This window comes from Mus caroli, unplaced genomic scaffold, assembly GCF_978045245.1.
Source record: "Mus caroli unplaced genomic scaffold, Mus_caroli_1 scaffold_18, whole genome shotgun sequence".
NCBI lineage: Eukaryota > Metazoa > Chordata > Mammalia > Rodentia > Muridae > Mus > Mus caroli.
The window spans coordinates 61,320,652-61,392,403 of NW_028227273.1; the positions used below are offsets into that span (position 1 = coordinate 61,320,652).

At 45.9% G+C, this 71,752-nt stretch overlaps 2 protein-coding genes across 8 annotated transcripts in view; both read right to left on the reverse strand.

Moving 5' to 3' along the window:
• The window catches only part of LOC110312354 (cytochrome P450 4F6-like), a 25,612-nt gene extending 2,178 nt beyond the window's left edge, over positions 1–23,434 (reverse strand). For 4 of the 7 annotated variants that reach the window (XM_085833188.1, XM_029471303.1, XM_029471304.2 and 1 more), the window contains exons 1-8: positions 19,732–20,203; positions 9,171–9,315; positions 6,915–6,968; positions 6,701–6,828; positions 5,053–5,174; positions 3,135–3,405; positions 2,762–2,828; positions 2,450–2,579 (exon numbers count right to left, since the gene is read on the reverse strand). In XM_085833188.1, coding sequence (XP_085689314.1) covers positions 2,450–2,579; positions 2,762–2,828; positions 3,135–3,405; positions 5,053–5,174; positions 6,701–6,828; positions 6,915–6,968; positions 9,171–9,315; positions 19,732–19,992 — 1,178 coding nt within the window. In that variant the 5' untranslated portion in view covers positions 19,993–20,203. The other 3 variants (XM_021185869.3, XM_021185870.3, XM_021185871.3) reach the window with 3 other exon arrangements.
• A 10,306-nt stretch (positions 23,435–33,740) lies between these two features.
• Positions 33,741–58,751, reverse strand: Cyp4f22 (cytochrome P450 family 4 subfamily F member 22). Its single transcript, XM_021185868.2, has 12 exons — positions 58,470–58,751; positions 56,155–56,299; positions 46,810–46,863; positions 46,011–46,138; positions 45,720–45,844; positions 44,381–44,648; positions 40,847–40,913; positions 40,606–40,735; positions 37,157–37,290; positions 35,735–35,799; positions 35,053–35,135; positions 33,741–34,601 (listed from the first exon to the last, which is right to left on the reverse strand). Exons 1-12 carry the CDS (start codon positions 58,689–58,691, stop codon positions 34,424–34,426), a joined length of 1,599 nt encoding a protein of 532 aa, XP_021041527.1. The 5' UTR covers positions 58,692–58,751; the 3' UTR covers positions 33,741–34,423.
• Positions 58,752–71,752: the final 13,001 nt, after the last annotated feature.

A 71,752-nucleotide genomic window follows, 5' to 3' on the forward strand; every position in this document is an offset into this window, starting at 1 on the left:
GTTAATTTAAGATGAATCAAAAATATTTGTTCATTATTTTTATTTGTGTGGGTATGTGTTATGTAAGCCAGAGGTCACCCTTGAGCATCTTCCTCTATCCCTCTACATTTTCGGTATTGAGACAGTGTCTCTCACTGAACAAGAGAACTGCGTATTTTGACTTGACTGACTGGCCAGCATAATCCCATCTCCTGCTCCCGTGTTCCAGTGCTGGGATAGCCTTTTACATGGAGTCTGGGAACTCAAACTGAAGTCCTCATACTATCAGCAAGTACATTACCCACAGAGCCATCACCCCAGGCATGTTTTATGGATTTTACTTTGTTTTGGCATAAGGTGTCACTATGTAACCTTGGCTAGCACAGAACTCCCTGTAAACCAGACTGGCCTTGAACTCAGAGCTCCACTTGCCTTTTAAGTCCTATGTGCCACCATGCCTGGATATATTCTGTTTTTGTTTTTGTCAGCAAGGTCTCATGTAGCCCATGCTGGCCTTGAACTCCCTGTATAGGCAAGGATGGTTTTGACCTGATCCTCATGCCGCCACCTCATAAGTGCTAAGAGAACAAGAGGGAGCCACAATGCTTAACTCCAAATCAAAGATTAAAGCATTAGAAAACCAAAACAAAAAAATAGTGGAGAAATTAACTTCATATTCATATTTTGGAAATATTTCCTTTTTTGAAACCATACTTATTGAAAGATACCATTACCAGAAACAAAGAGGATATCTTTAACTGTTTTTTTTTTCATTTATTTAACATGAGAGGCCTTTAAAGATTAAATGGAGGCACTCAAGACTCAGAAGGTGGAAGAGGAAGATCAACACTTCAAGACCAGCTTAGGCTCCACTGAGGTGACAGCCAGCCTGAGACTCCAGCTTAGGCTCCACTGAGGTGACAGCCAGCCTGAGACTCCAGCTTAGGCTCCACTGAGGTGACAGCCAGCCTGAGAGACCAGCTTAGGCTCCACTGAGGTGACAGCCAGCCTGAGCTTAGGGCGACTGTCTGAACAAGCTTAGTAAGAGTGCTCAGCACTGTCCTGGAGGATCCCGCTTCACTTCCTAGCACCCACACAGAGCAGCTCATAACTAGCTGCTACTCCAGCTCCAGGGGATTTGACACCCTCTGGCTTTCAAGGGCACTCATGCCCACTCACCTGTACACACCCACACAGAGACAGAAATAAAAGTCAATCTTTTTTAAAGTGAGTAAGTTAAAAATAAATATTTGTCTGTTCTGACTAGGACGGAATTTTCCACTATCATGTATTTGTGTGAGAATAAACGTGCAGCATGTATTGTTAACCACACCTGAACTAGTGGAGAGAGCACCACTGACTGACTGCAATTCTGTACCCACGTCTCAGATCCTTACCAGACTGACTGAGGAGAATAAAAAAAAATTAAAAGTCCAAATAAAATAGCACAAGTGACAGCTTTATGACAGAACACCAAAAGCTTAAACTTAAATACCAGAAGGAAGAGGGAGTATGTTATTCACAGAAATCAACAATCTATATGTCTTAAGATACCATGGCGAAGGTCCTGAGTTCAAATCCCAGCAACCTCATGGTAATGAGATCTGGCACCTTCTTTTGGTGTATCTGAAGACAGCTACAGTGTACTTAGATATAATAATAAATAAATCTTAACAAAAAAAAAAAAAAAACAGGCAGTGGTGGCTGACGCCTTTAATCCCAGCACTTGAGAGGCAGAGGCAGGAGGATTTCTGAGTTCAAGGCCAGCCTGGTCTACAAAGTGAGTTCCAGGACAGCCAGGGCTACACAGAGAAACACTGTCTCAAAAGAAAAAAAAAAAAAAAAAGATACCATGGACCACAATAGTATTCAAAAGAGTCATTCACGGGTCTCTAGGATCCTGTCTGTCTGTTGTCGTGTGTGTGTGTGTGTGTGTGTGTGTGTGTGTGTGTGTGTGTGTGTGTGTGTGTAAATCGTGCAAGCAACAAGCAAAGGATACATAACCCAAGAGAAAAGTAGATAGAGGATATGATCTAGGAATTCCCAGGGATCAGCCAGTAGAGATTTAAGAAGCCATGTCCTAGCTTGTCGGGCAATCCCAGGAGGTAGACACAGCAGAGGAGGTGGAGGAGTTCAAGGCCAGCTTGAACTATATAACCCAAAACACCAAACCAGGCCAGGTGGGTAGCTCCTCAGAGAAAGAAACTGGCTGCTGACTCTGACAAGCCAGGTTCAGTTCCTAGAATGCACATAGTAGAAAGAGAGAACCAATCCCTGAAAGGTCCTCTGACCCCCACATGGGTACTTGGCACATACACACTCCCAACCTGACACACGCACACACACACACACACACACGCAAGCAAACAAATAAACAAATAATTAAATGTTATTTTACAAAAAAAAAAAAAAAACCCACCTACCATTCCCACTCATAGCTATGCTCATGGCTCTAGACTCACCAACTCACCATTCAATCTCCTCGGGCTCTCGGCCCCTCAGCAGCTCTTGAACCTCCTGCCGGCAGCGCTCCTGGTATTCTGGGTGCCTCGCCAGGTTGTACAGGATCCAGGAGAGTGCACTGGCTGTGGTGTCATGGCCTGTGGGACAGACAGGAAGGTCTGGGTGTCCGGACAGCTTTAGCACCAAAATAGTACTTGGGCATCCATGTCCCCAGCAAAGCAGTGGATGGATAGAATGGAAGATCTGGTATCTCCCCACAATACCTAATTGGAATTGACTGGCTCTTGCCCTCAATGTAGCCCTACACAGGGACTCTCACCTCCAAACATAAAGGTGTCAGCCTCCGCTCGGATGTCCTCATCTGACAGCTCCTTTCCATGATCATCCTGAAGACAAAACAAGACCCTCAACTCATTCCATGTCTGAGAGCTCCTGATGCTGATCTGAGACAGGCTCTGATATCCACTGGGCACACAGGATATCTTCCCTATCCACTCCAGAGCCTGTCCCTGCAGTTTCCTTGTCAATTTCCTGTTGTTTGTTCCTTCATACAATGTTCAACAGAGTCACCTCTAAAATGTCCTTAGTTACTGTAAACTCCATCTATTGCTTTCTCTTGATCAAGTCTAACTTCTAACATTCCATGTCAAGGTTCTTGGTAAGTTCTCAGTTCAGATCCTACATGAGCACACCTTGGCCAATAAGAGCACATCGATGAAGTCCAGGGTTTTGGACTTAGTCTTTGACTTCAGGAACTCATCAAGATTTTGGCTGGAGAGAGTGCGCCGTCTCTCCCTGATGACAGCATCTGTGAAGTTGTGCACCAGGTCGCAGGCCTCGCGGAAGCGCCGCCCATCAGCAGTGCAGAAATACAGACAGTCAAGGTACAGGAAGAGCTGGTGGTGCCGTTTCACTATGAGGGAGCTGAGCTCCTGAATAGCAGCAATATATTCACTGGGAGACCTGCAAGGCAGGCCAGAGAGAAGAGATGTGACACACACGAAACCTCAGAGAAGTTTCATCCAGAGTTCCAGGACCAGGATTTATCGGATCAGGCCAATCAAACCTCTCTCTCCTTCCTGCTTCCCGTGAATAGCCTTGTGCTCCGGGATGGGAAGGAAGATACGGCACTGTTCCTATATCGCTTTCATTCAGCATCTGTTCCATCTTTTCTTTCCTGATTTCTTACGACCCTGTCCTGTTCTCTGTATCAAGTTCCTGTCCTCCTCTTCAGGTCCCTTGCATCCTGTGACTGCATGACACTCCTCTACTGGGTCCAATCTCAGCTGTGACTATGACTCCCGGTTGGAAAACTGAGAATCTCCATTTGAGCCCTTCTTGCTAGGTATACAACAGTCTTAAGATCTGTCCACTAGCTGGACATGGTGACTTGTGACTGTGGTCCCAACATTTGGACAATGGAAGCAGAAGGGTCATGAATTCAAATCTACCCTGAAGTACCTACTCAGTTCCAAGCTAGCCTAGACAGCATAGTAAAATAAATTCTGGAATGAAGGAGAGAAGGAAGGAAGAAAGGGAGGAAGGAGAGAAGGAAGCAAGGACGGAAGCAAGGACAGGAAGAAGGGAGATAGTTTGAGGAGAAGTATATCCTAGAGGCTCATGTATTGAAACATTTGGTCCCCATTTGATGAAATTTTGGGGAGCTTATAGAACTTTCAGGATGGGAGCCTTTTTGGAGGAGTGGACTTTGAGACTGTATAGCCCCACCTGCAGGGTGTGCCCTCTGCTCTCTGAGTGCAGTTGAAATGTGATCAGTTTCCTGCTTCAGCCACCATGACTTCGTTGTCATTATGGACTTCCCCTTTAAAACTGAAATCCAAAACATACAGTTTCTGCTCTAAGATCGTAGTATTTCATCACAGCAACAGAAACTTAACTAACGCAGAAAGGCCATGAGAGTGGGGCACTCTTTAACTCCATGTTAGAGAGAGAAAGAGCGAGGTACTTTTAACTCCCCATGATTACTATCAGCTTAGATTAAATAAATCAGACCTTTTTTCAGTATGTGTATATACTGTGTGTATTTCTCCCATGTACACGTTCATGTAGTTGCCTGATGTACATGTAATGGTATACATGTGTGAATATGCATGCAGAGTGCTGCCCAAACTCCAGACATCTCTCAGACAGCACAGCAGGAGTGGGGCTGCTCCTTACCCAAATCAGGCTTGGGCCTACTCAAACTCCTTAGAGACAAAGGCTACAACATGATAACGCCAGTTAAACTTCTGTTTCCCAGGCAGCGAGTTGGCTTCTCAGAAATCATGTGATTGGCAGCCTGCTAACCTAGCTGATATGCTTGAAAGGTCCCTACCCCTGCTGCAGCACTTCCTCCCTTGTCTTTTTCCCTCTCTACCCCCTGACTCTAGCTGTATAAGCTAAGGCCTGCTATCTCAATAAATGTGCTATCCCTGGAAACAGTCTCCCAGACCATTCGGTACTCACCACTGCTGAAGACCCCGCTCCCCAGCTCCTTAGCATCCTGAGACGGCTGGTCCTGGTGCGCTATGGCTGATGGGGACCCACTCCTTCCCAACCTCCTGCTCCTTTCATCCATGCTCAGGTTCCCAGGCAAAGATCGTGACTCACTCCTGACAGTTGCTGTCAAAGCTGAAGACACATTTCTGCAAGCTGTCCAAGGTCATGAGGCTGATGTGTTCCAACATGTCCAGACAGGCAGTTCCCTTGGTGGTCAGACGCTGCCACTTGGCCTGGCCAGAGAAGGGAGCAGAACTAGGCCTTGGCTCCTGAGCCCCGGTCAACTCCAAACACCAGGGTAGGCACACACACACACACACACACATACAAACCCCACTGGGGCCTCTGCCCCAGGCCTTCCAGAATAGGCCAGACTTAGGTGGAAGACGCAAGTCTTTGAGTTCAAGTCTAACTTCTGTATGCTTTTTGGTCGGCGCATTTCCCTCTCCTAGTTCCCACTTGCTAAACGTTCAGCATCAATTCATTTTGTTGTTCTAAAAGCAGAAATCCCAGCCATTCAATTTTACCAATGAAAATTCAGGAGCCAGACACTATTAGCTAGCTCAGACAGGCAGAGAAAGTACCCATCTGAAGTTCCTACATCCCAGAAGAAAAAAAAAAAAAAAACAAAAAAACCTTCCATGTTGTCTTGAACACCGTTTTCCTCAACGTCCCTCCTTTCTACTCCCTGAGGTTCACTCCCCGTCAGCTGGCTGTTTGTTCTGCCTTGTTCTGTTCAATAGACCTATCCTCGACTTAATTTATCTCTTGTCTACAGAAAGCTCTTGGGTTAAAGGTGTGTGCTAAGGTTGGGCCACCCTACAACTACTTGTTTACAATAAACTGAAATCTCCTGGATAAAAAGTGAGTGCTAAAGCTGAGACACACCACAACAAGGTTTTTCCGGCTCACAATCGTGGGGATCAAATATCTTGCAACATCATTTGACCTCATCTGCTGCCCCATATGCCATAGTTCAATGGCTGCTCCACCACTCACACTCCCTCTCCTATGGCTCCTGAACTTGGATGAGCTCCCTGCCTTCATCATCCATAAGATAACTTCCATAGCCATTTCTACCTCACGGCAGTGTGAAAATTACCACAGACAACAACACAGATCATGGAACTGGCATAATATTTCTGTTTCATAGTAGACAGTCAATAAATGTTAACTGCTATATGGTTACAGAAATCACCCCATATGGGGCTGCAGACATGGCATATGTAAGAATACTTGTTAGGACTCGGGCTTTATTCTCATTACCTACATAGTCATAGTGACTCACAACTGTCTTTAACTCCAGTTACAGGAGATCCAATGTCCTCTTCTGAATTCTATAAGCACAGTCATATATTCAGGCAAAACTCCAATACACATACAACAACAACAACAACAACAAGAGAGAGAGAGAGAGAGAGAGGAGCCAAGTGGTATGACTAAATATAGTCACACATGCAGGCAAAACTCCAATATACATACAACAAATATACAATCAAGCAGTGGTGGCAAATGCCTTTAATCCTAGCACTCAGAAGGCAGAGGCAGAAAGATCTCTATGAGTTCCATAGAATAATCTCTATGAGTTCTGCACAGAGAAACCCTGTCTCAAAAAAAAAAAAAAAATATATATATATATAACCCTATCTCAAATATATATATATATATATTTCTATGTTTTATATATAATTTTACATTTACATACATGATTTTAATGTTAAAAAGAAATTATCTCATACACATATACACACAAACTTACATGCATGATGTTCACACTCTTATTAAAATTTTTTATATAGGGCTTCAGGATGTCAAAGTGGAAGGCAGGTGTCAGCAGGTGGCGTTGGCGGCTCCATTTCTCACCAGCACTCACCAACAGTCCGTCCCCTGGGAGGGCAGTGATGGCAGAAAGTAAGGGTAGCACCTTCCCCTGGCCCAGAAGGGTATCTCCTGACCTGGACCTCAGTACTCACCCAGCCAGGGCTTCAGGAAGCCATAGAAAATCATTTCCTTAGGGGCCACCGCAGCTGTCACAAAGGAAGACAATCCAGGACCATGGAGAGGTTAAAGATGAACTTCAGGAGTGGGTGGAGATTCCCAGCCCCAAACCAGGGTTGTGCACTTCCCCTCCAGGCACAAAAAGGCAGGAAGGGAACAGGGACAAAGAAAGAAGGGAAGAGGAAGGAGGTGAGGCAGAGCCAGACCAGGCTACAGCGGCATGGTTCATCGTGTCTCCCACATCTAAATGCCACACCCTAAATAAGATGTTTAACAGAGACCTGGGACACGATGTCTGTTCCAACTCTCTGACATGTCCTGACATGCTCTGCACATAATTATGACCACAACATATATATCTTCCCTGAGATGATATAATATAATACAAAGGTCTGATATGATCTAATTGTGCCCTTCAGATAACCCCAGATAGGATTTAAATATGACCCATGTATCCTCCTTTACACCATGCTAGGCATTAAGTTATTAGCGTTCGGGGCTCCCCATCCTCAGAGACCACAGGTTTCTACCCCCATGTGGTCCCCTTGAAGAGCTACCACTGCCCCCCTCCAGCCATCAGGCAGCTTCAGGACCAACCAGACACAGCTGATCCATCAGATCTTCTGAGGTACTGACCCTCTCTTCTTCCTAAGTCACTTTCCAGCTTAAAGTCCTGAGAAGGGGCTAAAGCAGTAAGACACTGAATGAAGATGGGTGGAGTCCTTCGCGTGTCGTGTGCCTCTTTCAGCACCAGTTTCCTGAACTCTAAACCTTCCAGTTCTGTTCAGTTCTGGTCGGTCTGGTCTACCTCACAACTCTGAGAGAGCAGATGTCATAACCTCCACTCCTAGCTAACAACCTCTTGAGAAAGGTCCCGATAAACTGATCTGATTGTGCGAATGACCCCATAAAAATGATGAATGATTGTAATAATGTGTGGCCATGCTACATTTTGAATCCTATGACACAATAGTCATTACATTGGTTTGCTTGTTTATTTGTTTACTTGTGAAAAGATAAATCTGTAGACCAGTTGGCCTTGAATGCAGAGATCTGCCTGCCTCTGTACTTGTAGCCTTAAAGCCGTGCACACTATATCCAGCAGATCCCACAATTTTATTCTAGTTCGTTACTTGAGCTGTTTTGCCAAGGACCAAAAAATAGAGATTGTAGTTTAAGTACACAAATTACTTTCATCTTCTAGCCTTTTGCTTTCATTTAAGAAAGAGCTATGAAGACACATATGTCTATTTTTACTTTGTTTCTGTGTAAGACTGCACTCTGATTGCATGTACTGGTTGTCTGTCATTTTATGTATAAAAAATATTATGAGACAATCAAGTCACAGTGGTGGATGAAGAATCTGTCCTATCGCCCAAATGAGGCAAAGGTAAGAACTCTTTCTGGAACCACAGGGAATTTTTTCCCACTTGAGAACGAAGCCATCCCAGAGGAGGAAGGAAATAAGAGAGAATGGCTCAGCAGCATTTTTCAGACCTGAATCCAGCTGTGCTTGAAGAACATTCTCCCTGGATTTTTCTGCCTGCAGAGTTCTCTAATTTTTTTTTCAGTGCCTAGAAATGAAGCCTAAGCCAGGTGTGGTGGCGCACGCCTTTAATCCCAGCACTTGGGAGGCAGAGGCAGGTGGCTTTCTGAGTTCGAGGCCAGTCTGGTCTACAAAGTGAGTTCCAGGACAGCCGGGGCTACACAGAGAAACCCTGTCTCGAAAAACCAAAAAAAAAAGAAAAGAAGGAAGGAAGGGAGGGAGGGAGGGAGGGAGGGAGGGAGGGAGGGAGGGAGGGAGGGAAGGAAGGAAGGAAGGAAGGAAGGAAGGAAGGAAGGAAGGAAGGAAGGAAGAAAGAAAGAAAGAAAGAAAGAAAGAAAGAAAGAAAGAAAGAAAGAAAGAAAGAAAGAAAGAAAGAAAGAAAGAAAGAAAGAAAGGACAGCCTAAGGCCTTATATGTGGCAGACAAATGCTTTACCACAAAGATACACCCCACACCAGAAGATTTTCTTTCTTTGCTAAGACCACACCAGGTTGAGTTTCCATGATTCACAACTGAGCAGACCCCTCTTATAGAGAAACTTGAAACTTTGTCCGGGGTCAGTCAGGTTAGTGGCAGGGGCTTCTATTAGATTGGCTCCATCCTCCCGTGCCCAGCCTGAGCTGTGCAGGGATAGGAAGAGCTGGGACAAAAATAAGAGAACAGACAGTGATGCTTGGAGAAATACCTGAGGCCTGGAGTATGGGGCCAATGAACTTGGGGTGGATAAACCTCAAGATGGGGTAGAAGGGCCCAATCCAACAGAGGTGGACATCATGGAACTGGTGGCTCATTTCAGTCAACAACTGCAGGCCTTCCTCGCTGTTCTTGACCTGGAAATGGTGAAGGTTGAGTTTCATCCTGAGAAGGTGTCTCAGAGGCTCCCACTCTCTTACCAATCTAGTCCCATACCACTCCAACTCTTCTGTCTCACTCACTTATGGCTCTTGCTGAATCAACGTGGGTAAAACTGTGCACATCACTTTTTATATTCATGTATCTATTTTCATATCTCTCCGAAGCCTATTCTCTTATCTCTACTTTTTAAGATTTATTGATTTATTATTTGTGTACGTGTGTGCCTACATATTTTATGCAGAGGCTTATGGAAGCCAGGAGAAGGTGTTGCATCCCCTGGAAGTACAGTTCCAGGTCGTTGTCAGTTGTCTGATGTGGATGCTAGGCACTGAAGCCAGGTTCTTTGCAAGAACAGCAAATGCTCTTAACCACTGAGCCATCTCTCCAACCTCTATTTCCTGGATGGATGGGTGGGTGGATGGATGGAATGGATGGATAAATAGATAACTGGACAAATATGAATACACAAATGATTTATAACTGTGATACTTAATAGATAAATAAATGGCACAAGGATACATAATAGATTGTAAACCCCCCCCCCCCAGCCTGAAACCTGGCTGATCAGGTTTCACTGTTAGCACAAAGAGAGCATGGGGTGGAGCCTGCCATCCTATCATTCTGCCACTCCCACTGCTGCTACATGCCGCCTAGCTGTTCCAGAGCCAAACACGTGGTCACCTGAAACTGGACTCCAAGGATGATTTGGTGGGAATGGGCCCCTTCCCCTTCTTTATAACCCAGTGTCTAGGAATAGTAAAATTGAACCTTGAGCAGACTAGTTGTCTTGGTTTCATTCTCTCTTGTGCTGCCTAGCTCCCTCTTCTCTTCCAGATTCCAGGATGCCTCCCAGGCTAGAACCCAGACAGGTGGGCCGCTGGCCAGCCGCAACAATAGATAAATGATAGGGGTGAAATTTAGTAGATATTAATTAAATAAATGTGTGAGTATATCTGTGTATCTTTTTCACCACAAATTATCTCTTCCATTTGTTTCTCTCTGTCTATCATTCTCTGTCTTATCTCTCTTGCTCTATCTCTCTTCCTCTGACCTCTCCCTCTGTATGCTTTTGTGTGTCTTTATCAGCTTCTTTGTATCTGGTTCTTCTGATATCTGCCCTCCTCTCTCCTTATCACTCATGTAAATTCAGTGTGAACTCAGCAAATTTTACCCCATCATTGGTCAAGTTTCTCTGAAACTTTGAAGCAAAGGATGCTTCAAGACACCTACAGTGTTGTCCCCAGATGCGAAGAGAAGTGTGACTAAGAGGGTACAGATGGCGAATTTAGGAGGTGGATCCTCATGTAAGGAAGAATCCTAGGGAAAGAGAGAAGAGGAGCGGGGAAGACAGCAGACAATCCAGTATGGAAAGTTCAGGGAAGGAAGACCTGGAAGTGAACACAGAGTGGCCACAGGGAAGTCAAGGGCAATCAATGAAGGTATCATCCTAGAACAATAAAAAGATTCTGGAGAGGATGATAGAAGCAGACCAGCAGAGAGCCGTGGAGGAAAATATCCAAGGTGACAGAAATGAAGAGCAGGCAGCAAGAGGGACAATGGATAAAGATGTCCATGAGGCCATGGAAGAACAAGCAGGCTGGAAGCTTGGTACAGAAGACAGATATTGGGGATGGATGGACAGGAGCTTACGTGACACCAAATAGTCCATCATCACTGTGACCAAGTCATCAGAAAACATAGATGCTTGAGTTCATCCATGGCAAAAGTCTTCCAAATGACCGTCAGGAAAATCCAATGGGCAGGAACTTTAGACCGAGTCCTGAAGGGAATCTAAGCTAGATGTGCTCAAGAGACTGGGATGATTGCTTTATTTCCAATTTGGCAGAACATGGAATTAACTAAGAGTTGTATCCCTGGGAGAGTCTGTAGAAGGGTTTGTTTCCAGGAAGAATTAACTAAGGAAAGATTCCCCCTCGGAGAGGGAAGCACTTTCTGGCAAGCGTCCAAGATATGAAAAGGTTCAAAGATGGGGAAAACGACAACTACCTCGTTGGTGAGTGTGTCTATCCTTCATTAGCATCAGACTGCAGCTTCTTTGACCTTCAGTCTTTACTGAAGAGCGGCAAATTTCCCTGCATCTTCAAAGCCTTCATCAGTAGACTTAGACAGTGAGGCATCCATATTTGTGAACTGTGAAGCTATTGGGCTCTCAACCTCGTCTGCAGACAACCATTGTTGATCTACCCAACTCCTACTACTTGAGCGTCATCCTAGTAAGTTCCTTTTAAAATATAAATACTTTGTATTGAGTCTGTTCCTGTAGAGAACCTTGACTAGTGCAAATTGTGCTGCCAAGAGTGGTTCTTAAGAAATAGAATTATGCTGGGTGGTGGTGGCTCATGCCTTTAATCTTAGCACTTGGGAGGCAGAGGCAAGTGGATTTCTGAATTCGAGGACAGCCTGGTCTACAGAGTGAGTTCCAGGACAGCCAGGGCTATACAGAGAAACCCTGTGTCTTAGCCAGGGTTTCTATTCCTACACAAACATCATGACCAAGAAGCAAGTTGAGGGGAAAGGGTTTATTTAGCTTACACTTCCATGCTGCTGTTCATCACCAAGGAAGTCAGGACTGGAACTCAAGCAGGTCAGAAAGCAGGAGCTGCTGCAGAAGCCATGGAGGGATGTTCTTTACTGGCTTGCTTCCCTTGGCTTGCTCAGTCTGCTCTCTTATAGAACCCAATACTACAAGCCCAGAGATGGCACCACCCACAAGGGGACCTCCCACCTTGATCATTAATTGAGAAAATGCCTTACAGTTGGATCTCATGGAGGCATTTCCTCAACTGAAGCTCCTTTCTCTGTGATAACTCCAGCCTGTGTCAAGTTGACACAAAACTAGCCAGTATACCCTGTCTCAAAAAAAAAAAAAAAAAAACAACAAAAAAAGAAAAAAGAAAAAAAAGAAATAGAATTATAAGGATATCTCTGTCTAGTGGGTTATTGGAATCTGACACTAATTCTGCAATTCAACGAAACCTAAAGTTGCTGTCGTGGTTTTAATGAGAAATGTCCCACATAAGTTCATTTATTGGAACACTGGATCACCAGTGGCTGCTGCTGCTGGGGGAGTTATGGAACCTTTAGGAGGTGGAGCCTTGCTGAAGGAAATACATCACCAGAGCAGGGTTTATAAAATTTTCTACTTCCTCTCTCTGTCTGTCTCTCTGTCTCTCTTTCTCTCTCCCTCTGTCTCTGTCTCTCTGTGTTTCTCTGACTCTCTCTCTGTCTCTCTCTGCCTCTGTCTCTCTCCCTTTGTCTCTCTGTCCTTGTCCCTCTCTGTGTGTCTCTGTGTGTTTCTCTCTGTCTCTATTTCTCTGTCTCTCTTTGTCTCTCTTTCTCTCTCCCTCTGTCTCTATATCTGTCTCTCTGTCTCTCTCTGGTCTGTCTCTCCCTCTGTCTCTCTGTCTCTCTCTCTGTCTCTCTCTCTCTCTCTCTCTCTCTCTCTCTGCCTCTCTCTCTCTCTCTCTCTGCCTCCCTCTGCCTCTCTCTCTCTCTCTCTCTCTCTCTCTCTCTCTCTCTCTCTCTCTCTCTCTCTCTCCTCCCTGCTCCTCCCCACTGTGATATATGCTATCCCCCTGGAACTTTCCTAAAGGCAAGCCAGTAAAGAACATCCCTCCATGGCCTCTGCATCAGCTCCTGCTTTCTGACCTGTCTGAGTTCCAGTCCTGACTTCCTTTGGTGATGAACAGCAGCATGGAAGTGTAAGCCGAATAAACCCTTTCCTCCCCAACTTGCTTCTTGGTCATGATGTTTGTGCAGGAATAGAAACCCTGACTAAGGGGTTTCTATTCCTGGGGGGGGGGTTTACAATCTATTATGTATCCTTGTGCCATTTATTTATCTATTAAGTATCACAGTTATAAATCATTTGTGTATTCATATTTGTCCAGTTATCTATTTATCCATCCATTCCATCCATCCACCCACCCATCCATCCAGGAAATAGAGGTTGGAGAGATGGCTCAGTGGTTAAGAGCATTTGCTGTTCTTGCAAAGAACCTGGCTTCAGTGCCTAGCATCCACATCAGACAACTGACAACGACCTGGAACTACAGAAAATAACTAATAAAATTGCTGAAGGCTTGGTGGTTTAGAAAACACTGAAAACCAATGGTGTGACCTGCTTAAAGAACTATGCAAGATAAATGCACTCAATATTCCTGATTCACTCACTGTGAGGAGCTGTGGGAAATTGCAGGCTGGTCTCCAGTTGAGCGGAGGTCTGAACCCCGAAGGGTGATTAATTCACCTTCATGACATGGTAGGTGTTCCCTTATGCTCCTGGAACTCTGGCTCCTGCCTAAGTTACCGCCCCCCACAGCCCCCACAAGAGAAGCATGGCTAGAAGTCACATAGACAATGTCCCAAGCTTCTGACCTTCAAGCTATACTCCTCCCCAGTTACCTAGCAACAGTAAAAACCATAAAAGGGGCTGTTCAGCCCCCACCTCACTCTCTTACTCTCTTACTTCTCACTCTCTTACTTCTTACCCCTCACTCTCACCCCTCTCTCCTCTCTCCCTCTTACTCTCTCTTTCTCTCTAGCCTTCCCCCCCCTTCTCTCTTTCCCCTGCCTTTCTATAATAAAGCTCTTAAACCATAGAGAGTCTCTGCTCATCAAGGCCCACTGCGCTTGAAGGATGGAACAGGCTTTCTCCTAATGAGCTGTTCCTAATCTCCCGTTAGAAGGCCTTCCTGTGCTCCAGGCAAGATCCACTACACTCACTCTCGCAGGTGTTGGGAACCTCTTTCCTCATCCCTCTCTCCTATAACCCTGGTGGCTTTAGCAAAGTAGCTCCGGGAATCCCAAGTAGGGCTGCCTCTTGGCCACCCCCTGAAGAATGGGTCAGAGGCCTGAATGCCCACCCAGGGATGAGTGAAAGGTAGATAGCAGCCCTCCCACACCTGACAGACCAGAGAATAGGTAAAACTCTGGCGGGGTGTGGGTCTTCTCCTCCCCCCTCTTTCCCAGGACCCCCTTTTTAGTTCCCAACAAGGAGCAAGGGAGGTAATGACTCTCTACATAAAACTTCTTAACATTTCTGGGAAAGTAAGTAATATAACAATCCTGGCTGGTTGTGTTCAATGTTTCTGGATAAAACAGCAAATGAAAATAAAATGAGTTTAACTTCCAGGCACCAGTTCTTTTTTTTCTTTCCAAGACAGGGTTTCTCTGTGTAGCCCTGGCTGTCCTGGAGCTCACTCTGTAGACCAGGCTAGCCTCAAACTCAGAAATCCACCTGCCTCTGCCTCCCAAGTGCTGGGATTAAAGGCGTGCACCACCACTGCCCAGCCAGGCTCCAGTTCTTCACAGACCATCTAAAAACTTGTAAGTGTGTCCTAGGAGAGAATCTATTTTTCTTGTTCTTGTTTTGGTTTGGTTTGGTTTGGTTTGGTTTGGTTTGGTTTTTGGTTTTTGTTGTTTTTGTTGTTGTTGTTGTTTTCAAGACAGGGTTTCTCTGTGTAGCCTTTCTGGTGGAACATTGTGTAGCTAGCTGTAGACCAGGCTGGCCTCAAACTTATAGAAATCCACCTGCCTCTGCCTCCTGAGTGCTGGGATTAAAGGCATGAACCACTACCAACTGGCCCTAAAAGAGACTCCTATCTTGAGCAATCATAGGCCTGACGATGCTGAAGCTGAGCACAAGCCTTTGTCATAAGACTGAATGACTTGCAATGCAACTTCAGGTCAAAGAGTGGCAACAATCAATGTGAGGGCACCGTTTGGTGAAGAGTAAGATACTATAACTTGAGATGGAGATGCACAGAGGACCTGAGAGCATAGAACTCTCAGAATCTGGTATGTTTTACCCGAGGAGGAGGTCTCTCCACATTTAATAGCAAATATGTACCCAATTCCACTCCTTGAACTATTTCCCTCTTCATCTTTTCCTGGAAAAGTTAACACTGTGTTGTCTATGAAACCAAGAATGGCCTTTCCTGAAAGACATGCCAAGCAAGGTATCTCGGATGCCAACTGGGATGTTCCCTCACCACCAGACTCAAGTCTCAGTAGGCCCCAGGAATGCAGGACATAGTGAAAAGATGAACAGCACTCCTAAAGGCCTTGTGCTTTCACTTGAGTGTGTGTGTGTGTGTGTGTGTGTGTGTGTGCATGCGCGCACATGCATTCACGTATATGTGTGTACACACATATATATATATATATATTTATGGAACCAAGCCTACACAGGTAATGAAAGCACAGCAAATTACTAAAGATTCCAAAATGCCTATGGCTCCTCCTGTTATAATGCCTTCTGCTCCTAAGCATGCACTTATAGTCTCATGAAGTTGCCCTATGATCTGTTAACCAGAAGTCTGGGCATTTACAAATGTCCCCGCATGCTATACAAGCACCACCCAGAAGAGGACAGGTGCAACTTCACAGCTTTTCTCCGACAACCCTAAAGAACTAGTGAAGGAAAATCTTCAAAGTGTGTACAGTCATGTTTTAGCTTGGAAAAGGAGATGATCAAACCTGCAATTATATACTGCTTCTTGGGCCAAATGATTTGGCTGCATGGCAGGGTTCTTAAAAAGGGGTGTGATTAAAAAACTAGAAAGACATTTTGGGGAAGGGAATGTGGTAGAACTCTCCAGGTGGGCAAAGGATGTGAAGATACTCGTGTCCCATGTAACCACTCAGCAAAAGGTGATCTCAGCAAAGGCAGACTTCAGTAACCAAGTAGATAGGGTTCTTGCACTATGCACTGTAGTTAATATCTTTTCCCAGCTATCACTGCCATTGACCAGTGGGTCTATGACCAAAGTGGCCAAGGTGCCAGGGATGGAAGTTATACATGGGCTCAACAACACAGGCTTCCACTCACCAAGACTCATCTACTTATAGCTACCACTAAGTGCCAGATGGTACTTATAATCTGCCACCACCAGAGAAAAAAATATGACACTGTGACACTGTTCTCTGGGGAGACCAACCAGTGACCTGAGGCAGGTTGACTAGCTTAGACCTCTCCCATCATGGAACGGACTTGCATTTTCCTTACTGAAATAGAAAGTTATTCTAATTATGAATTTGCCTTTCCTACATGTAACACTTCTGACAAAACTGTCATCTATTCACTTACAGAATTCTTTATCCACCAGCAGGGCACTCCACATAATTTTGCTGCTAATGAAGGAACTCATTTCACAGCCACTGAACTGAGGTAGTGGGGCTCATGTTTGTGGATTCAGTGGTCTTCCTATCTCCTACCATCCTGAAGCAGATGGCTGGAAAGAAGAGTGGAATGAGCCTTTTAAGAGGACATCTACTTCTGGAATATATATATATATATATATATATATATATATATATATATATATGTGTGTGTGTGTGTGTATGTATATATATATATACACATATATGTGTGTGTATGTGTGTGTATATATATATATATATATATATATATATATATATATATGGCACTGTCTCTCCTATAACCAGAATTTACAGTTCAAAAATTAAGCAAGAGATGGAAATGAGAATGATACAATACCTAATCACCTCTAGGGACCTACTAGCAAAATTTTTCTTTCTTGTTCACACAAACCTATGTTCTGCTGACTTACAAGATTTAGTTCCAAATGGGAAGCTGCTTCTGCCAAGAAATATAATAAATACTCCATTGAGTGGGAAGCTAAGCCTTCCCTTCAGCCATCTTAGTCCTTCAAATCAACATGCTAAGAGATGTGTTATTGTGTTATCAGGGGAACTGATCCAAATGCCCAAAGGAAAGGTAGGCTGCTTCTCCACAATAGAAGGAAGACTTTGTGTCAGAGGACACCATTATCTGACTTGGGTCAAAGTTGAGCACTGTTTTCCTCTTGGTGTTGAGATGAAACGTACATAGAGGGTAGAAGATCTTTTAGGGCATCTCTTGTTACCATGTTCTGTGGTTACGATAACAGGAAACTCCAACAATGCAATGAAAACAGAATGATAACAGTTCTTCACAGATGAAGTTACGGCTCATCTCTCCAGAGAAAGAGCCAAGGCCTTAAGAGATGTTTGCTCAGAGTAGAAGAAATACAGAATGTATAGTTGAGGAAAGCAGTTAAGAATACCAGTTAAGGGCTGGAGAGATGGCTCAGTGGTTAAGAGCACTGACTGCTCTTCCAGAGGTCCTGAGTTCACTTCCCAGCAACCACGTGGTGGCTCACAACCATCTGTAATGGGATCAGACGTCCTCTTCTGGTGTTTCTGAAAACAGCAACAATATATTCACATACATAAAATAAATAAATAAATCTTTAAAGGAGAGAGAGAGAGAGAAAATACCAGCTACAACCATACAATCAGTTACAGAAACAAATATTATAATTATCATGAATGTTTCTGTCCTGTTTTGCTAAGGATAGGTTTGTGCACAAGCACAGATATTTGGGTTTCTTTTTCTCCTATCACTTTACCAGGTAATGTAACATTGGTTGAAATAACATCAGTAGTTCAGCATTCCTCAAGTGGCTTTGTCATCTACTCAGGGGAAATATAAGTGTAGTCCTTTGTGTGATAACTTAAATCATCTTAGGTGGAGTTGAAACTCTATTATTATCTTCATTGGTGATTCAGCATGACACAAGAGATACAGATGAGTGTCAGGTTGACAACAGGTGGGTTTCAGGTGATTTGTCTTCACTGTCAACTTGGCAGGATCCGGAATTAACTAAGAGAAACTGCCCTGGGTGAGCCTGCGAGGGAGTTTCTTGGAAAGATGAACTGTAGAGGAGAAGGACCCTCCCTGTCGACGGGCATCGCCTTCTAGCAGGTAGCCAAGATATAAAGAAGTCTGAGGTCAAACCCTGGGCCTTCACTTCCTGACAATGAGTGTGCTTCTTCTTCATCGGAACTCAGCTTCTGATAGGAGATCAGAAATGCTCCATGATTCTTCCAGGCCTTCAGCAACAGGTTAGAACAGCTGCGGCATCCATCTCCGAGGTCGGAGTAGCTACTGGTCCCCAGCCTGGCCAACATGCTGAGAGCCATGACTACTGAATTCCTCAGCCCACTGGCTGCACACCATTCAAGTAACAAAATGGCATGATGTATATGGTTCTATTAATCTGGAAAGCCCTGCCTAATACAGAGTAACTGGAAGGAAGCTCCTGGACTGGGAGAGAGAAAAGGAGAAGATATGACAGGAGAGAAGGCAAACTGGGAAGCTGGAAGAAAAGAGGGCTGTGGAGAGAAAGCGGCATGGGAATCCAGGCCACTAGAGATAGTACCCTTACAGGTGACCCTGAAGTGCCAAATGTGGCTCTGGCCATAGGAAGGTCTGGAGCAAAGGGCACTGGATATGAGTAAGAAGCCTTTCCAGGATGTGTAGCCAATTACAGGAGAGGCCACAGTGGTGCCCTCTAGAAAAATAGGAAAAGTGGCTGGCCTAGTAGTGGAACCCTTCATTTTCTAGGGAGCACAAGACAGTCAGTGTTTCACCTCAACACCACAGAGGAAAACAGAGTGCTCAACTCTGACCTAATTCAGACAATGGAGTCTTCTAACACATTTTTGAGGAGGAAGAGTTAGGTAAGACAGGGCAGGAATTGGTGGGGTTAGAGATATGGTTCAGAGGTTAAGGGCACTTGTTAATCTTGGAGAGGACATGGTTTTGATTTCTAAAACCTACAAGGTGGCTCACAGCCACCGATAACTCAAGTTCTGGGAGATCCAATGCCGCCTTCTGAACTCTGAGCAATAGGCACACACATGGTACACAAGCATCGATGTTGGCAAGTTACATACATATAAAATATAATAAATAAATCTCATTTTAAAAAAGAAGGAAGGAAGGAAGGAAGGAAGGAAGGAAGGAAGGAAGGAAGGAAGGAAGGAAGGAAGGGAGGGAGGGAGGAAGGAAGGAAGGAAGGAAGAAAGAATTTTAAAAATTGGAGAGGAGGGATGTCAACTTCTGCCATTCAGCATCCCTGTCCCTCAAGAGACTCTGGCCTAGGGTCAGCAGAGATGAGCTAAGAAAGGAACATACCCAATTTATTCCACTAGAAAGGCTCAAATCCAACAATGTTAAGTGAAATAGCACATTGAGGGGGAGAGCTCTGCTCCCTCAACCTGTCCTGGAGTGGGGTGGGGGGCTCTAACAACACAGAACAGGACTGAACAAGCAACAGAAAGAGATCTCAAAACATGAGTTCTTATCAGAATGTGATCCGAAGTTAGCTCGGAACAAGAAAGGGCAAAAAAGAAAAAACCCTCAAAAGGTGGTGTAGACAGAGGCCAGGAGTAGATATGCGGGGTATGTGACTAGATATAGACTCACTCAGCCTCCCTCCCTCACCTCTCCACCCTCTCACGACTCCCAGGTTCCTAAGAGCCTTTCCTGACACACCAGACCTACCTGCTGCCACACTCACCATGCTCATGTGACCCCAAAACCAGTGCCGCGAAGGGGGTTGAGGGAAGCAGCGAAGACGGCAGTAGTTGTCATAGAAGGCACAAATCCAGGTCAGAATTCGAGCCAGGAACAAGGAGGCCCCAACCAGCAGCAGAAGTTGCCATGGGAAGGCAGCTCCAGGCCCCAGTCCCAGCCAGGACAGGCCCAGCTGTAGCATCCTGCAAGAAAGATAGGCCAGAAGTGAGATCCTGAGGCCCAGGAGACAGAGGTGGCCCTCCATGGTCACTGGACTAGAACACAGGAAGAAAAGGGACACCCAGGGCTACGCAGTGGAGAGACAGAGAATCAGGCAGGAGAGAGACAGATAGGATCTGTTTATAGTCTGTGTTGGCCTAGACTGAAGCACAGGGATGTAGCACCAGGCCTGCAGAGCCACCCCAGCTGTAGACAGAGCTTCCACTGTTCAGTAGGGGCCTTCCGTGTGTCCCAAGTCCGGCACCTTTTCTCAGGAGTGAGTAATGCGTCCCAGAAACGTCCGCTCTTTCCTGGAAATGTTTTTGATCCTGGCTACCGGCTGTGCAGGACGATGAGCTGGACTGAGCCAATCCCCTCCATGGTCCAGCGCCCTCCTCCCAGCCTGGACAGGATATCAAAATGCGGGGGCGGGGCCAACCCGAAGCAGTTGGAGCCAATCCAGGGTCACATGCCCAGGCAAGCAGGGTCCTCAGGATTCAACACCTTCCATCTGAACCAAGACAAAGGTGTCTAGAGACCCAAAGTTTACAACCTCTCCCGTTCTCCCTAGGCTCCACAGGTCCTCTGAGGACCCGCAGGCTAGAGGGCAGCAGGCAGTGTTTTCCAGTGCAGGACTGAAAGGATTCGAGCCTCTGCCTACCAGCTGCACAACCTGGCAGAATTCAGCTTCTCCCTCCAAGTAATCCAGGTTCCGAGTGGAGACAAGACTTCCAGAAACAAAGAATCCGGCCGTGCTGGAACGGACTAAAAGAGATTCTGAAGATTAAAACTCCCAGCTGAGAGGCCAGAGTTCAGATATGAAGCAGGTGGGAGGGGTCAAGCTGAGCCGCCAGTCGTGGGGATATCCAGGCAGGCGAGGAGACAGAGGGGGCTGTGGGCTGCTGGTCAGCAGCACCACCTTGAGAGCTCCAAGAGAAAAACACCATTCACATACAAAGGCAGGCCCATCTGAATAACACTATTATTCACTCAACTGAAAGGGTAAAAGCCCAAGGATGCGCAGTGACGGATTTCAAGCTGTAAAAGATATCAATAACTGCCAACCCAGACGGCTGCATCCGGAAAAGCTGTCTGTCATAAAGGAAGGACATTTTTTTTTTAACTATCAACGGTAAAAATAGAACAAAGGCATTTATGGGCACTGAGCCAGCTCTACGGAAGATGCTTGATAGAATCCTTCAGGCTGAAGAGGGGGAAATCAGGCCACAAAGTCCAGGAAAAAAAATAAAACACACTAGAATAGTATTAAAGCAAGAGAGGAAGGAGGAAAACAAAATCAACAAAATTGCAGGAACCAACAAACACCTTTCAATAACTCCAGTGTTCTCAGTCTCAACTGCACCCCAGATAAAGGCACAAGCATGTATCTGCTGCTTCCAGGAAACATCTCACTACAAAAGACAGATAAGATACTACCGAAGGGTAAAACGATGCTAAGCTATCTCAGGGGACAGGAAGATGGCTCAGTGTTAATGCACCTGCTGCCAGGACTAACAAACAGCTTCACTCTGCTCCATAGAACCAGCCAGCATGATGAAAGGAGAGAATCGACTCCTGCAAGTTGTCCTTTGGCCTCCACAGCCATGGCATGACAGGCACGTGTGCCCACATACATACATACATACATACATACATAAAATGTTAGTTCACAGACTTTTAAGGGTATCCCAAGGAAATGGACCTAGAACACAAGCAAGCAGGTGTGTTGCTGTTCTATCATCTGACAAAGGAATCTTCAAATGAAAACTAGTGAGAAAGACTAGAGAAGTCACTCAGAACCCAATGAGACGCTTCTGTGGGTAAAAGACTCTTACCACCATAGTCAACACAAGCCTGACGACCTCAGTTCAATCTAGATTAAGAGGCAGTGTCCTCATAGGGTGGCTGTTGGTATGGGAAGGAGGGGCAGGCCATAAGGTATTACAGTCTGAACAGCAGCTGGATTCTAACATTATATTCTTTGTGTGTGTGTGCAATCACTGTGTGTGTGTGTGTGTGTGTGTGTGCAATCATTTGTGTATGTGTGTGTGTGTGTGTGTGTGTGTGTAATCATTATATGTGTATATGTGTGTGTGTGTTTTGAGACTATGGTTTTAGTCTTTTTGGGGTTTTTGTTGTTGTTTGGTTTTGGTTTGGTATATATATATATATATATGCCTGGCTGTCCTAAAACTAGCTCTGTAGATCAGTCCTGGCCTCAAACCCACAAAGATCTGAACTTCTGCCACCATGGCCACCACCACAGGGCCTAACATTACATTCTTACAATATCTGAATTAAATGGCATCATTGATGAAATGGAATTTCCAGTCATTTGCAGAAAATTCCATCTAAACACACCAGAATACTCATGCTTCTCAGCAGCTTATGGAACTTTCTCTGAATCAGACCACAAGCGTGCCCAAGGCCCGTCTCCTAGGTGATTCTAGAGTTTGTCAAGTTGGCAAGTAACACTAACCATCCCAAAGAGTATCTTAGTTATGGTGATGGTGAACCTAGATAATCTCCTTGACTTAGAACTACCATGGAAACAGACATCTGAGTGTGTCTATAAGGCTTCCAGAAAGGTTTAGCTGAGAATAGAAGACTCGCCCTGAATGTTGGCTGCACCATTCTCTGTTCTGGAGTTCCAAAGTGAATGAAAAAGAGGAAGTTCAGGTTAGAACTCAACTGGAAGCTTCTTTGCCACTGGGTAACCTTCATCCAGGTGGAATTGCTCTTCAGATGATGGAGAATTATCAACAGTCCTACTCACCTGTGGACTCAGTGGATTGTAGGGGTTTGCATGAAAAATGTCCCTCATAGTATTAGCATTTGAACACTTGATCCTCAGCTGGTAGTGCTTTTGGGGGAGGCTTTGTGCAGCCTTGCTGAAGGAAATATATCACTGGGGCCAAGTCTTTGGGATTTTAAAAGGCTCCTCTGCTTCCAGTTTGTTCTCTCTCTCCCTTGTGCTTGCAGTTTGACACATGAGCTCTCAGCTACTGATCCAGTCACCATGTCTACCACACTCCACGATGCTTCTCTTGCCATTGTGGACTCTAACCCTCTAGAACTATAATTTAAAATAAATGTTTTTTCTTGACCTTTCAATTCCCCTTTTCCTTTGACCAAGTTGCCTTGGTCACGTGCTTTATCAGAACAAGAGAAAAACCACTAAGACAGTGTGCTAGATCAATGACTGAGTAGGTGAGGAATATGCACTGGAGCAATAGTGGCAAGTCTGCTATGGGGGTAGCTACCTTCTTTCTGTTTTGGTTTTGAAATCCACTCCATGAGAAGGGATTCATGTCTGATGATGTAAGCTGAACCCATCAAAACCCTATGGAATTGTGGCTATGGAGGTCATAGATCCTTGGGGGTGTATTAGTTGGGATTTCTATTGTCATGATAAAACACCATGACCAAAAGCAACTTGGGAAGGAAAAGGTTTATGTCATCTTACGTTTCCTGGTAATAGTCCATCACTGAATGAAGTCATGACAGGAACTGAAGCAGAAGACGTGGAAGAACACTGCTTACTGGCTTGATTTTCATGATTTGCTCGGCCTGCTTACTTACACAACACTGGGCCACTGGGCAACTGGGCCAGGGGTGGCACCCTCCCACATCAATTATTAATCAAGAAAATGCCCTACAGATTTGCCTACAGGCAATCTGGATGAGGGCATTTTCTCAATTGAGAGTCCTTCTTCCCACATGACTCTAGCTTATATCAAGTTGTCATAAAACTAACCAGGACAGAGTATGCAGTACTATGCCCAGCCCAGCAAACTGCTTTCTAATATTTATTTTTATGCCTACAGGTTAATGCTATTCTCAACATTGGCCAGGGAAGCTTCTTTTTAATAGCATTTGCAGGTGTTCATAATTGGTCAAAGTGATTATATTATGTGACTGTTGGATGCTTATAAACTAGGCATTTATACCACCTCCTACAAGGCTCAAGGACATTATGGGAGAAGGACCAGAAAGTTGTAAGAGGCAGGAATGGACAGTTGTGATATGCTTTCTCCAAGGCTACTGCACTGGCTACTGTACTCTTGAATTCACAGCAGCTATGATTACCTGCCTAAGACCTGTCCAAACTTAGGCCTGCCAAATTCTCCCATTAGGTGGAAGAGAGTCACAATGTTTCACCCCTTCCTAGTGATCTATTGGTTAATGGTTGCTGGGAGAGGAAGACATTTTTCTTCAGTGGCATAGCCATGGGTAATGTACACTAGCTATCGTAATATGCACATAGTCCTATAAATAACCCCTCACCAGTGCCTCTTCAAGCAACCATGATAAAACTCATTTAAACACACACACAAAGATATGAAAGGCTAGCAAAGCAGCTCTACAGGTAAAGGTGCCTTCTGCCAAAACTGACGAGCCAAGTTCACTGCCTGGGGCCCCTGTGGTAGAAAGAACTGACTCCCGCAAGTTGTCTTCTGACATCTGCTCGCCTGCCATGTGCATGCACACCAAGAAATATGTAAACTTTAAAGACATAAAAGTTGAAAAGAAATGAGCTAGGCATGGGAATAAAGGAGACAACAGACACCAACAGCAGGTAATGGAGGGTGATTATGTCAAAATGTGTTATAAGTGTATGAAATATCCAAATGAAAGCCATTGTTATGCAGGATTGATACATGTTAATTAAAAGCATTAAAAGGAAGAAGCAAGATGAAAAACAGCATTTATCCCTCTCCCTATGTGCTTAGTTCAGATACCAGAACTTCCTCACCATGAAGGTCTGTACGCTTGAACTGTAGATATATCTCATCCTTCCTGAAGTTGCCTTCATTGGGTATTTGTCACAGTAAAAGTAATCAATATGCAAAACTGGTGTTGAGAACAAAGTCAGTGCTGTGATAAATATGACTGTGTGGTTCACAGGCTTTGGGCCTGGTTTGCAAGAGGGATGAGGAGGCATTTTGAACTTCCATCTAGAAAAGTTCTAGAATATGGTAAGTAAGGAGGCGGGGGGGGGGGCACCAAGATGGTAGGAGTTTGGACACTAGAGTGCTGATATGTGGACAGTGAAAGCTCAGCTCATGAGGTTTCAGCAGGGATCAGACTCTCTTGGGAACTGAGCTGGAGGTCATTCCTGTTGTAACATGACAAAGAATCGTGCTACAGGGCTGGAGAGATGGCTCTATGGTTAAGAGCACTGGTTGTTCTTCCCAGCACCCATATGGCAGTTCACAACTGACTATAACGCCAGTTCTTGGAGATCCAGTGCCCCCTTCTGACTTCCACAGGCAGCAGACATGAATGTGGTACACAGACACACATGGAGGCAAAACACATTTAGTGAAATGAAGAGTAAGACATTTGTCAAAGAATCTGGCTATGCTCTGCCGTGTTCTGAGAAGCTGAGTTTAGAGAAATGCTGGCGTACGGTCTTGTGCAGCGTATTCAGATGCGGATTTCTGTGCCCGGAGATTTATTTCTGTGTTAGTGGCTTTCTGAAATGCGCTGCAGTTTTCCTCTTAACCCAGCTAGCTCCCAAATAACTGAGACTAAACTGTTATATTTATGTAACAAGCTTTAAGAGCTCAACAACTGAGCAGTGTTAAATCCATTTTAATCCTCTAAACTAGTCTGGCTACCTTCCAAACAAAATTCCTGAGATACTTGCATTTTATTACTAATCTGGCTCTCTGGGCTCCAGATGTTTTCTCATGATGTCTCCTGGACTCTCTTCCTGTGACTAATCCCCACTTTCTCTCTCTTCTTTCCCCTTCCCTACCTGTAAGGAAATTCGGTCCTATTCTCTCCTCTTCTCAGGCACTGGCTGGTCAACTTCTTTATTGACCAATCAGGGAATAATTAGGAAGCAATGTTTACGTGATGCTGAGGCAGGAAGTTCTCAGAATAAGGATTGCAGCCAGACATAGGAACACAGAAGTCAGCATCTGAATAATACAAGAATAATCTTTACACAGGGTATAATAACATTACGCCTACAAGTCAGGACATGACAGTGTCATGAATATTGAAGAATCTCCTGTATAAATGCGATGTAAAGAGTGCTCCCCAATTATCTCTAAATGGTTAATGAAAGGCTGGACATAGAAAGACTGGACTTCTGATCCCAGTTAAGGGTACTGGGGAGAAGAGTGAGGTAGAAGGAGTTCACTGGGACAGAGGTTCAGGAAAAGAAGGGTCATGAGGTAGGGTGCTACATCTACTCCAGTAGTGACTCATGTGACAGGCCTAGAAAGCCTGGAAGCAGTCCCGAGGCAAAGAGTTTCACAGACACTTAGCCTCCTGGAACCTTGGCATTCCCATAGCTAGAATGCCCCAGATTTGTGCCTCCTGGAACCTTGGCATTCCCATAGCTAGAATGCCCCAGATTTGTCCCTGCGATATTGTGGAGGGTCTTGCATGCTTTCTTCTAGTATTTTACTGGATAAGAGTTAGAAATCTCAGGGCAAGCTTAGCAAAGTATACTTAGACTCTTCATTACAGTCAGGTATGGCAGACTACATTGCATATTAGAAGAAAGTTGGTGAGCTCTTCTGATAAATGGAGATTCCCTACAGATACTTAGGAGGAACTACAGTATTGCATTATTCATGAAAAGGTCTGCTGGAGCAGAACTGGTGCAAGCTTTCACAAGGCTCAAAGGAATCGCATAAAATGTGACTAGGGTGTGAAATCCTCCCCTGGTCCCTGTCATTAGCTGACTCTAGGCAGGGCTGCTTTTAATTCTTAACTGTAAACATTGCCTGGTTCCTGTCAGCCCTTTGAAGGCTCTCTGACACAGGTTCTCTGTTTTGTGTCAGATAACTTCAATGTACCTTGCCTGCTGTGACACCCTACTCCTTTGTTTTCTGTATTATATAAAACTAATGCTAACTTTGACAAAATTACATCCAGATGCAGCACTCCTCTGTGTCCATGTCTGTTTGTCACCCTTTTCATCGCCAACTCCTTGCCCACCTGTCCGGAACCCTAATTTCCTGCTGATTGAGGGAGGCTGACTGAGGCCAGTCCATGGCAGTAGGGGAAGAAGATGGCTGCCATGAGGAAAAATCACCAAGGGAGTTCTCCATGAGGACAGAGAGTTATAGCAAAGTGAGCCAAGACGAGACTAAATACAAGTAACTCAGGACATACGACTGGGAAATAGCTAAGATAGCACAGAGGTCTAGGAATATCTGCTCAGTGTTACTGTGCTTAAAGCTTGTTGGATAAATCAATAGGTCCTTGTCTCAATTATTTGGAAACTATCTAGGTGCAATGGCTATTCCTGGTTGTCAATTTGACTTCATCTGGAATGAACTACAACCCAGAAATGGAGGGCATATCTGTGGTCCAGGTCTTGAAGCATAGTTGCCATGAAAAGCTTAGGCCCAGGTACGGTACTATACACCTTTAATTCCAGGAGACAGAGAAAAGCAGATCTTTGAGTTCAAGGCCAGCCTGGGACAGAGCAAGATCCAAATCCAGGTGTTGTGGTTCACACCTTTAATCTGGGCCACACCTTCTACTGGAGGCCTACATAAGGATGTGTTTGTTCTTCTCCATTTTGCTTGCAGTTTCTTGCCAGCACATCTGTTGGAACCTACACATTTAGGACTCCAGCTTACACAGAAGGGCAGCTGAAACACCCAGCTTTGCATTAGGCCCCACAAGATATGTCCTACCACAAGGCTCCAACCATAAATGGTTCCAATATATCCATGGGCCAGTGAAGTGGCTCAGTGGCCTGATGTCTGATCCCATGTTGGATGGACAGAGCTAACACCTCAATGTTGTCTTATGACCTTCTCGTGTGTGCCATAGTTAATTAATTCATTAATTCACACACACACACACACACACACATACACACACATATATGTGAGGAATATTGCTGAAGGGATTCCCTACTGCAAAATGGCCACTTAGAGGGATTAACCTCAAAGTCACGTAGAGGTCACAGCAGTTGTGGTCCAAGAAATCCAGGTTATATCTCCAGCTGGCAGCAGAACTTAGCAGCTTCAATGTGGCAATAGTGAAGATTTACATCAAAATTCCAGAAAACCTCTGCGGCTAAGCACTGTGTATTCAGGTAAGATTTCCTGCAAGATGGATGTGAGATGCAGTTGCTCAAATCTGGGAAGATCAAGTCTAATCCCCAGTAGAAACCATAAGATGCTAGAAATTCAGAACCATTGGATAGCCACTGAGAAGAACTTCAGACACACAGTGAAACTGGTTCAAGAAATAGTCTATGTGAGCTTCAGCAGGCAGGGCTGAAGAGGCAGGAATGTTGGAGCCCAGATGAGTTGATCTTAAGCCCTAGGTGCCAGATACGGATGGTTTTCTGCTTTTCTTGATGGCTTTCAGACTTATTATAGTCTCATTTCTCCATTTTGTGGTGCAAAATTTATTCTGAGCTATTATGTATTAGAAATATGCAACTTGCTTTTTAAGAAAAAGTGCTATGTGGACTGAAGAGATAGCTCAGCATTTAAGAACACTGGCTTCTCTGTGGAGGACCTGAATTTGATTCCCACCACCCATGTAGCTGTTCACAGCTGTCTGTGACGCTGGTCTCAGGAGATCTGGTGACCTCTTCTGGCCTCCATGAAACACAGGTTGTACAATACATGTGGGCAAAACATTCCTACTCATTTAATTAATTAATTTTAAAAATTAAGTGTTGTGTGGGATTCGTTGAGTGATACTATCCCTGGGGAGATGTAAACAAATGTTCACTCATCCCACACAGGGAACCAACAACAGACCAGAATAAAGGTGCAGCAAAAGTCCACACTTATGGAAGTGTGGGTGAGGATTCCCTACACTAGCAACGATGATTCAAAGCCAGCTGCATCACCAAAAGCTTTTATTTACAAGGATGACCGCTTGAAAAAAGCTGGAACCCTAAAAGCTCACTACATGTACAACTTGCAGGTAACTCAATAGGTCAAAGAGTCTCTCCACTATTTTTACAGCTTATATCAGCTTGGAAAGGGTGGGGGCCTGATGAATCTAGTCAGTTTCTAGGACTTCCTGAAGCTGTTGAGTTGTTTATTATATGGTACGTGTTTATTGAACATGCACCATATAAATACAATGGAGTGTTATTTACCCATAGAAAAGTGTGAAGTCACATCGTGTTCAAGAAAATGAACAGAATGGCTCAGCTCAGAAATGAACAGAATGGCTCACATGGCTCAGCTCAGTCAGATTATGTTCATTCTGGACTCTTAGAAATCTCTGCCTCCGGCTATGCTCTCCCTTTTATCTACAATAAACATTCTTCTCTACCACACCTAGGGGCAGACATATCCTTTCTTTATTATTATTTTTTCCGTTCAAGTGTGAATCACTTGCTGATGACTAGCAGAACCCAGCTTTGACCTTGGTCTGTCTTATACCAAGCCAGGTGCACATTGCTTTCCTAATAGCCTGCTAAGAGTCAGAGAACTTGTGAGGGGGGTTTTCAGCAGTGAGTTCCTTGACTGTGTGCCAAAGGACACAGCATCATAGCTGGTGCCTATGTCGTCATTGTTTCATAAAGCAGGTGTTAAACAAGTGCTTCATCCTGTCTATTCTAACCATGTGTTAAGTAGTATGGTAAACACCCCCCTCCTTCTCCCCGCATCCCTCCCTGGCTGGTTGTAAAAAAAAAGTAGTGATTATGGAAAATTGCTTATACATGTAGAAATTCATATTTTGGGGAGGGCTCAGCAGGGCTAGCATTCTGTGCTCTATTGAACAGTATTATCTATGTTCTATTGAACAAAGCAGCTCATCGGAATAGGAAGGAGCCATTTCCAAGATGGCTGACTCTTATGGTGGACAAACAGTTGGAGATCTCATGGCCTTTCAGACAAGGCCTCTCCTTGTGGCTGCTTGGTTTTCCTCTTAACATGTCTATTGGGGTCAAGATCTTTTAGTGTAGTGGGACTGGAAGGAAACTGTGGACCTTCTATGATATAAATGCCACGTCAGGGAAGTCATGTGGACTGGCCAGAGTCAAGGAGAGGAACGTTAACTTTCATCCCTGGACTGGTTCTTTAGAGAAAGAGTCAACAGTAATATTTTGATGTTTCCACAGGCCATTGACATCTATGAAGTTGATGTTCAAGAAACACATAATCAAGTTAGCAAAAAAATATAAAACTAAAAATGTTAATTATATATCTGCCTTAGTTAGTGTTTTACTGATGTATACAGACACCATGACCAAGGCAACTCTTAAAAGAACGACATTTAATGGGGACCAGCTTAAAGGTTCAGTGGTTCAGTCCTGTATCATCAAGGTGAGATCATGGCAGCATCCAGGTAGGCATGGTGCAGGAGGAGCTGAGAGTTCTACATCTTCATCTGAAGGTTGCTAGCAGAATACTGACTTCCAGGCAGTTAGGGTGAGAGTCTTAAAGCCACACCCACAGTGACACACCTACTCCAAGGCCACACCTTCAAATAGTGCCACTCCCTGAGCCAAATATATTCAAACCACTACAAGGGGAAACAAGGTACAACACCCAAGAGGGCAAAGGGACAAAAGGGGTGGGTAACCAAAATGGTTGGATTATATAGGTAAGAACAGCCCAACCCAGCCACCCATTCCCCACTACCACCATCTGGCTAGAGAGTTCAGTGTAGGAGCAGGGTATGCAAGGATCCTATAACAGGTAGGGGCTGAGGGATGCTGAGAGAACCTGGAGACCAGGCCCACTTTGATATGTCAAATAGGCACCTCAGTCATTTGTTCCAGGGTTTAAGACTTCACTATACTCTGAGCTCAAATACCTCCTTGGTAATCAGGATACAAGAATAGGACTAAAGTGCCACACCCACTCCAGTGAAGTCTGCGTGGCAAGTCCAAAAGCTTGGCCACAGTCCTGAGGCAAAAAGTTTTACAGAAACTTGTCTCCTGGAGAGTCTCTGGTGACCCATAAACAGATTTGTCCCTGCAATAGTGTGGAGGGTCTTGCATGCTTTCTTGAAGTATTTTACTGGATAAGAGCTAAAAATTTCAGGTCTAGTTCAACAAAGTAAACTTGGAATTACAGCCGAGTCACTCCCATATGCAGGAATTTACGATGGTCTAGGAAGAAGGAGGGTTGTGGTTTAAGGAGGAACTAGAGTATTGTATTATTCAAGAAAAGGTTAGCTAGAGCGGAAAACCCCTGGTGGTGGGTTATACAATAGACCAGAATTATACCTGGGCACATTAGCCCTTTCACCTGGCTCCTGTGAATAGTTGACTTTAGCTAGGACTGATCTTATCACAGTTGTAAACACTGCCTGGTTCCTGTAAGCTTTTATGTATGCATTTTCTCTGTTTTGTGTAAAGAGTCATTATGCATCTTGATGTACCTTGGCTGATGTATCACCTAACTTCCTTGTTTTTCTTCTGTGTTATAAGTCTGATGCTCGCTTTGAGACATTACATTCGGATACAGCACTCTCTCTGGTGTCCATGTCTGTTTGTCATCCTGCTGACTCCTTGCCCACCTGAATACCAGGACCCTGATTCTCCCACGGGTTGAGGGACCGACTGAGTCCAGTCCACAGCACTAAAGGAGCTGGAGGAGCCAGCATTGTATCTTAGTTTAAACTCACCAGCAGCAGACCCTGATACAAGGATTCCAGGGTAAAGACTTTACTTGGCAGCAATACTAAGACAAGGTTTCAACTGCCAACCATCTTTTTGGGAGGGTATCCCAGGAAACATCAGAAACATTCCTGGGGAAGTGGAGTAGGAAAGAGAGACAGGAGCCAAGGGCAAGGTGAAGGAAGTTTACAGTGCAGTGAAGACCCAGTACTGCTTCAAAGGCAGTGTCTCTCTAGAATGTGGAGCCTGCACAACAAGGGTCAAGGCTAGTTACTGGGGCATTGACCATAAGCACAGCTGGTGTGGAAGGGTGCAGGCACAGTGAATGGTATTTTTCCTGCTTTGCCACAAACACATGAACACATATTACATATATACACACACAGCCACTAAGATGTGTGCATACTGTCACTTAGACACATTCAGGATCACCAGTGTACATAAGATGTAGCATATCTGTGGGTATTCACACATAATCATGAGAATTCTTGGAGGAATTAACTTTATAGCCTGGTGCCTCTGACCAGCAGAGGGAGCCTCTTACACACATATGAGAGAAACAGGGAGCCTCCTCCCCAGCCTTGTCTTAAAAGCATCAATCACACAGACTGTATATGCAGGCCTAGTGGTGCCACCTGAAACCCTGTCTTAAGAAAGAGTGTTGGCGGGAGGGCATAAAGGTGTGGCTTGAACTGTGGCCCCACCTCTCCCTTCCTCCTCTCATTTATTCACCTTCACGAGGTTCATTAATTTCAAACTTTATGATACTGCAAGACTCACAGTACCAGGGAAAATTGAGGAGCAGAGAAGAGCAGTCTGGTGCCCAAGTCTACCTCTAGAAAAGGCCCCTACCAGGATTAGCTCTCATAAATACTGCCTTCCCAAACCAAATCTTTGTGACTGTTTTGTTTTGTCATGTCTCTGGAGGAGGACAAGGTTACATATGAAAAAAACTGAGAAGTCTTTGGAGAATGATGGGCTTGTGGTAGCTCCTCCATCCTGGCGACAATGTAGGAGCTAGTGGCCAGGATTGAAGTCTGTAAGCTTACTACTCAGCCGGCAAACACCATGGACAGTGGACATCAGCCGACGACCCCATAACATGCCACCAGGACACAAGGTGGCTCTGCCACTGCCACAGTCATTAAATTCAGTTTAGCAGATCCTCTAGGCACCTGCTGGTTCCCAATGCTAGACAGAGGATCTGTGCTGAGACCCCAAGATAAGGATATTGAGTGAGTTGCTCCCCTCTGAGAACTGTTTTAGCATCTATTAAATGAGACAGTCAGAGTCATCCAAACTGTGGATATTAACTAAGAGTATACGGGGAATACAACTGAGCCGTGGCAAGAGTCATTCCATTCATACGAAGCCCGGGCTGACCATGTCTTTACACCCAGTGCTTGTTCATACCTTCCATGACTCCCTGTTGCTCTCTGCCCACTACCCTTCCTCCAGTCTGCTCCCACACCCAGATGCAAACAGTTACTGTAATGAGATTCAGATGAAACCTAATGCTTCCCGTGCTCTTCCCAGGCTGAGGTGGGTGAGCACTCCATTCCAAACACATCCCCAGACCTTGCTTTCTTGGACACTAGGTGTCCACCTGGCCCTAGCTGGCCTTGAACTTGAGATAGAATGACTCTTGCCAGAGCTCAATTGTCTTCCCACATGTTTGCACCTGATCCACACATTGCTCCATGGTTTGGATGACTTCTGATTATCTCATTTAACAGACACTAAAACTGCTGTGAAGTTTTCGTGCTCTTTCCCAACCCAGGCCTTTGCTGACACTGTTCCTCTGCCTGGGACACTCTTTCCTTCCCACAGTCCACTCAACTTCTGCTCTTACTTCAGCCTCAGACTTCCCGTGATCCTCCACTCCCCATACCTCTGTCACATTCACCCAGAACCAGGGGTCTCATGTTTGAAGCATTTATCATACATTGTGAATAATCATTCACAGGTATAATTGTTCAACTTCTGATCCTCTCTGATGAGAAGGAAGAACTAGACTGGGCTGGATGCCTGGCCCCATGCCAGTAGACATTGAATTAATATACAATCTATTGACCAAATTATCAGAGCCCAAATTGTCCCAAAAAATCTGAGTTTAGTTCCAGATCAAATAAGTATGTCCCAGCTGCTTCCCGACTGTCAAGAGGCCCACCCCCCCCCCCACATTGGGCTCCAAATCTAGGACCGGATGAGGTGGACAGTGTCTGGATCCTCTTGCTTTTACTCTCACTCTTAAAATTGAGAAAACTCAAGCAAAGGGACGGTGACCAAGAAGGAAGGGGCTTGCAAGGGTCCAGGTTTACAAAACAACAAAGCAAACAGCCTAAATCCTGAGAGCTTGAACTGTCCTTTCATGGAGCTGTGGGTCTTGGGAAAGGATGTTGAAGATTCGGGACTGCAACCTCAGGCTCCGGCTTCTAAATCCTCCATTTAGAAGCTAACTTGGGCATAGACAGAGGGAAAGCCAGAGGATACAACCCCAGTGGTGAGTCTTAGGTCCAAGTTTCTGTGAGCTGGGCCAAGGAATCAGAATCCGCAGGGCCAGGGTAATCTGACTGGGGCGTGGCCTAGGCCCGAGTGGGGCGTGGCCTAGAATCTTTCCCTCAAACTGAGGGAGGGTGACAGTAATTCAAAGCGGAATTTCGACCTCAGGGGATAGAATCAAATCCCAAGGGTGGAATCTTGTCCTGAGATTCGAAGTCAGCACCAACAAGATGCTCCTCTACAAAGCTTCGTCCTCCAGTACCTTCGAGGAGCATAGTCAACGCCCTCAATATCTTGGGGGCGGATCCAGGCTATTGGAGGTGTGATCTAGGCCTGAGCGGGTGGAGCCTGAATCCCTGAATCCCTGAATCCCAGGATCCGCGGAGCAAGGGCGCACTCAGGCCCGTGAGGGTAGAGGCTCTACATTGAGCCAAAGGCCGTTCTCCGTGCGTAGAATAAGCTCCGGCTTCCTCCGCACCTTGTGGGTTCGGTCCACGCTCAGGCGGAAGCGCAGCAGTGTCAGCGCCACGACCACACGCATCTCTGCCATGGCAAAGCTCTGCCCGATGCAGTTCCTGAAGGAAGGGTTCAAATGAGACTCAAGAATTCTTAGGATGTGCAACACTGGACTCAAACGTTCAAATCCTAACACACAGCTCATCCTAACACACAGCTCAAATCCTAACACAGAGCTTACTACTGCATCCTGACAGATGAGCGCCCTTATTAAGCTTCAGTTCCTTCCTCTGCCGAACCCGAAAGATGACAGCATCACAGAGCTATTGGAAGTATGTGAGCCCAGAAGCCGGGGTCCGACATACTGGAGGGGTACCCTGTTCTCAAGGACGGAATTGCAGTCTGATTCGGAACCTCTTGGTTCAGTTAGGGAAGCAGAGGGGACTTGAGTTGCCTAAAATTACTCGTGGGTGTCGCTTGGTCCCTGCTTCCATGGGGCACACTCCTGATCCGACAATGACTCCGCCCCTCCCATTTGTAGTGATGTTTGGGGTTAGTATGGGTCCTTACCTGGGACCTGCTGAGAAAGGTACGAAGGCCAGTGGAGAGCGCTGCTGTGGGGTGTCCGGGTCAAAACGGTAAGGATTGTATACCTAGACAAGATTGCCTGGGTGAGTCTGAGGACTGTTCCAACCATCCAGCCCACCCGCACCTCAACATCTGAGGACCTCTATAGCTGGAACACCTTGGGGCCATTTGTTCCAATCTATCACACACACTTCAAACTATTCATGCCTGTCTCCTGTTGTCACGCACCCAGGCTCTTTTTCTACCTCAGGGCTTTTGCACTTAATGTCTTCTCAGCCTTGAACAGGCCTGTTCTTCATACTCATTAGGTCTCAGTTCAAACATTACCTTCTCTTTGGGGCCTCTCTGGATTCCTTGAGAGTAATTCCTCCCACTTCATCTCTTTGTACCTCCTTAGAACATTTAGCAATGCCCAAAATGTTCTTATCTATTGGCTAGTTGTCGTGAGCTTTACTTTAAGGTCCATGAGGGCATAGGCAGTGTGTCGTTATAGGTTATCACTGCTAAGCACAGAAGTGTAACACACAGTAGGTGCTCAGTGACTATTTATTGGCCTTGTGAATTAACAAGGACTGAGTGAGTCAGTGGGTAACAGCAGGGCCAGTCCCTGCAAGTAGGCCTAAGAAGGAGCCATGGCCATGGGACAACAAAAGCAGGAACTTACCTTAGAGTCAGGCCACACTATGGGGTTGTGGTGGGTCCCGTAGATGCTGACCAAGCAGATAATTCCTGGGGAGGAGGGGAACAGTTGGAATCAGTGGGGCCCACGGGAGTCTCTGGAAACACACACACACCCCTCAGCTCTTCCTGCAGTCATACGATGGATCCCTGTGAGCCAGCTGACACTTCCTGTCCATCCTTCTGTGAAAACATTTGCTGCTCTTTCTACTCTCTCTGCCCCTTTCTAGCCCTTCCACATGCCCTCACTGTCCATACAAGATGACAGTATTGCTCCTGCCACTTCCCTTGGCTCCCTTCTTCCCTTCGGGTAGAGTCGGGTGCCTGTTTTTGGCACTCAAAACACACACCATCTGCACTCTGAAGTTCTGTTCCATACACACACTTGCTCTTACATCTTGGAGAACGTGGCCTTCCATGTTTCCTCCCTGGACTTCAAAGACGTGGGGCCTCTCCTTAGAGACTGGGTGGTACTTAGGCCTGAGCTCCCAGCATGACCACAAACACAACTTGATTCTCGGGAAGTAGATAGCATCTAAACAAACCTGACCCTCGAGTCCAGCCCCTCCCAAAATGTTCAGCATGTAAAAGTGCTTTCTGTGAAATCCAGAAGACAAGGGTTCAAGCCTTAGAACTCATGGTAAAAGAAGAGAAAACTGCTGAAAACTGTCCTCTGGCCTTCCTATATGTGTGTGCACACCTGCACGCCATCAGCAGCAGCAGCAGCAGCCTTTTTTTTTTTTTAAGACGCTGACCTTCTGTCTTTCAGGCCTACCCAGATCCAGCCCCGCCTCACCCTCTCCTTCCTTTCCACCTGGATACAGGCCCGTCTAGCTCCTCTGTGCACATCTAGGTTTCCCTCTGATGATTAGTTTTGTCAAGTTGCTACAATATAGAATCACCTGAAAAGGGGGTCTCTGGGAGGGATTGCCTGGATTTAATTGGTCTATAGGCATGCCAGTAAGAAATTTTCTTTTTTTTTAATTTATTTTTATTTTATATGAACTTAGTGTGTGAGAGAGTGTGCGTTTATACATGACACATGTGTAAGGGTCAGAAGTGAGTGTCAGATTCCCTAGTACTGGAGTTATACGTGGTTGTGAACTACCCAACAATGTGCTTAGAACTAAACTCAGGTCCTCTGGCAGAGTAGACTAAGTATTTCATGTCTCTGTCACTCTGACTCCTCTGCCACAACAGATTATAACCAGGAATCGCTTTACCCCTAAAGTTCCTTTTGTTGGGTTATATTACCACATCGATAGGAAATGAAACTAAGACATCCTCATCATCCCCAAAGCAACACATACCCAGGGGTCTTTCCCATCACAGGGACCCTGCACCCACAGCAGGCATGGCCAGACCCCTGCGAACAGTGCCACAGCATTAAAGGAGACAGAGCAGGCACCTTTGGGGATGACACGTCCATCTGGCAGCTTGATGTCCTCTGTGCAGCGACGAGAGATGAGGGTCACAGGTGGGAACTGGCGAAGGCTCTCCTTGATACACATGGTGGTGAAGGGCAACTGAGTGAGGTCATCCCTGAAGAGAAAGGAACTGTGACTCCCTGAACACATGCACATATGCAGGTACCCACACACGCACACGCACACATACACACGCACGCACACACACGAATGTCTATGGAGGGCCAGTACAGAGATCCGAATGGCCAGAGCTTGTGCAATTTGCACATGTCCCAAGTGGGTATCATGTGTATGACTGACCAGGAAAGAATGAAGATATTCTAAAGAGACACTCTATCCCTCGTTCTGACTATCAAGCTACTGAAGCAATGCAGTCCAGAAAACTGGAATGCCCCTGGGGATCTAATGCAGGGAGAGGGAGAAATGTTAAGGTTAGGCTACCCAGAAGGGAAACTTCTCTCCCAGAAGGAGACTTAAACCTGTTAGACCACGTTACAGAGGATATGATGGGCCATAGTTGGGACCACATCTTGACAAGGACTGCTTACCCACACATAATGCTGGCCTCTACTTAAGCTTTAACCTCACTGCAGACCCCAAAGGGGACTTGGGAAAAGTGTCACCGTCGCTCTCTATCATCTCCTGCCACCCCTTCCCAATATTGCCACACTGAATAGATTTCCACTTTCTGTTTTCCATTAGTAATTCGGCTGTTTTTAATTGTCTAATGGAGAATGAACCATGGTTTGTTGCAGACACAGGCCATGACCTCAAGAAGGCAGCAAGGTGGATCAGTGAGTTAAGAACCTTGTTGCCAACTCTGATTATCTGGGTTCGATCCTTGGGGAAGGAGAGAACTAATTCCTGCAGGTTGCCCTCTAACTTCCACATAGATGTGGTAGTACACACATGAGCGCACATGCACACACACACACACACACACACACAATCAATCAATCAATCAATCACTAGAAATAAGAAAAAAAAAAAAAGGAAGAGGTGACTGGGGATATAGCTCAGTGACAGTCCAATTGGTTGGTATTCATGAGGTCCTAGGTTCAGAAAAAACTATCTGGCCATTCACCAATCACAATATTGACAAATGAAAACAGAAAGCAATGGTCCTGGTTGCTGGGGCTGCCACTGGGCCCCAGACTAACCTACCATTGATGAATTGTATAATCATGGGAGATGTGAGGGCAGCTGGGAGCCTCAAAGTCACAGCAAGTTACTATTTTGTATGCATTCTTTCCAGATTTCATTTGTTGTGTTTTTTAAAATGCTTTATTACAGATTTCAGAATAGTTTATCATACTTGGGAGCCCAGATTAGACTAATTATAACTATTAGTTTATGGTCTAGTTCATTTTTTAAGATCAAGACACTGTGTGTGTGTGTGTGTGTGTGTGTGTGTGTGTGTGTGTGTTGTTTTGAGACAAGTTTTCGCTATATAGACCAAGCTAGTCTCTATCTCGTAGCACCCCTCCTGCCTCAACCTCCAGAATACTGGTGGTATTACAGTTGTGCATCACCACACCTAGCTCTAACAGGTTGGTTTGGGGCTTATCTGTCACACATATGCAAGTGCCCGTAGATGCCAGAAGAGGGCATCAGATCCCTGGAGCTGGAGTTAAAAGCAGTGGTGATCTGGCTGCCCAGTGTGGGTGCTAGGGTTGGACTTCGGGAGCACTGGAAGAGTAGCAGGCATCTTTAACCACTGTGCCCCTCTCCAGCCCTGACAGAAGCTCTGTGTTCCTGTTATAAAGAGCCAAAGAAACCCTTGTCATACAGATACCAATAGATATAAATAAACACGACCAAGAAAACAAAAGAGCACTTAGATCCTGGCAGGCATCATCTGCTGCTGGACTTCCTAGTCAGACCCTCTGCTGTCTCCCTTTGTTATGAAGGCAAAAGTGGCAGGATGTTTAGGGTACTGTGGTACCCAACTGACAGTCTTCCTGAAGGTGTACACAGAATGTGTGGGTTCATGTATACACTTAGGTATTTATCCACATGTCATGTGTGAATTACCTGTGGAAGCCAGAGGACTTCCAATGTCATTTCTCAGGCACCATGCACCATCTACTTTATTTGTGTATATTTGGACAAGGTCTCTCCTTGACCAAGAAGCCCCTAGACTTCTAGGGACCCCAGGGGTCCACCTGTCTCTACCCCCCCAGAATTGGGACGACAAGAGTTTGATATCATATCCAGCTGTGGTGTTTTGAATAAGAATGGGCGCTATCAGCTCATATATTTGAAATAATTAGGATGTGTGACCTTATCACAGGAAGTGTGTCACTGAGGATAGGCTTTGAGAGTTCAAGGGCCCAAAGCAGGGCAGTGTCTCTCTCTTCCTGCTGCCTATAGATCCAAGTGTACAACTCTTTACGCTCCTTCTCCAGCACCACGTCGGCCCGCACACTGCCATGCTTCCCATCGTGATGGAAATGAACTAAACCTCTGAAACTGTAAGCCAGCCCCAATTAAATTTTATAAGAGCTGCCGTGGTTATGGTGCCTCTTTACAGCAACAGAACACTGACTAAGACACCAGCTTTTATTTTCGAATGTATTTTCGTTCACATTTGCAAGACAAGCATTTTACCAATGGGACATCTCCCAAACTCTTTTTTTTTTTTTTTTTTTTGAAAGTGATTCAATTAGCCAAGGCTTGCCTCAGTTTCAATATGTAGACTAGGCTGGCCTTGAACTCCTGATCCCCCTGCTTCATCCTTTTAAAAGCCGAAATGTCAGGTGTGCCACCATGCCTGGCTTCAGTGCTGGGCTCTCTGTACCACTCAGAGCCAACTTTCATCTTAAGACTATCTTCCTGCTCTCTATTCTGCACTTCCTCTCTGCATCAATCACATGGCATGCCATTCCATCCCAAAGGGTGATGTGTCTAAAGGCACTATTTACAGGCCTTCGCTGCCCCATGCATATACTGAGCTTCACCATGTGACTTGCCTTCTCCACAATGTTTCTGTGCACATAGAACTTTTTTTACACTTCTGGAATCTGCATTGACAAGAACATGCCCCAGAGTAGCCCCAGATCCTAGGAGAGTTAGGAAGCACTTGGAGAAGACCTGAACCCAGCCAACAATTTGGAAGCAGCCTCACTCCATTCAACGAAGCCCAGTAGCCATGGAAATCTTGTGTAGGTCAAAGCTGTAACTAAATGCTTGCCCCAAGCCACTGAATTTGAGGGCTGTATGTTCTGTGGTGGGGCAGCAACAGCTGCTGCTGAAGTTGTCCTGGAAACTGCTGAACCAGGGTCAGGCATCACAATCATCCCGTTATGAGTTGGAACTCTGAAAGCTGCAGGGACTTGTCTAAGACCACACAATCAGAAAGTGGCAGCTCAGAGATTCACACCCAAGACTCATTTTCCTCCGTTCAGTCCTCCTGACCTGCCAAACTTACCAGTCCAGCTCTTCCAGCTCTCTGCCTTTCATGACTTCTTGGATCTCCTCCCGGCACTTCTCCTGGTACTCTGGATATTTTGCCAGGTTGAACAGTGCCCAGGACAGCCCACTAGATGTTGTGTCATGACCTGTGGGCAGACAGATGTCAGAAGATTAGAGTGTCCCCAGGGTATTTCCCCACAGCAGGAGGATGGTGGTACTTCTTCCCAGCGACCCTCAGCCTCACTCGGCATCCTTACCTTCAAACATGAAAGTATCTGCCTCAGCCCGGATGTCCTCATCAGATAATTCTTTCCCCTCTTCATCCTGAAATGGATAGTGTAGGATGCTGAGCTCACTGTACTCAATGTCTGTACCCCACTTCCTACATCCTAGGGGTGCCCCAAAGTCAGACAGACCTATTTCCCCATTTGCCTTTCTCATTTCTTTCTTCCTCTCTTTCTACTTTTATTTCTTACATTTATTCATTTATTGTATGCATACATTTATTTAGTGTGAGTATTTAGTACTCACACATGCTCACACTGTGTACGAATGCATACACTATGGTGCACCTGTGAGAATCAGAGGACAACTTGCTGAGATCATTTCTCACCTTCAAACATGTGGGTACCAGGGATTGAACCCAGGCTGCCAGGCTTTGCGGCAATCATATTTACCAGCTTAGCCATAGTCTCAGATTGTCTGTCTCTTTCACCCCACTCTATCAGAGACTCCATGTACAGCCCAGACTGGTCTCAAACTTGTGGTCCTCCTATCTCAGTCTCCCAAAAGTTGGAGTTACATATGTGTACCACTGTGCATGGCTTGCCATCCTGCCCTGCCCCTCTTAAACTAATGGGTGTGAATATTCCAGGCAGAGTGAAGGACACAACTTTCAAGGAAGACAAATGGGGGGAGGAGGAGGAATATCAAAGAGAGTTCATACAAGCATTGCTTGATAATTATGTTACAGTCCAAAAAACAAATTAGGAGGACAAAAAGATGGATTGAAAGGAAAAGGTGTCTCCTGCTCATCCCAATTGTCTGAGTTCAATTCTCAGAACCCGCATGGTATAAAAAGAGAATCAGCTTCTACAATCTGCCCTCTGACCTTCATTGTTTCACAGGTCATGAGGCCCAGAGTCGTCTCAAGTTCACAATCCTGTTTCAGCCTCCCAAGTCCTGGAATTGTGTGTCACCACAGCCAGCTATTCTAAGTTACCTAGAGAAAACTTAAGTCTACAAAAGGACCATCACCATTTTTGCATGCCACTGCTTCATCTTAATGCTGCACACCTGCAGTTACTGAGCAGCCCCTGACAAGCCCTTTATCCTCTGGGTAGCCAACAACTTTGTCATCATGTCTGATCAGCACCAAAATACAAGAGATGAGTACCGTGATCTCCATCAAATACCCTCTAAGTGGCAGAGCCATAGCTGGAATTCAGAACTATATCAAAAATTCCACGCAAGAAGCTGGGCACAGTGTCATACCCCTGTGATACAAGCACTGGGGACATGGAGGCAGGAGGATACGAAATTCAAAGTCATCCTCAGCTACACAATGTTTTTGAGGTTAGTATTGGCTAGATGAGACACTGCCTCAAAAAAAAAAAATAAGTAAAAATAAAGCAGCAAGAAAGAGAGATAGCTAAGAGTGCTTGCTGCTCTTATAGAAGACCTGGGTTTGGTTCTCAGCGCCTATATCAGGTAGCTTACAACTGTCTGTAACTCTAGTTCCAAGGAGTCTGACCCTCTTCTGGACTCTAAGGGTGTGTGTACTCAGGCACACACATGCACACATATTTAAAAGTATAATAAATGTTTAAAAAGAAAACACAAGGGGCTGGAGGGAGGGTTTTGAAGGTAAGAGCACTTGCAGTACAAATAGGAAGATCTGAGTTTAGATCTCCAACACCCATGTAAAAAAAAAAGAAAGAAAGAGAGAGAGAGAGAGAGAGAAGGAAGGAAGGAAGGAAGGAAGGAAGAAAGAAAGAAAGAAAGAAAGAAAGAAAGAAAGAAAGAAAGAAAGAAAGAAAGATAAAGAGAGAAAGAAAGAAAGAAAGAAAGAAAGAAAGAAAGAAAGAAAGATAAAGAGAGAAAGAAAGAAAGAAAGAAAGGAAGAAAGAAAGAAAGATAAAGAGAGAAAGAAAGAAAGATAAAGAGAGAAAGAAAGAAAGAGAAAGAAAGAAAGGAAGATGAAAGAGAAAGAGAGAAAGAAAGAGAGAGAGAAAGAAAGAAAGGAAGATGAAAGAGAAAGAGAGAAAGAAAGAGAGAGAGAAAGAAAGAAAGAAAGAAAGAAAGAAAGAAAGAAAGAAAGAAAGAAAGAAAGAAAGAAAGAAAGAAAATAAGCTGTGGCTTGGTGCGCATTGGGAACAGAGACACGCAGATCTCTATTGTTGGCTGGACAACCAAACTAGATGAAATGGCAAGACTCCAGTCCTATGAGAGACCCTGTCTCAAGACAGTAAGTCAGAGAACAAGAGGAAGACACCAAACTTTCTGCTCTGGCTTGCCAAATCCAAATGTGCCTGCATAGGCACCCACACCCACGCACTTACATGCACATCATACACACAAATCCACACAAGAATGAGCTGCAGTTGAATGATAGAGCACTTGCTTCATATTCTTTATGTCTGGCTTCAAGTCTCAGAACTCCAGTGATAATAAAAATAAGAGCCGTTTGGCTGGAAGTCTGCTTGGTGGTTACAAGCACCTGCCGCTCTTCTAATGATCCTCGTTCGCTTCCTAGCATCTTGTGTGCAATGGCTTCCAACCATCTGTAACTCCAGGGATCTCCTGCCCTCTTCTGACCTCCATGGGCATTGGAAATTGTATGCACATACCCACAAATACACACGTAATTAAAAACAAGAGTCTCTGCACCGGACCTACAAACACATTCTTGTCTACTTTAATACATGAATAGGAAACAGACTGGCTAGGCATGGTGGCATACATGTCATCTCGCCAGTCAGGAGGCTGAGAAGGACTGGAGAGTTTAAGTTTGAGGCCAACCTGAGAACTGGAAAGGGAAAGGACGGGGGTGGGGATAAATAGGATAAACTGGCAAGATGGCTCAGCAAGTGAAGGCACTTTGACACCAAGCCCAGTGGACCTGCCTGAGTTTCACTCCTAGGATCAGACCCACAGGGTTGAAGGAGAAAACCAACTCCCAGGAGTTGCCTTCTGACTTCCCACAAGGGCTCTGTAGCAGGCATGTCCACCCCAGATACAGAGAAAAACTCAAACACACACACACACACACACACACACACACACACACAAATAAATCAGTGTGACTGTTTTGTTTTGAGACAGGGTCTCAGTATGGAGCCCTGGCTGGGCTGTCCTGGATCTTCTTGCTTTATAGACTCCCCTGGCCCTAACTCACAGGACTCTGCCTTCTGAGTATTAGGATTAAAGGCATGTATCACATGCTTGGCCAATCACTGTAATTAAAAAGGTTTGTTTTAAAAGAAAGAAGCTGTGCATGTGTCCATACAGAGCTTAACTATTTGCACATAAGTTGTCCCAGCAGGACTCATAGCCAACTTTCTTACGGATACAGGGCTGTTCCACAGGACAAACCACACGCTAGACTATAATTACACTTTAGACATTAAATTAAAAGGACTGAAATACTCTGTTGTGACATCTGAATGAGCCTAACCGCATTATGTATCCACCCCTTACAGTAATTCCCATGACTTTGAGCATCTTTTCAGCAAAGAGTGCAATTCCCAGCTGGCCTCTAGGGGCAGGAGCCCGCTTCCACCAGTTCTCACCTTGGCCAGCAACAGCACATCTATGAAGTCCAAGGTCTTGCCCTGCTTGGCTTTCAGCCATGCCTCGGCGCCCTGCTGGCGCAGCGCCCGCCGCCGCTCCTGTATGACTTCAGTGGTGAAGTTGTGCACCGTGTCGCAGGCCTGACGGAAGCGCCTCCCATCGGCCGTAAGGTAGTACATGAAATCCAGGTAGTGATGCAAGCGGTATTGGCGCCGCACCACCAGAGCGCTCAGTTCAATAATGGAAGAAATGTAATCGCTCATTCTCCTGCAGAGAGAAGGGCTGTGAGCCACCTGCACGGCCCAGAGACACACTTGGGGCACAGAGTCTGTTGCATAACGACAAACAGAGGCTTTATATTAATCTATTTTGTTATATTTTAAAATTATTTTTTATGTTATGTGTATGCATGTTTGCCAGAGTGTATGTCTGTGCTGCGTGCATGTGTGTAGTGCCTTGAAAAGTCTCAAAGGAAGTGTGATCCACAGATGATTGTAATATGTATATATATGTGTGTGTGTGTATATGTATATGTACATATACATATGTGTGTGTGTGTATATATATATATACATATATATATATGTGAAAAGGAAGTGGGACAAGGAAGGAGAAAGTGGGTAAGGATGAAGAAAAATAACAATACAGGAAGAAGAGGAAGAAAAGGAAGAGGGAATAAGAGGGAAGAAGGGATAAGAAGGAGAGGAGGAGGGAAAAGAGAAAAGAGTAAGAACTATGAAATGAAGGACTGAGCTGAACACTTCTAGGCTACACCCGTCTGTGGAGAATGGGGAGAATAGCGCTTCCTGGGCATCTACTAAGCGTCAAGACACCAGCGGGCATTGGTTTGCTTACTTAATTATGTATTCATGTGGTTTTGTTTTGTTTGTTTGTTTGTTTGTTTGTTTTTGGCTTGCTTGCTTTTAAGATCAGTTCTTATGAGGTAGCCCAGGAAAGCCTAGAACTCACTCTGCAAGCTGGCCTTGACTCAGAGCAATCTGCCCACCTCAGCACTGAGATCATGTGCCACCGGGTTGTGTGACTGGCTTTCATTACCTTGTCCAGGCTTAACTCAAACTCAGAATCCTCTTGCCTCAACCTCTCACATGCTGAGATTAGGGATCCCAGGCATAGACTACCACACCCAGCCAAAGTCTCATTTAGTCCTTTTTATAAGAGAACTAAAGCTAAGAGAGGTCTTGTCACCTTGGGGCTTACCCAAGAAGAAAAAGAAAGAAAGCAAGGTTTCTTTCTAAGGGTGCATGGTCCTAGCTTGCATCACAGCAGGGACTGGCCCTCTCTCCTCCCACCCCCGCCCACCCTGGGGGCCAAACTTACTCCTGGCAGTCACTGTTGTAACTGAACACACATTTCTGAAGACTGTCCAGGGTCATAAGGCTGACATGCTCGAACATGTCAAAGGAGGTCACTGAGCCCTCTGCCAGATGTCGCCGCCATTTAGCCTGTAAGGGAGAAACAGGGTGAGCAGGCATGAAGAACCCAAACCACAAGCTGGTCAGACAGGAGCCAGGGAGGATCCTCACTGCCAATCCAGTCTACACACAGCAAGGGATGCTCCACTTCATTTGGCGGCCTCACCGGATGAAGCTACTAAGTCTTAGGACTCACGTGCATAATGTTCGTGCACTGGTTGAAAATCTTCATGTAGGGCTTCAGGATGTCAAAGTGGAAGGCAGGTGTGAGCAGGCGGCGGTGCCGGCTCCATTTGTTCCCTTTGCTGATCAGAAGTCCATCCCCTGAACACAGGAAAACAAGGCCAGAAGCTGGAGATCCTGCTGGAGCCTCCCCTCCCCCTGCTGAAGCCTGCTCCCCATCCCCTACCCCCACCCCACCCCGCTGAAGCTCTCCACGGAGCCCACACCCTTCCCTAATTCCCTGTGTTAAAGATAATCAGTATGGCTCCTGTTTCACTATGAGGTGTGCTTAGAGTCCATTGGAGAATCACAAGAGGAGGCACTGGCCCCATCTTCCCCAGCTGCCAACTGGTGCCTGCTTTCTGTGATCTCAGGTCACCCTAAGATTGAAAGGTTATAGGAAGTCCAAGCCCATGGATGAGACACGAAGGGGATCTTCAGCCCCAAGATACACACCAGATGGGGTTTTGGACTTGAACTACTGGGATAGGAATCTGGGACAATGCTAGACACCAGAAGGATAAGGACCTCCTTGAAGAACTCATCTAATGAGAAATTCAAGGGGCAGAGAAATATTAAAAATATAAAAGCCAGTTTGGGATCATATTGGGGGATGGGCGGTCATTTACCTTTTCTCTAGCCTAACATGCAATTCTGTGTTGCACTTTACAGTAAGATAGACTGACTTACCTTCCCTACTCTGAGTCCCCAGTACTCTTATTATGATGTCCCACACCCAAAACTCCAGCTCCATCGTCCCCTTCAGGACTTACCTAACCAAGGCTTCAGGAAGCTATAGAAAAACTCATCCTTGGGTGCAATGGCAGCTGTGGAGAGAGAAGCAGCAGTGAGGACTCCAGACAGCATTCTGCCCCTTGACCTCTGCTTCTGACTTTCTCAGGCCTCTTCTCTGGGCCCTTGCCTCCCATCTGGTTGTACCTTCACACCTTGAGAAATCTTACAACATGCTGATCTGAACTTGAGTCGCTCCTGCTCAGACACCTCCCATGGCTCACCACTGCTCTTGTAGAAGGAGCTTGGAGTTGGGTATGGTATAAATTATGCTTGTACCTTATGGTCTAACACCATGCTTGCAATCCAAGCAGTTGAGAGTCTAAGTCAGGAGGATTACTGTAAACTTCAGAACAGCATCAGTTATACGCATAGCGAGTTCCAAGCCAATGTGGGCTACTGTGTAATAATAGCTTTTCCTGGGAGATTGGGGGTAGGTGGTGGGAACCTTGCCTATATGACAGGATGCTTTCCTACCTGATGACCTGAGTTTAACACCTGGAACTCAGAAGGAAGAAGGAGAAAAATGACTCCCGCAAGTTGTCCTCTGGCATCCACATACATGATGTGGTACATACTTGTGCTATTGTACACACATGCATACACATACACACATACACCAAATTAATAAATATAAAAGAAATCCAAGCTTTAGAAAAATATCTGTCTGTCTGTCACCTATCTGTCTGTCTATCTATCTATGTTTGTGTTTGTAGGCACACACACACACATGCCCTGGCACTTGTATGGAGGTCAGAGGACAACTTGTAGGAGTCAATACTCCCCTTCCATCTGGGTCACAGAGATCAAATTCATTTTGTCAGGCTTGCCAGCAATCTCATTTACCTGCTGAGTCATCTCATTGGCCCTGAATGTTGGCCTTTCTTATATTAAAAAATAAAATAAAAAATAATCAAATCAAGTAAAAAGAATCCATTCTCAGCCTACCTCTGCTGGCTCTGCCTCACCCTATCCCTCATGCCTCTTCTGCTCAGCTCTTCAACCATCTCATAGCACACAGTCACTCACATCAGCCGCCTGCTGTGCTCCAGTGGGAGGGAGAGAGGGAGAGCACCTGTAACTGTCCATGCTCTTTGCTGCCAGCTCTGGCCATCTGAGTCACAGCAGTCCTCCTACAGACAGCCTTACTTTCCTTGTCTGTCTGCTATGCTGGCCCCAAGGGGATCTAATCTGTTGGCATTGACCTCGTCTTTGCCAAGCCACCCACTTGTCATTCTCATTTTCAAAGGGCTCATTTTCAAAGCCAGCTGTGACCAGCCCTAGTCCAGACTTTGCTCTAAGCAGACAGCGCAACCCTCTGAGCTCTTGCCACTCTGCCACACAGAACCAACAACACGGAGCTTCTCTGCTCCTAAACAATGTCAGGTGCCCCCTGGTGATCAGAAAGCATGCCTGTGTTCCCCAGAGTTCTCATGCTGAGACAGAAGATTGACGTCAGCTTGTGATACACAGTGAGATTCTTTTAGTTGGTAAGGCCTGAGTTTGCTCCCCAGAACCCATATTTAAACAGTAACAAGAAAGTCAATGAGAGTGTGAGTGGGCAGGTGAGATGACTCGATGGATAAAGGGGCTTATGGCCAAACCTGAACGCCTAAGTTCCCATCTCGGGTTCCACAAGGTGGAAAGAACCAACCTGTGTGGCTTGTTCTCTGACCTCTTCACATGTGTTGTGGCACTAGAGTGTCTCTGCTCCCCTCTCCACATCCCAGCATTGTGGGGATGAAGAGAAGTAAATGACTGGAACTCATGGGACAGCCAGCTTTGCCTGCTTGGCAAACCCAAGGCCAATGAGAGATCCTGTCTCAAAAATAAAGTGGATGGAACCTGAGAAAAGACAGCTGAGGTTGTCCTCTGACCTCCACGTGTACACATGCATGTATACATAACCCCCCAACTAACACACACACACACACACACACACACACCCCAAAACCTGGATGTTGCCCAAGTCACAAGTTACAGAATCAGGAAGGCCCCATTTTCCTTTTCTAACCCACAACCACCAGGTTTTCTGGCTGAATCCGGCTACCATAACTGCCAGGGAAATTGACATGGCAGGTTTGGCTGAGCTTACACTAATGAGGCAGATCAGGCTGTCCTACAGCAAGGCGCTGGGCTGTTTCCTGCTACTGATGGCTTTGGATAAAAGCCTGCATGATACTGCTGCTTATTTGTGTGGAGTGCAAGCTTTGCAGTGCACTCTAGGAAGTAACCCCATGTCACCGTGAGACACCAGTGCTATTTGGCATATCAGGTTCAGAACATCAGGGGGTCCCAGATCTTTGTAGATGATGTTACAAAGACTGCTAACAGCAGAAACCCAGAGAAATCAAAGCTGATGCAATGAGAAAGTTTTAGTGGTGTGAACCTGCAAGCCCAGGAGGAGGGAAGTTTGGAAGTTCAAGATCACCTTGAGCTACATAGTAAGTTCAAAGCCAGCCTGGGACACCTGAGACTCTACCAAAAAAAATCTTTCATTCAGTGAATGAATGAACCAAAGGGTAGATGGATGGCAGAAAAAATAAGAGTTGGGAAAATGGCTCTGAAAGTAAGAGCACTTGTCGTATAAGCAGGAGGACTGAGAGTTGGTCCCAGAACCCAGGGGAAAAAAATCATGGGCAGGGAGATGATTCTGTGGGTAAAGGTACTGTCTTAGGGTTTCTTTTCCTGCACAAACATCATGACCAAGAAGCAAGATGGGGAGGAAAGGGTTTATTCGGCTTACACTTCCATACTGCTGTTCATCACCAAGGAAATCAGGACCGGAACTCAAGCAGGTTAGAAAGCAGGAGCTGAAGCAGAGGCCATGGAGGGATGTTCCTTACTGGCTTGCTTCTCCTGGCTTGCTCAGTCTGCTCTCTTATAGAACCCAAGATTACCAGCCCAGAGATGGCACCACCCATAAGGGGCCCTCCCCCTTGATCACTAATTGAGAAAATGCCTTACAGTTGGATCTCATGGAGGCATTTCCCCAACTGAAGCTCCTTTCTTTGTGATAACTCCAGCCTGTGTCACGTTGACACAAAACCAGCCAGTACAGGTACTTATCACCAAGCCTAAAGACCTGAGTTAGATCCTCAGAAACCCTATGATTAAAGGAGAGAATAGATTCTTGCAAGCCGTTCTCTCACCTCTGCATATGTGGTGCTCACGTCTGCCCCAACACACATACGAAATACATAGATAAATAATAATTATAATTATAAAAAACAAATCAGACATGGCTGCATCCACCTGTGACCCCAGTGCTAGAGTGAAGACAGAATATCTAAGGCTCACAGGCCACCAGCCTAGCTGAAAGCATTAAGCCTCAGGTTTGATAAGAACATGCTCCTTGTACTACAAGTGTACACAGTCACATGTACATGTATGCACACACACACACACATACACACATGCATACTTATTCTTAGTTTCAAAAGAATAAAGCAAAGAAAGGGAGGGAAGGAGAAATGAATATTGGATGGATGGATGAATGGATGGATGAATAGTTGAAGCTGGTGGGTGGATAGATGTGGGACCGTAAAAGGCAGCCTGCTTTCTGGTTGAGTTAGGTTTAAACCCTGGAGACCCAGCAGGTGCTCCTGCTAGAGACAGAAGTTGTTTGCCCCACCCACCCCCCACCCCACCCCCACCCCCCCACCCCCACACCAGATACCAGGCCCCTGACACCTGAGGCCTCAGCTCCATAATTCTGTGGCCATCAGTAATGTAGGGCAACACCCCAAGCCCCTGGTAGTCTGTCTGGATTCCACCCCCACAGTTACCTGGCAACAGCCAGCTAGGCCTGGCCCACTCTAAAAGGGGCTGCTTGCTCCCTCCTCTCTCTCTCTTACCCTTACTCTCTTACTCTTGCCTCTCTCTTTTGCTCCCCCTCTCTCCACATTCCCTTCTCTCCTCTTTCCACATGGCCATGGCCGGCCTCTACTTCTCTACTCTCCCTGTCCCTGCATTTCTCTGCCTCTACTACCCTCTTAACTCCCCTTCCCACCATGACAATAAGTGCCTTAACACCATGAAAGCCTCTTCTTTTCAGGAACAATGGAGCAGTAATCTGTCAGTAAGGAAAACCAGGGACTAATCTCTGGGTGGAAGGTCCAGGAAGGACTTCCAGGTCCCAGGAGGAAAAGGCAGACACAAGGAAAGAGGGGAAGAGTTTTCTGCCATGCTTCAGAAGAAGAAGCCAGCAACCATGTAAGATCTCAAAACAAAGTTGTCACATAGGCCACTCCTACAGGGGGGGCTAGAGGAGTTTAGCAGCTGAAGTTTAGGACAGGTGGGAGAGACTGAGATGAGAAACTGATAAGGGCACACTTTTCCAGATGGGAGATAGCAGCACCCAGCAATTGTGCCAGTAGGCAAGTTGTAAAGGAACAAACTGTGTGTGAGTGTGTGTGTGTGTGTGTGTGTGTGTGTGTGTGTGTGTGTGTGTGTTTTGTCCAAGGATCCGAGGATTCAAGGGAAGTCAGGTGGGGGCCGGTAGCATGGTCACCTCCCGGTGCAAAGGTGGTTGAGTAAAACTACACACAACACATGTATGCATGTATACATGAATGGATGGATGATTGAGAGGGTAGATGGACAGATGAGGGGATAAGTATGTAGACAGATGTGTGGCTGTTCAGCCAGATGGATGGATGGATGGATGGATGGATGGATGGATGGATGGATGGATGGGTAGGTGCATGGGTGGATGGATGAATGGATGGATGGATGGATGGATGGATGGATGGATGGATGGATAGATGGATGGGTGGGGTGGATGGATGGGTGGGTGGGTAGATGGATGGGTGGGTGGATGGATGGGTGGGTGGGTGGATGGATGATTACATCCTCCTTGTACACCATAGAAAGGTTTGAGTGGAGAGACATCCAAAAAAGGAATTATGTACACCCAATGTGACTCAGCTACCAATGCGCACTCCCCTCCCTGCATTGGCAAACTATATGCACAGTCATCCTTCATGAGCACACCCCTTCTGTTTCCTTTCTGTGCACAGCCCATGCAAGGTGATGCCGTGACCTAAGGATGGCTCAGCTCCACTCCCTGCCTTCAGGAGCTCCTGGGTAGGGTGGGAAAGGGAAGGAGAGATCCACACCAGACAAAAGGTGGAGACAGTGCCAGGTGCCATGAAAGCCACATGGGAAGGCTGCTGGAGGTCAGAAGAGGCTTCCTGTGTGGGAGGGGAACCGAAAGACGGGTGGCAGGACAGTCACCTCTCTCCTCTCTTAGTTTTAGGTCCAGGCTAAAGTAGTCAGGGCGTTTTACTGACCTCCAGAGCTGTTTCACTGCTGCCTGCTTCATATGCCTGCCATTGGCCCTAGCACCGCAGGATAAAGTGCAAGCCCATCCACTTTTTGGTCCAGCTTCTACTCATTCAACTCATTCTACTCATTCAACGCTCAGCCTCATTTCCTACTTCCCATGAACATGCCTTCCACTCCATCCAAGCCTGGTTACCTGAATTCCCATAATGCCTTCTAACGTCTGTATCTTTGGACTGACAAGCCTCTCTATCTTGAACTCTATACCTGCCTAACTCTTATACATTCTTCAAAGCTTCACTTTATTGACCCTTTTTCCAGGAAGCTCTTTGCTTTCCCATCCTCTGTCCCCTCCCCAACTCTATCACTGTCCTTCCATGATGGCCATGCCTGGTAGAGGAGAAACTGCCTCTACCAAGCTGGTAATGCCACATCAAAGGAAAAGGTTTCAAAAAAAAAAAAATTCCCGCAACATGGTGTCCTGCTCAGAGGTGCTCGTACACACAAAACTGTCTTAGCACTTTGGCCTGGGGCCAGACTCGTTATGTAAACCAAGTTAGACAGTTCACCACTCTAGCCCTCCATCTTACTGTCTTCTTTAAAAAGAAATGACACTTACATACGTGTGTGTGTGTGTGTGTGTGTGTGTGTGTGCCAAGCAAGATATGAAGGTAAAGGTCAAAGGACAACTTGTGAGAGGAGCTTCTCTCTCTCCTTCCATCCTGGGGACTCTGGGGACACTCAAGTCACCAGGCTTGGCCGCAAGCATTTTCCTTCCATCCTGGCACTGGGCAGCTGCTCCTTGAATCTGCACATGTGTCAGGGAGTGATGAACCAACAGCTGGCTGGTCCGTTACTAGGATTACAATTGTCACTTATTGGTAGCAAACACTTGAGAGAGGGAGACTTGGGAAGCCTGTCAGTGAACAATGAATCACAGCCATTTGCTGAACAACAGCAAGGGAATTCCTTAAAAACCAAACTATAGGGATAGGGAGTATGGTTCAGTAAGTAAGACTTGTCCCCACAAGTGTGAGGACCTGGGTTCAGGTCTCCTGGAGCCATTTAAGGCCAGACACTCCCACACTCCCACAGTGAGATGGGAGGTAGGGATAGGTGAAGGTCCCTGGCCAACAGCAATGAACAAGAGACCCTGGACCCAAAAGCAGGTAAAGCTGCTTGCTTCTAAGCCCCACACTCATATGCATAAACCTGCATATACAAATAAAAATTAACACAGCATTTTTAAGTCAAATATAGGACTATGGAGACTGGGTTCAGTAGCAGAGTGTTTGCCTACCATGCTCAAGGCCCTGAGTTCCAAATCCAATATCAGGGGACGAAAGGTAGAGGAGGGCCAGCAAGATGTCTCAGTGGCTAAAGGCACCTGCCACACAGGCCAAACAACCTGACTTTGATCCCTGGGACCTACATGGTAGGAGAACTGATTGGCACAAGGTGTTCTCTGATCTACACACACACACACACACACACACACACACACACACACAAACACATATAATAAAAATCAATCTTATTATGCATGACAGGAGCTCCAAGAGGATCTATCCAGCAGCTAGACTGAAACATATTCAGAGACTCACAGCCAAACATTGGACAGAGGTTGGGGACTCTTATGGAAGACTGTGGGAGGATTGAAAGCCCTGAAGAGGATAGGAACTCCACAGGAAAATCAACAGAGTCAACTCACCTGGACCTCTGGGAGCTCTCAGAGACTGAGCCTTCAGCCAAAGAGCATACATGGGCTGGAATGGGGCCCCTGCACATATGTAACATATGTACAACTCAGTCTCCATGGCTGCCTTGTCTGGCCTCAGTGGAAGAGGACATGCCTAATCCAGCAAAGACTTGATGTGCCAGGGTTGGGGGAGAGATACCCAGGGAATGTTTCACCCTCTCAGAGGAGAGGGGGAGAGAGGAGGTGGAGGGACTATGGGAGAGGGGCAGCATTTGGGATGTTAATTTTTTAAAAGAAGAAATAATAGGACAAAAAGCAGGCTGGGGGTGTGGAGTGAGGGTGGGCATGAGAGTGAAGCCTTATGTGTAAGTGTCCTCGGGTGTGGGTGGGGTGGGTGTGAGAGTACAGCCCTGTGTGTAAGTGTTCCTGGGTGCTGACGGGATGGGCCTGAGAGTGCAGCCCTGTGTGTAAATGTCTCCAGTTGCATTGTTCAAAGCAGCTAGCATAAAGTGACTAATGAAAATGGGATCCATCTATACAATGGATCATAAAGAGAGCACAAGACTGAACTGTACAACAGTGCGGGTGAACCTGGAAGACAAGAGGCTGACTGAGAAACCAGACACCAAAGCATCTAGAAGCATCAAGGCCCTCTGGGAGAAAGCAGGTTACAGGAGCCAGGAGATACAGCAGGGAGGAACCAGAGCAGCCCTGCCTCACAGCACAAGCTGTGTAGGTTGGTGGAAAAGCTTCAAAACTAGAGAGTAAGTTGTTGCACAACCTTGTGAACACACCCAGTCATCACAGATGGTTCACCTACAAACACTGCACTGTACACTGGGTCAGCTCCTCAATAGGAAGAGCACACAGCCGGGTGTGTGTACATCCTGGCCAACAGTGGCAGTGACGGGTGGCCAGGCCCACAGCGAGGAAGCTGCTGAGACCCCATCCTCCACTCCAGGCTGACTGGGCTCCATTCAGTCCCTCTCAGCTCTCCATCTGGCTCCTGTGGAGGCAGCCAGGGCTACAGACCCAAGCGGGGAAGAAAGAGGAGAGGGAACCAGCCATGTTTGCCAAGTGCCTCAGCACAGTTGAGGCTCTCTTTGGAGAATTCAGCCTAGGAACCTGATGGTGGGAGGAGAAGAAGAAGAGGAGGAGGAAGAGAAGGAGGAGGAGAAGGGAGAGTGAGAGAGAAAGACAAGAGAAAAGACAGTAGAAGAGGATAAAAAAACCAGTAAGGTAGCTTCCTATGAGGGTAAAGGAGCTTGCTACTGAGCTTGAAGGCCTCAGCTCCACCCTCCGGACTCACATGGGGAAGGAGAGAAGTGACTTCCACAATATTATGGATCTATGAACACACACACACACTAAAATGTAGTAATAGACATTTTTTTCTTGGTTTATTTGAGACAGGGTTTCTCTGTGTAGCCCTGGCTGTCCTGGAACTCACTCTGTAGACCAGGCTGGCCTCAAACTCAGAAATCCGCCTGCCTCTGCCTCCCAAGTGCTGGGATCAAAGGTGTGCGCCACCACTGCCCAGCCGTAATAAACATTTTTAAGGCACAAGAAAACAGAGTGATAGCACACACCTGAGCAAATCATTGGTGTGAGCCAGCCTGAGCTACAAAGAGAGACCCTGTCTCCAAGTACCAAACTGTGGTTCTGACACCCCAGCAGCAAAGTGAAACACAGAATCACACCCAACAGTCTACTCTTGGCTATGAAGATGCTCAGCTCCGTGCAAGGCTATGCTGAGGACCCATTCCAAGGGGAATGAGCCTGAATAGACTCACCCACCCTGAAGGATTAGGACTGAAAATGGCACACCTAGAAAATAGACCCCTGGGTGATTATGGAAGACTTCCTGGAAGAAGGAGCCCTTGGAGCAGAGTGTTGAGGATGTGAGAACTCATCCGGCACACTTGGGATAAGTGGTGACAGCAGACAGGGGTACTAGCTTCTGTTTCCCTGCCAGCAGGCTGCCCACTGGGCCGCCGAAATGCTTGGTCATGGTAGGCATGCCACAGTCTTAATGAATGGACTGTCATGGCCTACAACTGAACAACAATTACTTACCAAAACCTTGAATAAGTCAGTTGCTTAGATGTGACTCCAGCAGGTGCGCCTAAAACTTACAACGTTCCTGAAACTCTTGCACACCACCCCACAATTGTCCATGTTCTCACAAGCTACTTTGCCCGCCCCGGTTTGGTGAACTTCTATCCATCCCTCAAACCCCTACTCAAGGCACACTCCCTGTGGGGCACCCACATGTCTGTAACCCTAGAAGGGTTCTGGGAGTTTCAAGTTGACTCATCCCTCTGAGGTCCAACCTGCCTACCTGAGGCACCCAACACAGGCTTGATGTAGTCAGGATGAACAAGCACCAGGAGAGGCAGGAAAGGTCCAACCCATGCCAGGATGATGTGGTGCATGGTATCCAGCACCTTCTTCTCGTTTTGAAGGCCCTTCTCGTTGGGAAGATACTGTGGCAGATAGAAAGGGGCAATGAGGACCTGACAGCTCGGCTTAGTCTGTCCCTCCCTCCCCCTCCACTCCCTCCCTCCCTCCCTCTCACTACTCTCTCTCCCCTCTAGAACACCAAAGGCAAAGACGTGGTGCCTTGCTGAGCTTCCCTGAGTTGCTCCCCACTCTAAAACAAGAAAGAACAATGGGGCTGGGGCGTGGCTCAGGGATAGAGCTCCTGACCAGAATCCCCCAGTGAGGGTCTGGGGACATGCCTGTGGGGTAGAATGTGTGAGATGTTGCCTCATATGTGTGAGAGCCTGGATTCCAAAGCCAGCATAGGAGAGAGAGAGAGAGAGAGAGAGAGAGAGAGAGAGAGAGAGAGAGAGAGAGAGAGAGAGAGAGAGAGAGAGAGAGAGAGATGCCCAGATCTGACTGGCCTGTGACTATGTGTGTAGGGAATAATTATCTTTATCCTTCCTCTAGATCAGTGGTTCTCAGTCTTCCTAATGCCACAACACTTTAATAAAGTTCCTCATGTTATGGTGACCTCCAACCATAAAATTATTTTCACTGCCACTCCATAACTGCAATTTTGCTACTGAAAACCATGATGTAAATATCTGTGTTTTCCAATGGTCTTAGACCATCCCTGTGAAAGGGCCATTCTATCTCTGAAGGGGTTGCAGCTCACAGGTTGAAAACCACTGCTCTACATGATAACAGGGAGCCGCAGTGGTACGTGAGCAAGAGAGGGTCGTGACTAGAATCCAGAAGATGGTCATTTCAAGGCCAGCCTAGATACAAAAGACAAGGTCTTTCTACGTTGCCCAAGACAAACTCCTAAGTTCAGGTGACCCTTCAGTAACTGGGACTAGAGGTTTGTGTTACCATGCCAACTAATCTTTGTGTCTTGAATGGGTTGTAGCCATGGTCCTAAGCTGGGCTTCTCAGTTCTTGCTTAGCTCCTTAACTTTTTAAAGAGACCCTTGGTGTCTCAGACAAGATTGCTCACAACTGTAATCTCAACACTCATGAGGCTAAGGCAAGAGGACTCACTGCGATCTTGAGGCTAGCCTGGGATGCATATGAATTCCAGACCAATCTGAGCTGAGTGAGACTCTGTCTCAATGGAAAAATTAAAAACCAAAATAGGTAGTCAGGCATGCTGACATATGTCTGTAATCCCAGCACTCAAGAGACTGAGGCAAGAAGATTATGAGTTTGAGGTTAGCCTGGCCTACATGACAAGACTTTGTTTAAAAACAAACAAACAAACAAATAAACAAATGCAAGGAGAGAGTTTGAATCCCAGTGTAACATCATAGCATTCCAATAATGATGGTGTCCACCTTTAGTGCCTTTAATTCCAGCCCTTGGGAGACAGACACACGCAGACCTGTGAGTTCAAGACCAGCCTGGTGTACATACCAAGTTCTAGGACAGTCAGAGCTACATAGAGAGATCATGTCTCAAAACAAAACAAACAAAAGAGTGAGAGTAGATTCACCGCAAGAGGTAAAGTTAAAAAACCAGAATCTCCAGGAGCCTCCTCCTTGCCCCCACTCTGAGCCCTGGACCCCAAATTTTGTGGGGACCAGTACTCCCCTGCTTCTAGTAGCTTTAGAACTATTTAAAAAAAAAAACCTTACCTTTTTTTAATTCTTTTTTATTTAGTTTTTAATAATTTATTATTTTATGTGCATTGGTATTTTGCCTACATGTATGTCTGTGTGAGAGCCTCAGATCTTGTTCCTGCAGATAATTATGAGCCAGACATATGTAGATGCATGGGAATTGAACCTGGGTCCTCTAGAAGAGCATTCAGTGCTTAACCACTGAGACATTCATTTCTCCAGCCTTTCTCCCCACCCCGGTTGCTGTTGTTGCTGTTCTAGGCATGGATAATTTTATTTAAAAAGCAATTGGTGTCCATAACTATACCGCCGCTATTGTACCCGTGGGTACATCTTGCCTGGCATTCAGCTCCAGTAAGACCACTGATGTCATTTAACCCCCAGTGGCCTGCGTTACAGCTTCCAAAACTATGAAAGCTAGCCAGCAGGAGACAGTTTATAGTCAACTCTGCCTCCTCCCAACTGTGTGACCCCGGGCAAATTGCTTGCCCTCTCTGAACTTTGGTCTCCTACTTCTAACCCAGCCTGCCCAGCTCTGCCCCTGCACACTCACCATGCTCATGTGACCCAGCAGCCAGTGGCGGCCTGGAGGCTCTGGGAAGCAGCTCAGCTTGCGACAGGTAATGCGGAAGTCACTAAATAATTTGAATACCCGCACCAGCAGGCGGAAGAAGAAGAAAAGGAGCAATAGCAGCAGAGCCGACACAACATACACTCGAAAGGCTGTCTTCTCCAGCCCCAGCAGCTGCAACAGGTAGTCGGTGAGGGGCAGCATCCTAAGAGACACACAGGAACCAATCAGCGAGGCTAGGAGAAACCCAGGCTCTAGCTTACTTGCTTCACACACAAAAGAGACTCAGCGTCTCTTCCAGCTGACCTACGACCTTCACTTTGTCAGCACAAACGTCTTTCTTAAAACAGACAAACAAACAAAAATCCAAAAAACAAAAACAAAAACAAACCCACTGTGGCCTGGCAGTGGTGGCACGCGCCTTTGTTCCCAGAACTCGGGAGGCAGAGGCAGGTGGATCACTGAGTTTGAGGCCAGCCTGGTCTACAGAGTGAGTTCCAGGACAGCCCAGGCTACACAGAGAAACCCTGTCCCCCAAAAATAAATAAATAAAAGTATCTTTTTTAAAAGTCTCATGTTTATGTGTTTCTGTGGGGTGAAGGGTTACGCTTGTGCGTTCGGTGCCTATAGAGGCTCGGAGAGAGAGAGCTTAGGAGTTACAAGGAACCACCTGAAGTGGGTGGTAGGCCTCAAACTCAAATCCTCTAGAAGAGAAGCAGGGCTTGTAACTGCTGAGCCACCTCCCCAACCCTACTTTTTCACCCTTATTTCCTTTTCTACTTATTTATTTGTGTATTTATGTATGTATGCATTTTGCATGTGTTTATTTGTTTATTTATATATGTGTTTATTTTGCAGTACTGGAGATGTTACACCCAGCGAGTGTTCTAACCTCCCTCCATGAACCCAGCCCCAGGGCTGCCTTTTGATCCTCCTACTATTGGGCTTTCTCTGCCTGGGCACAGATGGTCAGAGGCAACACACACACACACACACACACACACACACCGAGTAGCCCTCAACCAACGTCCCAAGGGTCTTGGTAAACAACTCTCTTTCTCTCTTTCTCTCTCTCTCTCTCTCTCTCTCTCTCTCTCTCTCTCTCTCTCTCTCTCCCTCTCCCTCTCTCGTGTGTGTGTGTGAGTGTGTGTGTGTGTGTGTGTGTGTGTGTGTGTGTGTGAAGTGTGTGTAATAACACTGATAACACTGAGACATTAATCCCAGCAGAATTAACTCCAGCAGCCCAAAGCAAGAGCATGCCTGACTGGCTTTCTCCCTTCCCTTTCTTACTATTTTCTCTTTTCTTTTTTCTTCTTACTTTTTTTAGTTTAAAATGAAGATTCACATAATATACAACATCATGTTTTTTTTTAATATTTGGAAGTTTAAATATTTAATTGTGGGTATGTGTCTGTGTACTCATGTGCAGGTGCCTTCAGAGCTCCGAAACAGTGGGTCCCTCTGGGACCGGAGTTATTGGCAGTTGCAAGTCACCAAACATGGGTGCTGGGAGCAGAATTTGCCTTCTCTGTAAGAGCAGTGCACACACTAAGTCATCATCTGAGCCCCTTAAAATGCCATTGTTAAATGAGCAATTCATATAATAGAATATTATTTGGCCACAAAAAAGAACAGTTTATTTTGCCCAAATAGGTGCAGGAAAACATGATGTTAAGTAAAATACGGCATTCAATCTTCTTTCACTGGTTCATTGATCAATTGAACAGTGCCTTGCTATATAGCCCAGGTTAGCTTTAACTCTTGATGTCAAGTTATACTCAGTTTCACCCTTCAAGTAGTTGGGACTGCAGTTTTGTGCAACCATGTGGGTCAAGTAAAATAAGTGAAACGCAGAAAAATAAACTGCAGGCCAAGCATGGTAGCACACATCTACATTCCCACTACTCAGGAAGCTGAGACAGGGGGATTACAAGTGAGGCTAGCCTGGGCTCTATAGCTAAACATTTTCAGATGAGAGAGGCAGGCAAGAAGGGAACATCCATTCTCTCTCAGGTGTGAATACGTTCTTTTAGTTCTTTGAGGGATAATGGTGATTATTTAGAGTCTGAGAAGAAAACTGGACCTGATAGCACACGCCAGCAATCCCTGCTACTCCAAAGACTGAGGTAAGAGGATTAAAACACCCCCCCCCCCCGCACACAACCTCAGGCAGCTCACAACCACCTGTAACTCCAGCTCCAGAGGATCTGACGCCCTCTTCTGTTTTTTTTTTTTTTCAGGCATCTCTATGTACACGTGCATGCACATATATATCCTCACATGCACACATACACATAAAAGTGAAAGAAAAGAAATCATACCCAAGGTTTGTCTCAGATCACACAGTAAGTTCCAGGCCAGACCAAAAACTTAATGAGTCTGTCTCAAATATATATTTCTGGAAGCCAAGTGTGGTGGTGTTGGCCTGAAACCAGCCTAGGATTCAGAGAGCCAGAACTGCCACAGAATAGATCCCATCACAAGAATAAATAATTAATAAAACTTATGAAATTAATAAGGAAGTACATTTTCACTGGCATTTAGCAATTTGACAATGTTGTGCAGTCACTGCCTCCCTGCAGCACTTTCATCAGAACAACACCCAGTGTCCATTAGCAGTCACGTCCATACAAATTTTGGCACCTACTAATCTCCCTTCCTTTTTTCTCTTGACCTTTTAAAACAATATTTTTTGAGACAGACATCGTCTCATGTAGAGCAGGCTAGCCTCAAACTTTCTGGTAGCTAAGGCTGGATCTTTTCCTCTTGCTGAGCAAGTGCTAGGATGCCAAAGTGAAGCATCCCATTTACTCAGTGCCTGGTCTCCCTTTTGTTTCTATGGGTTTCCTTCTCTTCTTGCCTGGCTCATTCCCTCGACCTGTTTCAAGGGCAGCCACCCTACCAGGACCGTCACTAGGATCTTTGTACTGCTGACAAGCCACACTTGCTCATCTGTGGATGGATACTTGGTCTGTCTCCATCTCTGGGGATAGGGAAATGTGCTCCTCTTCAGCATGTATATGTATGTGTTCCCTCGGGTACCTGCTTTCAATTCTCTTGGCTTTCTTCTTTCTTTACTGGTATTTGCTGAAACTGCTTCTCAGAGAAGTTGCTGGGACTCAGATCCTTGACTTTGGGCCAGCTCCTGCAGGGAGTAAACCAGTGACAGGAGTTAAAGAGTGAGCAGGGCTGCATGCTCTGCAGACTTAGCCCCACACACAACGGGGCTGTGAAGCCATCCTCTCTGGGAATCCCACACAGACCAGGAAGTCGACTCTCAGCTCAGTTCCTTCGATCCAAGGAAGAATTGAGTACCAGGGTCGTGTCTCAGCTGCAAAGTGCCTGCCTAGAGTGTCCCCAGCGAGAGGCTGGGGTGTAGCTCTGGGGTAGTCTTTCTGCCTAGAATTCCCCAGTGAGAGGCTAAGACATGACTCAGGAGCAGAACCCTGGCTCAGCATGCCCAAAACCCTTAGCTTAATTCCTAGCACTGCAAAAGTAAAGTAGAAGAAAATAAAGTTTTGGTGAAGAAATGGAGAAACTGGAACCTGTGCGCACCGCAGAGGTGAAAGCAAACAGCTCAACGACTTCAGAACGCACTCCGCTTGTTCCTTTGAGAACGAAACGGAAGGCAGTGTGTGGTAGTGCCTGCTCTTTCCAGCACTCAGAGGATTGAGGCAGGAGTTCAAATCCATCCTCAAGTACACGGTGTCTAATTCTAGCCTGAGCTACATGAGACCTTATCATTCTATTAAACATGTGCACACGTGCATGCAAGTGTACAGAGAGAGAAAGAACCAAAGAGATGGCTCCATGGGTAAAGGCACTCGACAACAAGGCTGATCATTTGAGGTTGATTGCCAGGACCCACATGGTGGAAGGAGAGGCTCAATTCTCATAAGTTGTTCTATGACCTCTACATGTATGCCGTGGTGTGTGTATGTGTGCGTGCACACACACACATACACACACAAGAGCTAAGTCCAGCAAGTCCACCTCTGGGTGTATATCCAGATGAAAGATATCAGTTATTTGTACAGCCTGTCCGTAGCAGCAATATTCACACAGCCAAAAAGCACAAACCACCCTATTGTCCCTAGACAGGTGAGTGAATAAGTAAGGGATGGTTATATACATACGGAAGAGTATTATTCAGTGAAGACCAGGAAGGAGAAATCAGGCATATGGTGTGTTACAGGTGAATCCAGGGGACATTATACTCCGTGAAACAAGCCCACCTCAAAAAGATCAATATTAGCTAGACATTCATTGTAGCTCATGAATGTAATCCCAGCATTTAGGAGGTTGAAGCAGGAGGATTGTGCATTCAAGGTCAACCTGATTTATATTGTAAGTCTCTGACTTGTACAACAAACAACAAGCAAATAAATGGAAAACCAAAGCAACAATGCTGTTCTATTTATCTAAGGCTCTGGAGTCATTTGAGGTCTGGAGATGGGAAGCAGAGTGGACGATTCAACGGGCAAGGGAGAGCCACCTGCTCGGCGTGTATAATGGGACAGTTTTCATAGCATGGAGATGGGTGGCTGTACCACATAGTGAATGTGCTCTGTGCTGGTGAATGAGACCCCAAAACAGCGGCAGAAGGGGAATTTCTGTAGACTCTATTCTATTACAATTTAAAGCTATTTATTGGGCATTTCAGATCGGTCGGTGGATGAAAATGCTTGCTTTGAAAGTCCGATGCCTTGAGTTTAATTCCCCAGATCCCAGTGTGGGAGAAGAGAGCCAACTACACCAAGTAGTCCTCTGATATTTCACACAGGAGTCATGGATAAATTCACGTACACAAAATAAATGTAATAAAATTAAAAATAAATAGAACTACAAAAACAGGTGTGAACATGTAAACCTATGAGCCCAGGGTTGGGGAAGAGATGCAAGTGCAGGGCTGGAAACTTGGCAGATTTCAGGAGCCCCAAAAGGACAAACTCAAGTTCAGTGAGAGACCCCACCCTAAGGAAAGAAAGTAAAGGGAAGGGACATCTGAGGTCCTCCACTGGCCTCCGCATGCATTCACCAGCACCCAGGCACATACACAGACACACACACTTACACGAGTATAGGCCAAGAAGAGCAGCTGTGTTCCCTTTGGAAGACTCTGAGTCAGGGGCAGAAGTAAGCATCTTCCCAAACTGAAACAATAGCACTGTGTGTCAAGTCCCAGGCAGATGCTCAAAAGCAGTCATGCAAGCTGGGCATTGTGGCGCAGGGCCTGTGTTGCCAGCACTCAGGAGGCGGGGATAGGTGAGTCACTCTGAGACCAAAGCCATGCTAAGTCTGGGTCACACGGTGAGACCCTTTATCAAAACAAAACAAAACAAAACAACCCACAGCCAGGCAAGGCGACACATGCCTTTAATCCTAGCACTCAGGAAACAGAGGCAAGTGAATCTCTGTGAGTTTGAGGACAGCCTGGTCTACAAAGTGAGTCCAAGACAGCCAGACCACACAGAGACACCCTGTCTTGAAAAACCAAAGATAGATAGATGATAGATAGATAGACAGACAGACAGATAGACAGGATTTTTAAGTAACAAATCTTTAAAGGGGGCCTGGAGAGGTGTCTCAGAGGCTTCGCAGAGCACTGACTGCTCTTGTGGAGGACACGGGTTTGATTCCCAGCACCCTGCGGTGGTTCCCAACCATCCACAACTCCAGTTCCAAGGGATCCAGTGCCCTCTTCTGACCTCTGTGGATGCCCTGCATATACGGGATTCATAGGCAAATATGCAGGCAAAACATTTATATGCTCTATAGAGTGAGTTCCAGGACAGCCTAGGCAAAACAGAGAAACTGTATCAAAATACAAGAGAAGAGAAGAGAAGAGAAGAGAAGAGAAGAGAAGAGAAGAGAAGAGAAGAGAAGAGAAGAGAAGAGAAGAGAAGAGAAAAAAGAAAAGAAAAGAAAAGAAAAGAAAAGAAAAGAAAAGAAAAGAAAAGAAAAGAAAAGAAAAGAAAAGGAGGAGGAAGTGGGAGAGAGGGGGAGAAGGAGAAGAAGAGGGGAGGGGGACGGAGAGAGAGGGAATAGGGAGAAGAAGAGAGAGGAAAGGGGAAGGGAGGAGGAGGGAAGGAGGGGGGAAGAGGAGGAGGAGGTAGGTAGCATTTCACCTGCACAGCTCCCAAGGACACACACCCTAAGAAGTATCCATAACTATTTGTTTAACAATTTAACAGTAGCTGATGAGAAAGTCTTTCTGGCAAGGCCAGGGAAGCCAGCCAGTGATTGATCCCATCCATTGAGATCCTTTCCAAAGTGCCTCCGCCTACCACACCCTCACTAAGTGCTCCTTATGTTTTGTTTTGTTGGTGGTGGTTTTTTTTTTTTTTTTTTTCAAAACACTGGGTGGCAGATACCTTCAGAGGCCCAGTGATGTGTGTGACTCAGTTCTAGGCGTTGGAACTAACGTGGTGAACATGACAGACGTGGCCCTGGCTCATGAGGGAGGAGACCAGGTGCAAGGTATCTAATGAGAGAGCAGAGGGCAATTAGGAACATTCTTTTAGTGAAATTTACATGAATTTATTTATTTGTGAGTCATGGTATCATGCTGAGGTCAGAGGAAATTTTGCAGGAATTGGTTGTCTCCTTGCACCATATGCGGTCAAGGGATCAAACTCTTGGCAAGTAGCTGCACCTGTTGATCCATCTCTCCAATGCGGTGCTTTCTAGCCCCAGAATCTGTGTTGGGGGCCTTCCTCCCTTCTTTCTTTCTTCCACCCTCTCCCTTTTTTCTGTCTTTGTTTACTTTGAAATTACATCTATTTATTCAGATATTTATCTCCACTCTGTGTGTGGAGGCAGAAAACAATCTTCAGGAACTGGTTTTTTTTTCCTTGAGAGTCCTAGGTATTGAACTCAAGTCATCAGACTTGGTGGCAGGTGCCTTTACCCACTGAGCCATCTTCCCAGATTCATTTCTTACTTATTCATTTGTTTGTTTCTTTCTGACTTGCTTGTTTGCTTGCTTTCAGTTTTCGTGTGTGCTGGTGTAATGCATGGCAGGCTTCATTCTCAACTGCTCTCTGTCTTGCTCCCATAACCACTACTGTCTCTCACTGAACCTACAGCTCACTGGTTTGATTAGCTAGCTGGCCAGCAAGTCTCACGGAGCCTCCTCTCCCTGCTTCTCCAGAGGGGAAGACTCATGTTTTTGTGCCCAGTGTTTCATTTGGGTTCTGAGAACCGAATTCAGATCTGCATGCTCACCAGCTAACGCATCTAAATGCTTGTCAGACCTATGCTCTAACACACGCCGTATCTTCAGCCTGGCTCCGCAGCTTGTTAGGAATTCCCACTGCCAACATTCTCTTTCTCACTGAGGATCCTTTCCCCTAGGCCAGTGTAGAGTCCTCTTGGTCATGCAAGTTGTAGGTGCTGGGGATTCTTCTCTGTATTCTCTCCCCTTCTTCCTGGAGGACCCCATACCAGTCCCAGGCCTTCAGCTGGGACTCATATCAGAGCTGTTTTCTGTTTCAGTTCCCAACAATGTTTCCCCGTCCTGTGTTTAGAAGAATCCCAAATACTCAGATTTACCTCATCCCCTCCCTGCATCAAAACTAAACATGTTTTATTAAAATAAATAGATAGATAGATAGATAGATAGATAGATAGATAGATAGATAGATAGATAGATTCTCAAGGCTGGGGAGATGGCTTTGTGTGGGAAGATGTCTCAGCAGTTAAAAACACTTACTGCTCTTGCAAAGGACCTGACCAGTTCCCAGCACCCACAACAGCCAGCGCACAACCACAAATAACTCCAGCTCCAGTGGTTTCCCAAGCCCTGCAATTATGAGTGTGTGCATGTGTATATGTATGCGTCCAGGCATATGCATACATGGGTGTCTTTAAAAATTAATTTTTAAAGGATTTATTTATTTATTTACTATATGTAAGTACACTGTAGCTGTCTTCAGACACTTTTTTTCTTCTCTCTCTGACCCAAAGGTTTCTTTTATTTATTATATGTAAGTACACTGTAGTGACACCCCATAAGAGTGCATCAGATCTCATTATGGATGGTTGTGAGCCACCATGTGGTTGCTGGAATTTGAACTCAGGACCTTCGGAAGAACAGTCAGTGCTCTTAACCACTGAGCCATCTCTCCAGCCCCTAAAAATTCATTTTTAAAAACACTAGGAAAAATTAATGTATAGCAATACCACTTCTATGTTAAATGCCACTACAATAGAATGTTTTTATAGAGTTTTAAACATAAGGAGAGGGAGGGGGATTTTTAGGTTACACAGGCTCTTTCCAACAATTATTTTTTTATCTCTTTTTCTGAGTGGGTCAATTCAACAAATGGATTCAGTGACCAGTCTTGCTCGGTTCCTGTTGCACCAGTGGTCAACAGGATTGTCTTAAAGCCCAAGTTTCACAATCCTCGCCTCAAAGGAATGCCATGTGCTGGCGAATGCCTTTGCAATGCAGAATCATTCTTCTTCAGGCCCATGTTCCCACCCCACATCTGCCAGCCCCAGTGGCAGCCTCCCACTGGTTTGCCCTTGCTTCCCCAGTGTTCCATGGTACATTAACTAAAAGCATCTTCTGGAAATAAGATCAGGAGCCAGCAAGACGGCTCAGCGGGCAGAGTTACCTGCTGCTAAATCGCTCTCTGTGTGCCTCTCTGTCTGTCTCTGTCTCTCTGTCTGTCTCTGTCTCTGTCTGTCTCTGTCTCTGTCTCTCTCTCTCTCACACACACACACACACACACACACACACCAGAAAAATGTTCTTTAAGTGTATAAAATTTAAATCAAATCATAAAACTCCCCTGCTGGAAACCCTCCCATGAGTGACATTCAGATTCCTTGCCTGGACCATGACAGCCCATATGACCTGACCTCTGTGTTTCCCAGCAATACTGTCTCCCACCCTGTCCTCCTCGTTCATCATATCTGACACAGCCTGCTCCAGCACAGGCCAAGCTGGTTCTCAGTCTAAGCTGTTAAGTAGGCAGTCCCCTCTGCTCACATGCCTTCCCCTGCTCTGCCCACACCAACGCCTCACAGCCAAGCCCAGCCCTGTCAGTCAGCCCCCGCCCCCTACATCACTCTCAGAAGAGTGAGTGAGTGAGTACCAGCTCTAGGCAGTAACTTTCTTTTTTTTTTTTTTTTTGTTTTTTTTTTTGTTTTTGTTTTTCGAGGCAGGGTTTCTCTGCATAGCCTTGGCTGTCCTGGAACTCACTCTGTAGACCAGGCTGGCCTCGAACTCAGAAATCCGCCTGCCTCTGCCTCCCGAGTGCTGGGATTAAAGGCGTGCGCCACCACGCCCGGCCCTAGGCAGTAACTTTCAAAGTCATTCTTTTCTTCTGGCCAGGAGCCTTCGGAGGAAACCACATGACATCTCAGTACAGTCACAGCAAAAGCCACATCAAGCTAAGGTCTTGGCACTGAAGAGGGGGTTGCCATGCAAAGGAATCTTGGCTGGAGGACTCCTGGCTTTGATTCTGAAGGCTGGGTACACAAGGGGCACTATACAAGGATAGGAAGGGCCCTATGCCCACATCACCTCATCCCATGGTAAGTGTGGGCTCCAGCCTACCTGGGGTCACACTCTCAGTTCTGCTCCTGGGAGAAGATACTAAGTCTCCAACTGAGACCCTCTTGGGTAAGGTAGTTCCTCATCTGAAAAATGGGAATAATTTGAAAAGGTCTATTGGATGTCCAAGAAAAGCCTTGATCAACAACATACTAGGGCCTGCTTCAGCAGATAAACGTGTTTGCTTCCAAGCCGGGCAACCTGAATTCAGCCTCCCAACTCCTCATGGTAAAAGGAGAGAACCAACTCCTGCAGGCTGTTCTTTGGACCTCACATCTACTCCCTTGCTGTGTGTCACCCCACCAATATAAATAAATGTGGGATTTGTTTTGTTGTGTTTTTAGATAGGGTAATCCTGGTAGTTTGAATATGCTCGACCCGTGGGAAGTGGCACTATTAGGAGGTGTGTTCATGTTGGAATAAGTGTGGCCCTGTTGAAGGAAGTGGGTCACTGCAGGGGTGAGCTTTAAGGTCCTATGCTAACCTCCACTCAGTGCAAAAGAGTCCCTCTTCCTAGCTGCCTGCAGAAGAGAATCTCCTCCCAACTGCTTTTCAATCAAGATGTAAAAGTCTCACTCCTCTAGCACCATGTCTGCCTGGATGCTGCCATGCTTCCCACCATGATGATAATGGACTGAATCTCTGAAACTGTAATCCAGTCCCAATTAAAGGTTTGGCTTTATAGGAGTTGCCTTGGTCATGGTATCTCTTCACAGCAATGAAACCCTAACTAAGACAATCACACTATATAGCACGTGCTGGCCTGGATCTTACTATGTAGACAAGGCTGGACTTGAATTCACAGACATCTACCTGCCTCTGCTTCCCAAGTGCAGAGATTAAAGGCAAGGGCTACCATGCTAAAAGAAAATTTTAACTTCACTGGAACCAGAAATGATGGATGCATGTCTGTAATTCTAAGACAATCATGAGTTCATGGGTTTCAGATCCAGACCCCATTTCAAGAAAGAAGGGGGGAGGGAGAAGGAGAGAGGGAGAAAGGGGGAGGGAGAGGGAGAGGGAGAGAGGAGAGAGGGAGGGAGGGAGGGAGGGAGGGAGGGAGGGAGGGAGAGAGGGAGAGAACAGCTCCCTGGGTAAAAGCATTTGCTATGCAAACATGAGGACTGAGTTCAGATTTCTGTCACCCACATAGAATCAGAGAAAGCTGACATGGCGGTATAAACCTGGAAGCCCAATGCTGTTTGGGGGCAGGGCAGTAGGACATGAGGATAACCATGCTTGTTGCTTGTCAGTCTAACACAACAGCAATGAGCTCCAGGTTTGGTGAGAGACTTTATTTCAACAGAGTAAATTGCAGAACGGGTTCCTCCTCTGGCCTCCACATGCACACCTACAAATGAGTTCACATGTTCAATTGAACATGTGTGCATGCAAGTACACTCTCGAGTACACACACACACACACACACACACACACACACACTACAAAAAGTTTTGCGGGCCAGCAAGATGACTCCCAGATAAAGGTGCTCGCTGACAAGGCTAACAACCTGAGTTCAATCCCTGACACCCACATGGTGAGCGAAGAAAACCAATTCCTCCGAGTCAACTCTGAATCTTTACATGAGTCTTTAATCCCTGCCCCTGAGAGACAGCGCGCTCCGAGTCTGAGGCCCACCAGGATTACATAGTGAGTTCCAGGCCAACTCCAGCTAAATTGTGAGATCCTGTCTTTTAAAAAAAAAAAAATTGAAGTGTAGCCACCACAGGAAACAACTTGGTTGTTTCTCATAAAATTAAACCTTACATTATCACGTGACCAAGTATTCTATTTTCAGGTGTATACCCAAAAAAACTGAAAAACAGCTATTCAAAGAATTTTTATATCAGTATGATTCACAACTGTCAAAAAAGAAGAAAACTCCGAGTGCTCACCACAGATGAAAAGATGATGATATATTTACACAATAAAATGTTAGTCAGACATGAGAAAGAATACGGCTGTTATAATGTTAGAAGATGAATGGACCTGAAAACTGTAAGTAAAAGACAGCAGGCACAAAGGCCACACACATCATCTGTGACCCTAGAGATGAAAAAATGTTCAGAGTACAAACATCCACAGGAATCGAGAGCAGGTTAGTGAGTGCTGGGGTCAGGGGAGAGGAGTGGCGAGCGACTGCTGATGGGTATGAGGTCTCCTTTTGGAGCCTTGAAGAGATGGTGGGTGCCCACCATTTTTGAAGGTACTTAAGGGCTAGGGAGATGGTTCAGCGGTTAAGAGCACTGACTGCTCTTCCAGAGATCCTGAAGTCAATTCCCAGCAACCACATGGTGGCTCACAACCATCTGTAATGGGACCTGATGCCCTCTTCTGGTGTGTCTGAGGACAGCTACAATGTACTCATATAAATAATATAAATAAATAAATCTTTTTTTAAAAGGTACTTAAATCAAATGTATGTGACCTGTGCACTGTAAGAGTTGTTTCAGTGGAGGAATGCAGCTAAGTAGTAGAGTATGAGCAAAGTATGCACAAGAACATGACAGTGTGTGCCAGGGCATGACAGTGAATGTCAGGGTATGACAGTGTATGCCAGGGCATGACAGTGTGTGCCAGAGCATGACAGTGTATGCCAGGGCATGACAGTGTGTGTCAGGGCATAACAGTGTATGCCAGGGCATGACAGTGTGTGTCAGGGCATGACAATGTGTGTCAGGGCAAGACAGTGTGTTATCAGGGCATGACAGTGTGTTATCAGGGCATGACAGTGTGTGCCAGGTCATGACAGTGTATGCCAGGGCATGACAGTGTGTGCCAGGGCATGACAGTGTGTGCCAGGTCATGACAGTGTATGCCAGGGCATGACAGTGTGTGCCAGGGCATGACAGTGTATGCCAGGGCACGACAGTGTGTCTCAGGGCATGACAGTGTGTGCAAGAACATGACAGTGTGTGCCAGGGCATGAATGTGTGCAAGAATATGACAGTGTGTGTCAGGGCATGACAATGTGTGCAAGAATATGACAGTGTGTGTCAGGGCATGACAATGTGTGCAAGGCTATGGATTCTGTCCTTAACATCAAAATCGTTAATTTTATAGTGAGTAGCTAAGCCTCAATAAAAAATGCACATATGGGTCCCAAAAGATCGTTCCGTGGGTAAAAGTGTTTGCCACATAAGCCTGATGGCTTCAGTTCAATGCCAGGAACCCAGATTAAAAACACATACTGCTCTTCCAGAGGACCAGAGTTCAGTTCCCAGCACCCATAGTGGAGTCTCCCAGGTGCCTCTGACTCCAGCTCCAGAAGACCTGACCCTCTTTCCTGCCCTCCACGGGACCTGCACTCATGTGCACAACCACACATATATATGTTTGCACAAATCGTTACAAATAGAAAAGAGTAGCAACAACACGATAGCCAGGTGTGGTGGTGCAGGCTGCAATCCCAGCATTTGGGAGGCCAAGGTAGGATGCAGGATGATCAAGAGTTTAAGGCCAGCATGAGCTATACAGTAAGACTGTTGTTTGGTTTGGTTTGGTTTTTAAGGCAATATTGATCCAACAAGAAGGCTCAGGCTCAGTATGAAAAGGTGTTTACCACCACACACACACACACACACACACACACACACACTATAAATAAATGTAGTAAAATTTAAAACTTTGGGGCTGGATGTAGTGGTACACACTTTTAATCCCAGCCACTCAGAAGGCAGAGACAGGTAGATCTCTGTGA

Bases quoted from the DNA above. Each gene is read 5' to 3' on its own strand.
- Cyp4f22 (XM_021185868.2), bottom strand. From the start codon at position 58,691: ATGCTGCCCCTCACCGACTACCTGTTGCAGCTGCTGGGGCTGGAGAAG. The intron at 56,300-58,469 runs GTGAGTGTGCAG...TATCTGCCACAG, and splicing joins TGCTGGGTCACATGAGCATG to TATCTTCCCAACGAGAAGGG. The intron at 40,736-40,846 runs GTAAGGATGCCG...GTCTGCCCACAG, and splicing joins AGATACTTTCATGTTTGAAG to GTCATGACACAACATCTAGT.